The 72,089-nt window shown below is 38.1% G+C and overlaps 1 protein-coding gene across 2 annotated transcripts; it reads left to right on the forward strand.

Annotated features, from left to right (window-relative positions):
- Positions 1-15,467: 15,467 nt before the first annotated feature.
- Positions 15,468-56,682, forward strand: UBXN2B (UBX domain protein 2B). 2 transcript variants are annotated; one of them, XM_043977671.1, is made up of 8 exons: positions 15,468-15,658; positions 25,446-25,552; positions 29,572-29,731; positions 30,752-30,835; positions 39,661-39,770; positions 52,533-52,670; positions 53,913-54,074; positions 54,680-56,682. In XM_043977671.1, exons 1-8 carry the CDS (start codon positions 15,500-15,502, stop codon positions 54,840-54,842), a joined length of 1,083 nt encoding a protein of 360 aa, XP_043833606.1. In that variant the 5' UTR covers positions 15,468-15,499; the 3' UTR covers positions 54,843-56,682. The 2 variants fall into 2 exon arrangements, with proteins under 2 accessions (XP_043833606.1, XP_043833607.1); XM_043977672.1 differs by lacking the exons at positions 53,913-54,074; positions 54,680-56,682 and adding an exon at positions 40,264-40,354 and having other exon boundaries at positions 52,533-52,663.
- The last annotated feature ends 15,407 nt before the right edge of the window (positions 56,683-72,089 follow it).

Below are 72,089 nucleotides of genomic sequence, written 5' to 3' on the forward strand. Positions count from 1 at the left end.
GCAGGAGACGGGCAGTTTAAACTACATATTTTAATATCCAACACCCTCAACCCAGTACAATTCATCTGCTGAGAAGATTGTGAGAGAAACGAGTATATTGTGTCCTCCTCAGTGTTACAAAAAGAACAGGAAGATAAGGATTTTGACCCAGTGAATTCCATATGGTCAAGAATTGTCCCCAAACTAATGAACTAACAAGACCCCCCAAAATGGCTCAAACGGGTCTTTCAGTGCCCCCTTAACTGACCCTAAACCCCTACTGTGCCTGCTTGATGAGCATTCATGAACCTCATACATATTATCCAACACACCCCTGGGTGGAGATTTAACATTATAATGAGACATGCCTCGAATGACAGGGAGAACAAATCAAGAAGGTTGTATGAAGTAGGAGTGTTGTGAAGAGTGTGCACCTGAAATTTCCAGCCATTGGAAAAATGAGGGAGGGTATGAACATTGCATTAGGGCGTGGATAAAAGACTTGCTGCACCAAGTTTAAGGCACACAACTTCTTTGAAAGTGTGTGCCCTTTCTTGCAAGGTCATAATAAATTGGCCTTCTTGCTTCGTACTAGACTGGGATCTTTGTCTTGACTTTTGTCCAAGACTGTTTCTCACACTTGTACTAGGGTATGGCTGCTACACATGCTTCTTGGAGCCACAGGTGAGAGTTGGGTAGACACAAAAGGTAGATGAACAGCCCTTAAAAAGGGCTCAGCAAGCCCTCACACCAGTGGTGCTAATACTCCCTGAACACCCCAGACACACTAGGGGAAGAGTAAACTACAATGAAATGGGACTGGGGAAGAGCAGTAGGGCTGATCTCAGTAGGAAACACAGTTTTAGGGGAAGACAGACACAAGTTGTTTCTAACTGAAGCAATGCCTTGGTATAGTCCCAGATCAAGGAGAAAATTAAATACTTTATCTCGTTACACTCCCCCTTTTTTATTCTAATAGCAGGGCTAAAGCTCATATAATAGAGTCAATCATATTGGAGAATGTGCTTTGGTCCCGTGGGGGTAAGACAGGGTCTCAGACTTCTGGCTGCTTGTTCTGTTTTGTATTTCCTTCTCTGAACAGAAGTGAACAAACAGTGAACCAAATTCATGAGTTCAGAAGTTGGGTAATCTTGGGTCCCTCAGTCACAGCTGTTTAGAAACAGGAGCTTTCAGCAACTCTTTCTCCCCCACCACCCCTCCCACCCCCGCCAAAAAAAAAAAAAGACCAAAGACAGGAGGATAAACCCAAGCCATTCCTTTTCAGGAGATATGGACCTAGAGGGAGTTATGCAGACAGTGTAGACCCAAGGTGAAAGTGAAGATTGCTTAGCATTGAGTCTCATGATTTGTTGTTTTAAGTGTCAGCCTCCCAAGACAATATAATAGGTATTATGGATTACACTTTTATGTTTTGGGTCTTGGTCAATGTGTGTTTATGAGTCTTTTGTGTTCAAAGTGTTTCCTTTGTATGAAGAAAATAAAAGTTGTCCTAGACCATTTAATCTACATTACAGATGAGCTTCTGATCCCTTTTGGGACCAGTATGAGACAAACCTAAGATTAAGGGCTCTGGGATGGAGGAATAAAGATCCAGAGAGGTCTCATTAGTGGTCAGGCTCCCCTAGGAAAGGATTCAGTCCCTGTGTGTGCCCAAAATTGAGTATTCTTAGTGGAGAGATTGTGTCTCCAGCAACCCTAGGTCAGTGCTCTTCTGTTACACTTGGCTACATTAATGAATTATTGTCCAAAGAAAACCCAGAGTATCACAGAAAAGGAACATTCCGTACAAACACAAAAAGGGTACAAACAACAACAATAAAAAAAAGCACCTGAAAAGGCAGCCTTCAGTTGATTACCTTTTGTTTCACCTATTCAATTCTTTTACAGAAGCTAAGAGTAACAGATTCTTTGGGAGATCTATAAAGTAATCAGAGGCTGGAATTTGACAAAGTATTGTCAGCCCTAGATCATTCATAGGTCTAAAGAAACAAAACTAAAAGAAATCAATCAGTTCTCAGTAAATTGTGTTTGTCAAAGGAAGGAGAAAGCCAGTTGAATGGCAATGACTTTGAATGGCATAGGATTTCACATTTGATCTGGGAGGTAAATGGGAGCTGCTGGAATTGTTGTTGGTTGTCCTTTGTTTCCCAAAGAGGGCCATGACCTTGGGGTGATGTCATGACTTGCACTGAATTGGACTTTTAAGTGAGAGAGAGAGAGAGCTGTGTAAGGTCACCAATCTCACTCTCTCCTCCAGAGCCATATCTGGGTCCAGTGATGAGATATACATCAGGGTGATTGGAGATGGCCCAGGATCTTTAAGGCAATTGGGGTTGAGTGACTTGCCCAAGGTCACACCACTAGTAAGTGTCTGAGGTGAGATCTGAACACAGGTCCTCCCAACTTCAGAGTCAGTGCTCTATCCACTGCACTGTGCCACCTAGCTGCTTCCCTAGAATTTACTGACCTGGGATGTGGGGAGGAGAGAGGGAGTTGGGGGGTGGGGGAAGGGGTCAGAGAGTATGTGACATAGATCTGTGCTAAAGATCAACTTGATAGCTGAGTGGAAGATGGACTGGAGTGGAAAGGTCAAATTTAAGGCAGGGCTATTAAACAATAATACAGGTATAAGGTGATAAAGGCCTGGACCAGGGTGGTAGAAGTTTTCTAATCTATAAAGTTAGGATGCAAATTTATGTCTATTTCTCTTTTCTTTTCTTTTTTTTTTTTTTAGTGAGGGAATTGGGGTTAAGTGACTTGCCCAGGGCCGCACAGCTAGTAAGTGTTAAGTGTCTGAGGCCAGATTTGAACTCAAGTACTCCTGACTCCAGGGCCGGTGCTCTATCCACTGAGCCATCTAGCTGCCCCTTATGTCTATTTCAAACTTGAAAATCCTTTTATTTAAGAATTGCTTCTTCTTGCTCTTTCTCTCATAATATGATTTTTCTGACTTTGGGAATAAGGTACAATTCCTTAATTAAGAGTAGTCTAAAACAGATTATTCACTATTTTCAGCCATCCATGTTAATGTTCTTCTCCATTATCATAGATAATTAAGGGTTAATTATATCCCAGTTAAGGTCCCTTTTTCAAAATTATTACTACAAATGTGCACTGCAGATTTTCATTTCATAAAGCATCTCTGTCTTTCTCTCTCTGGGAAAATATAAATGAGATCATTTTAAAGTATTTAAGAAACCAAGAAACACATAGGTTAATTTTTCAAGTAGGAAAAAGAGCTGCCAAGTTGTAATTAACTGCTCTAAAAATGTGTGAAGAAAGCACTGGCCATATTAATGTTATGCAAATTAAAGTGACAATGAAGGGTGCCAAATTTCTATTCCCAGATGTCTGGAACTCCATTAAACCTCTCTGAAAAGAAAATGTCATTCCCAGTATAGGTAAGATTCATTTGTCAGTCTCAAAACTGGATCGGGAAATCACAAGGGATAAAAAAATAGTGAGAATGGTACTTTTCTGTAAGAATGGGCCCTTCACCCTATTCAGCATCTAATATCTTAACAAATTGTTTCTTTTAGAACATCTACCATCTGGCTGCCCTCTATTCTAACTGATTACATCATTCAGCAGTAGAAACAAAAGTACAGTTTAGACAGTAACAACACTGTAAAGAAAACAGCTTTGAAAAACTGAAAAACTCTCACTAATGTAATGACCAAGCAGGACTCCTGAAGATTGATGAAGAAGCCTATTATCCACCTCCTAACAGAGGGGTGATAGAATCAAGGAGCACAATGAGACATACACTTTTGAACATGACAAATAAGTACGGCTTTTTTTGTTTTGTTTTGTTTGCTTGATATATCTATTACAAGAATTGTGGTGAGGGTTTTTTTTTTCTTTATTTGGGAGGTAGTTATAGAGGAGAGGGAATAGCAATAATGACAAAAAAGAAAAGAAGGAAGATCATTGAAGCATTTTTTAAAATTCACAGGAGACAGGCGAGCAAAATAATTGAAAATAATATGTTGAATTTGTTATATACTTTTTTCAAAAGACCAGCTGTACATAATAGAGATTTGCAGCTTCACATATAATTCTCTTTTTCGGTTTTACTTTGTATAAATGTTCTTTTCTTGGTGTCCTTTAAATTCAGAATCTCTTTTTAAAGAACATTTTTAAAAAGAGAAAATAAAAGACTATCTTGTTCCAGGGAACTAACATATTTACTCAAGCAAAAAATGTGGTGTTCTGAAGGATGAATGAAAGTCTGTGTCTACCTTTGGGTCTTTTCAATCATCAAGCATTCATTAAACACCTACTATGTGAATGAATCAATGAATGAATGAAAAAGAAGACTTGAATCTGAGAAGAAATGGCCAGAGAAATAGGAAGGAAACAAGGATGAGTTGGTCATAGAATACAAAGGAGGAAAGAGTATCCAGGAGGAGAATGATTGATAGTGTCAGTAGCTACTCATGAGCTCTTAGAAAAGACCATGGGACTGAGCATTTAAGAGATTGTTGAACTGAAATTAGTTTTAGTTGGGAAGGCAGATTGAAAGAGGGCTGAGAAGTGAGTGGGATTTAAGGAAGAAGCAATGAGTATAAAGGGCTTTTCCCAGGAATCTGGCTGTAAAAAGAAAAGATATAGGATGATAGCTTGAGGGGATATCAAGATCAAATGGAGTCTTTAAGGGATGGGAGATCTTGCCGTATTTCTAGAGACACAAAAGAGACATTATATTGGGAATAAAATATTGAAAATAAAGAAACAGGGGGCAGCCAGGTGGCGCAATGGATAAAACACTGGCCCTGGATTTAGGAGGTCCTGAGTTCAAATCCGGCCTCAGACACTTGACACCTACTAGCCGTGTGACCCTGGGCAAGTCACTTAACCCTCACTGCCCCGCCAAAAAAAAAAAAAAAAGAAAAATAAATAAATAAAATAAAATAAAATAGAGAAACAGCGACACACACACACACACACACACAGAAAGACAGCTAATCATCCAAGGGACAAGCTCCTCCTGCAGGAGATGGAAATATAAAAGACTAAGGGCACCTTTAAAGGGATTATCCTTGGTAAGGAGTCTGCCCAGACTAGAGAAGAAGAATTGGGGGATAATGGAGTTACAAGGTAAGGAGCGTGAAAGACAAGTGAATTTATCACTGATACTTTCATCAAAAATAATAATTGGGCCCTATAGTCAATTGAGCTGGAAAGAGGTTGGCAAGAGGAGGTGAAGAAGGGGGCTTGAAGAGAGAATTGATGGTGTGGTGAATGTGAGTGTGGGAATATCAAGGAAGAATAAAAGGATTGTCCAATGCTACAATTTTGTGATAGTGAAGAACAAGTTGAAGTTGCAGGGTTGTTTTTTGGGGGGAAAAGCCTTTTGTAAAAGCTATATAAATGCAAATTAGTGAAGTCTAAAAATACAATTATTATTATTTTTTTTGGTTTGGTTGCCATGTTGCAATGTTAAGACAATAAGCTTGCAGTTCATAAAGACTTCTCAGGTTTAAATTTGTCTCAAACCTTGGGTACACGATTTTAAGTAAGTGACTTGATTTTTCAGAGCCTCAGTTTCTATCTGTAAATTGAAGTTAGTAGAATTTAATCTACCTACCTCACAAGGTTATTATAAGAAAAGTGTTTGGCGAGTCTTCTTTCAATGTTATATAAACATAAATGATCATTATATTAATACTTTCTGTACTTCAACTACCAAAATACAGAAATTACAACAAATCTTGGCAACAGATATTTGTTAATTTTGCTGATTTCCAAATGAAAAGGCATTGTTTATTTATAATACAAGGTATTAAGCTGTTATTTTCACTTATGGTCTCCAGTTATCCAGTTTGCTTCTAAGTGAAAAAAGAGGGTGATAAAAACCACACAAAAGTCTTTTCCTCTCTGACCAGTTATCAGCTCTACTATAATTCAAAAGAGGAATACCTCACACATGTTTGTTTTTTAATTGGATATGCTTGTCCAATATCTGGTATGTTGTGATTACATGATTAATGCTGCAAAGACCCTAAAAGAGAGTAAACATTTTTATTTTTTAATAATTTAATTACTTAAAAGAGATTGGTTTTTTAAAAATCTCCTTGCAAAACAGTTTATTTTACTTTTTCAGAAAGAAGTTGATATTATTAATTAATCATAACACTATTTCACTTTCATATTTATATCCCCAGGATCTAGTATAGTGGTTGGCACACAGCAGGCTCTTAATAAATACTGATTGATAGATTCCAAATCTGAGATCTGGGAATGGCAGTTAAGAGTAATACCTTGTTGCCTCATCAATCACTGTCCCAGAACCCCTAGAAAGTGAGAAAAAGTGCTGAAACATTATTGTCATACATCAGATATGGGAGTCTTTCCTGTATTAAAAAAGGAAAGTTGAAGAGTCATCTTTGAGGCTGACACCCCCTATAAGCTGACCTAAGACAACAGGTACTTATGCGGTCCCCAAAAGCTGGTCTGGAGATCTGCTACATGATGCAGAATAGAAGAACCACAGTATTTTCCCATCTCTGTCCCCTCACTTAGGGAACTTCTGGCGCTACCTATAAAAAAATCCTTCCATAAACCTCATTAGAATAAGTTTTATTTTTTCAGAATGACTGCTAATCATTCATTTAGAAAGTTTGTAATAACAGCTAGCATTTATATAGCATTTTAAGGTTTGAAAAGCACTTACAAACATTATCTCCTTTAGTCTGGATGCATTTATTTTATAGATAAGGCAACTGAGGCTGAGAAGTTAGTCAATTACCCAGGACCATACAACTTAGTGTCTAAGGCAGAATTTTTTTAATCATAAAATTATTTTATTATTTTCCAGTTACATGTAAAGAGAGTTTTCAAGGTTTATTTTTATAAGATTTCTAGTTCCAAACTTTTCTCCTTCCCTCCCTTCCCTCCACCCTCCCCAAGACAGAAAGCAATCTGATAAAGGTTATATATGTAGTAGTAGTAGTAGTAGTAGTAGTAGTAGTAGTAGTAGTAGTAGTAGACGACTGGTGGAAGTTTTATATGTACAATCACATTAAACATATTTCTGCATTAATCATGTTGTGAAAGAAGAATCAGAACAAAAGGGAAAACCATCAAAAACAAAAAACATCAAAACAGTATGGTTCAATTTACATCCAGATTCCACAGTTCTTTTTTTTCTGGATATGGAGAGCATTTTCCATCATGAGTTCTTTGGAATTGTCTTAAATCATTGTTTTGCTAAGAAGAGTTAAGTCTATCACAATTGATCATCATGCAATGTTGCTATTACTGTATACAATGTTCTCCTGGTTTTGCTCACTTCACTCAGCATCAGGTTTTTCTGAAATCTGCCTGCTCATTGTTTCTTATAGCACAATAGTATTCCATTATATTCATCTACCACAACTTGTTCAGCCATTTCCCAACTGATGAGCATTCCCTTGATTTCCAATTCTTTGCCACCATAAAGAGAGCTGCTATAAATAATTTTGTACATGTGGGTCCTTTTCCCTTTTTCATGATCACTTTGGGATACAGATCTGGTAGTGGTATTACTGGGTCAAAGGGTATGCACAGCCCCATAGCCCTTTGAACATAGTTCCAAATTGCTCTCCAGAATGCTTAGATCAGTTGACAACTCTACCAACAATGCATTAGTGTTCCAATTTTCCCACAGTTTCTCCAACATTTATTATTTTCTTTTTTTGTCATATTAGCTAATCTGATAGGTATGAAGTGGTACCTCAGAGTGGTTTAATTTGCATTTCTCTTGCATTCTGATAAATTTTATTTAGTTCCCTATATACTTTAGAAATGAGGCCTTTATCAGAAACACTGGCTGTAAAAATTATTTATCAGCTTTCTGCTTCCCCAATAATTCTAGCTGCATTGCTTCTGTTTTTACAAACCCTTATTTTTAATTTAATGTAATCAAAATCACCCATTTTGCTTTTCACAATATTCTCCATCTCTTATTTGGTCATAAATCCTTCTCTCCATAGATCTGAGAATAAGGCAGAATTTTGGCTCAAGTAGCACCCTGATTCCAAGTCCAAATTCTATATATTAGGCCATCTAGCTTTTGCTGCTAAATGATGATTGCCTCTCTAAGCCCTCTGCATGCCAAGTAATGTGATTAAAATAATGGAATTTAGCAGACACCCAGGGGCCCCACCTGATTGATTTAGTATTGTTTGAATTGGGTGAGAATGAGAAACTAAGTACCTACTTAAGGATGATTGGATGGAGGCCACACCTGGCCGGCACTGAGTGACCATGTTGGTGTACTACTGATATCAGCAGGGGACCACTCTCAGACAACCAACTTGAAAGACCTTCCCTTTGGGGGAGGGAGAAAGACCTTGCTAGAGCCAGCATTCCCCCTCTTACTTTTTTTTTGTCATATTAGCCAATCTGATAGGTGTGAAGTGGTACCTCAGAGTGGTGTTAATTTGCATTTCTCTGATCAATAGTGATTTAGAGCATGTTTTCATATGGCAATAGATAGCTTTGACTTCATCTGAAAATTGCCTGTTCATATCCTTTGATTTAGTTCCCATATATTTTAGAAATAAGGCCTTTATCAGAAATGCCGGCTGTAAAAATTGTTTCCCAGTTTTCTGCCTCCCTTCTAATTTTGGCTGCATTGCTTCTGTTTGTACAAAAGCCTTTTAATTTAATATAGTCAAAGTCTTCCATCTTGTTTTTCATAATATTCTCTATCTCTTGTTTGGACATAAATTGTTTTCCTCTCCATAGATCTGAGAGGTAAACTATTCCTGCCTCTCCTAATTTATCTATTTTATCACCTTTTATGTCTAAATCTTGAACCCATTTTGACCTTATTTTTGTATAAGGTGTAAGATGCTGGTCTATTCCTAGTTTCTGCCATACTATCTTCCAGTTTTCCCAGCAGTTTTTGTCAAATACTGAGTTCCTATCCCAGAAGCTGGAGTCTTTGGGTTTACCAAACAGTAGATTACTATAGTCAGCTCAAATGTCTTTTTATGTCTTTCCTTTCCTAATAAATGAAGAAAAGGAGAAAGAGAGGGGGGAGGCAGGGAGGGAGGGAGGAAGGAAGGAAAGAAGGAAGGAAGGAAGGAAGGAAGGAAAGAAAAAAGAAGCTGCCCTTTTTATTTTATTATTACAATTTTTTAAAACTAATCCCTGTGCATTACTGCAGTTTATACATGTCAGTGGTTAAATTGATCACTCTTTCAGGTAAATCCCAATTCAAATGGATCACATTAAATACATACAGAAATCATATTGTCAATCCTTATGACTAATCTTTGCTTTTTGATGCAACAAACAGTACCAATCTATAGAAAAAATGTTCTTTATTATCACATTCCTTTTCTGTCTCTTTCAGGGTTTATTCTTCCTCCTCCTCTTGCTTAATTGTGAAAATTCCTCAAAGTTTTCTCTTCAGTATATTATCTCATTTGGGGAATTTCATTTACATCCATGGATTCAGTTGCCATCTCAATACAGACAAATACTACATTTAGCTCTCTAGTCCTAACCCCTCACCTTAACTCTAGTCCTACATTTCCAATTACCTGCTGGCTAGTTGTGCCCTGCATTACTAGTGTCATCTCAAAGTCACTATGTCTAAGACTAAATCCATCATCACATCTCATTCAACAGCCTCCCCCCAACCTCAGAAAGTTCGCTACTTCTGCCAATAGCCCAAATAGTCTCATGGGCAATCATTCTTAAAACAGAGAACCACCTTTGACTTTTCTTTCTACCTCACTCCATACATCCATTAACTCATCAAAACCTGTCAACTCTATCTGGAGAGATGTTATGGTGTAAGTCACAACCTCTGTTAGCCTCAATTTTTTCATATATAAAATGGCAATGATGATAATAATACATGGTATAGAAATTCTTTTCACTGATGAAAATCAGCAACTTTGTAACTTAGAGTCTTAGGGAGTTTCTTAGGCTACACAGAGGTTAAGTATTTTATCCAGAATCACACAGCTATTATGTGTCAGAGAGAGACTTTGAACCAATTCTTTCTGACTCCAAGCCTGATTTTATATACTGTACCATGGTGTCTCTCTTATAAGGGTAACTGATATCTTTAAATTTTCAACGGAAAAGGTAAAAAATAAACTTTTTCAAAGAACTCTATATATAGTATATCTAAATATATTACCTCACTTAACCTTGTGAAGAAAGAACTAAGTGAATTATTATTGCTGTTTTACCTATGAGGGAAATGAGAAAGGTTGTAATTTATCCAGTCATCTCAATATCAGAAGTATGATTTGAACCTGTCTCTCTTGATGCTAAATCCAGCATTCTTTTTATGATTTATTTTGCTTCTCTAATAATGAGAGTACATATCTTACAGGGTTCTTGTGGGGGCACAAATGAACTCGGCCCACTCTCTCAGTAGTGTTATCAGATCCCATAGATTTAAGCATCATCTCTATGCACTTGATTCAGAGATCTATATTCACTCCCAAGCTCTATCATAAGATTAGTCTCAAATGAATTTTTGGACATTTCAAATTATATGTCCATTCCTTTGAACTCCTTGAGAGCAGGAACTGCTTTTATTTTTGGGGGGAGGTGCTTTTCTTTGTACTGCTGGTGCTTTGAAACAGTACCTGTGTGGTAAAATATGAAAGTTTTTAACAGTCGGTTAGGATAACTGAAAGACGCCAGTTTTTCAAGGACCACCCTTTTGGGGAGGAGATGAACAGTCTGCCTGCTGCGCATGTCAGACTGCCTGCCGGGTACAGTCCGCCTGCTGCGCATGTCAGACTGCCTGCCAGGTACAGTGCGCCTGCTGCGCATGTCAGACTGCCTGCGGGGTTTTTTGGGACTTCCGGGGTGGAGAGAAGGAGAGGAGCCCTTTTGGCTGCTTGGCGGGACTCCTGACGCGGCGGAACAGGACTCTCTCTCCAAAGGTGGCCTTGTCGGTTGGTGGCCTTGTCGGTTTGGTGAGTTGTTATAAGGAATATAGACTAAGCTTAGACTTAAGACGATTTGTATTGTGTTTTCTACTTTCCTATCCTTCTAACCAACATCACCTTGTGACTATCATAACTATAAATAAAAAAGGTCTATCTAGAAAACCAAAAGCTGCTTCCATTTACTAGTTTGGGAGATAAATTAAGGGAAAGGTTAAGTAGGGGAGATTTATGATCTAATATCCAATTTTAAATCTCACACCTGGAACATAGTAGGCACTTAATAAATGCTTGTTGACTCAATATATGCAAGATTGAATTTGTTACCTTTCCCCTTAAACCTTTTCCTCTTCCAAACTTTTCTATTTGTCAAAAGCACAGTCAGTTTTCCAGTCTCTCAGGTTCATGTGAGCACCTTTTCACACACTGTATGTTTCAGGCAAAATGAACTACTTTCCATTCCCTCTGTCCTCTATAAATTTTTCTAACTCATCATACTTTCTTCATACCCGGAAGAGACTCTTCCCTATTCAACCCCAACCTTGTCTATGCCAGTTGAAATCCTTCCCTTCCTTTAAGTTTTAGGTTAGGCCTCCCCTCCTTCCTGAAACCTTCCTGGATCTCTCAAGTTACAAACAAACCTAGTCTGCTAACTACTTTGAGGAAAACAGAGTGTGGCTAGCTCTTATGCCCCATTCTACTGTTCCCCCCTTAAGGCATGAATCACAGTTTCTTTTGGAGAAGGATACACAAAATTCCAAATAGATCTATGTATGCCTCCCTGAAAACTATATTTAACTACCCTAATGGACACACATAGTCTTTATGGTTATGTAAGTAATTTCTCTCTTCTCAAATCTCAGACTATTTCTCCAACACCACACTAACATCTTACTTGTGTATTTATTTTGTTCCCTCTCCCCTTCTAAACTATAAGCTCTTTGAGGGCAGGAAGTATGCCTTATTAAATGTTTGTATCTTCATCAACTAGTACAGTGCCTTGCAGACAGAAGACATTTAATCAATGCTTGTTGATTAAAAGAAAAATAATTACTGTAAGCCCTTCAAGAGTTGGGTTTCTTTGATTTTTTTTTTTGTATTGGTATCTCCAGAACCTGGCACAGTGTTTGGCACATAATTACTTGGATGGTTGTGTGTAATTTAAAATTCTAAATGTGGGTTCTAATCCTTTCCCCCAGTTTTGGGGGAACTGACTAAAATCACTGATAAAACGAGTTTAGGGGCGGCTAGGTGGTACAGTGGATAAAGCACCGGCCCTGGATTCAGGAGTTCCTGAGTTCAAATCCGGCCTCAGACACTTGACACTTACTAGCTGTGTGACCTTGGGCAAGCCACTTAACCCCCACTGCCCCGCAGAAAACAAAAACACACACAAAGAGTTTAGATTTTTAAGGGTTTATTGAAATATAGAAAGAGAAAGATTGAGAACAGAATTCTTACAACCTCGAAATCCTATCTTTCCTCAGCTCCTCTCTGTCTTTCCCTGCCATCACCACCAAGTCAGGAACCAAAAAGACATTGCCCTTCATGCAGGGTCCCCTTTCCTCCTTCCTGTCCCCTCCCAGAATGGGGAGGTTCTGCAAGCTGGTTGGTTGATTGGACCGGAAGTTCAAAGTTTTTTTAGACTCTGAGAACCATGCTTTCTTAAGTACTCTCAAGTACCAGCCAGATGTGCTAAGAATCTAGTCAACTACTAATCTAGTCAAATCAGCCAGTATTCCACTCTGGTGGGCTCCTGAGTATCTGCCAAATCTCATCTATCACATTCCATTATCTTGACAGTTGATTGATTGATTTTGTTGAAGACTAGGTTAGAGGTATCAAATGCCTTCCCAATCAAGAAGATTTATCCAGGGACTTAATCCATTGTCATGCGATTTGCATTTTGTCCAAGACACTACCTGGCCATATAATGTATCTAAAACTATCCTGTAAGAAATAATGGCAGTTCATTGAATAGAAAATTTGACTTTCAAATACAAGATCCTGGAGAGGCACAAAAAGACTTTATGAGGGATATTAAAAGATCAAACTATTTATACTCCTACATGGGAAGATAATACTTAGAACTTATAAGAATTATCTCAGTAAGGAATTCACAGAGGACACAGGTCTGAACTGAATATGAAGGGATAATATCTGTAAAGCATTTATGTTTTGTTCTTTATGGGGCAGACAGGGTGGGGTGTCTGATGTCTCGGGCCGGATTTGGGCTTGGGGCCTCCTGGGTCCAGGGCTGGTGCATTGTCCACTGTGCCACCTAACTAACCCATGATGACATGTTTAAAATAGGGTTGAGGTGTAGGAGAAATAGACTGGGGGAGGGGGAAGGGGAGAGATGGTCTGGAGAGAGGTAGTTCACATGAAGGAAACAAGGAAAAAGCTTATGGAGGGGAGGGGAAGAGGGGGAAGGAGTTGGGGAGTGAGTGAACCTTAATATCATCAGAATTGGCTCAAAGAAGTACTAACATACATACTTAAGTAGGTATAGTAATATATTTTTGCCCTGAGGGAGGGGAGGGAGACAAGGGGGGGAAAGAGGGAAGGAGGAAAGGGCAGATTGGGTGAAAGAACAGTAAAAGCAAAACACTTTGAGGAAGGTGAAGATGTTCTGCATTACTGCACAAGTATGACATAACGAATTGCTTGATTTCATAGGGAGGGCTGAGGAGGGAGGGAGGAAGAAAAATTTAGAACACAGAATTAGCTCAAAGACTTTAATATTATCAGAGTGGGCTCATGGAGGGAATAACATTCACACCCAACTGGGAGGAGTAATCTATTTAACCCTACAGGAAAGTAGGAGGGGAAGAGGATAAGGAAGGAAGGGTGAAAAAAAGGGAGTGCAGAGCAGGGGAGGGAACAGTCAGAAGTAAAACACTTTTGGGGAGGAATAGGTTAAAAGAAGATAGAAAACAGAGTAAATATCATGGGAAGGGAATAGGTTGGAGGGAAATAGTTATGATGATTGATTATAATGGCAAAACGTGTGGGCCATTAAATACTGTGCTGGGCCATTATGAAGAAAATTCTCTGTCAAGTTTAAGGTACTATATACAGGTTATGATGAACAGGATACTATCAGAAAAACCTGGAAAGACCTACATGAACTGAAGCAGAGTGAAATGTACTGTATACAAAATAACAGCAATAGTGGGGGAATGATCTGCTGGGAAGCATGTGGTTATTTTCAGCAAGGCAATAATCCAATATAACCCTGAAGGACTTATGAAAATTGCAACCCATCTACAGAGAAAGAACTGATAGTATCTGAAAACAGATGGAAACATATTTTTGTTTGTTTGTTTGTTTTTGCAGGGCAACGAGGGCCAAGTGACCTGCCCAGGGTCACACAGCTAGTACTTGTCAAGTGTTTGAGGTCAGATGTGAACTCAGGCCCTCCTGAATCCAGGGCCTGTGCTCCATCCACTGTTCCACCTAGCTGCCCCCGAAACATATTTTTTTAAATTTTTTTTCCTCTTTGACAATTCCTCAATCTGAAGTTTTGGGGTTTTTTGACTGTTTTCTCTCACAACCTAGCTAATGTGGGAATGTTTTCCATGACTACTCATGTATAACTTATTTTGAATTGCTTGAGTTCTTGGGGGGGGGGTGGAATGGAGGGAGGAAGAGAAGTTAGAACACTGTTTTAAAAAATGGATGTTAAAATTTGTTTTTACATATATTTTGGAAAATAAAATTATATTCAATACAAGAAATAATGGCAGTTCATGCTAGATTAAAATGATAGCTTTATTACCAGAAGCACACACCATAAACTAGAAACTATCTCCAGATTGGTGCCTGCTTCCAGTATGTAGTATAAGCAGGTGCCTTGAAACCTGCTGAGGTGTTCTTTTTGTTAAAAAATATTTTAGCAACTGCATTTCAATGTAATTTGTTACCTTTGTAATAAAAATACTACTCTGAGAAGGGCTCCATAGGCTTTACCAGATTGATAAAGAGTAATATCCAAAAAGATTAAGAACCCCGGCTCCAGAAGGTGGTTGGTTGGACACAAGCTCAGTTGTGATGCTTAAGAAGGAAAATGATCCAAACACGAAATTCTTGGTCCAGATAAATTCACCATGAGCACAACTCTATGTCCATAAAGAGCCCTACAAGGGACGCCAGTGGCCAGAAGTAGGGCAGGAGTCCGGAGGGGGCGGGGCCAGGAGGCAGGTGGGGTGACGTAAGAGTTTGCTGGGTATCTCCCCACACACCCCCGCCCCCCCCAGCCGTTCTAGGAAGGAGAAGCCTGAGCTGTGTACCACGTTTCCCTTTCCCCCACCCCGCCCCGGAAAAAAGTGGGGAAACCGACCCTAGGAGAGGGAGCTGTCGTTGAAGATTCCGATCTGTCCCAGCTCCTTCGGTGGGAGGAAAGGGGGTGAACAGGGTAGGAGCGGCCCTCCCTCTGGGAGCAGGTGCTTCCTCGCTCGCGCCCGGGCAGCGGCGGTTGCCTGGGTGACACGCTCCCCGGAAGTCCCCTGAGCCTCTAGGAAGGAGAGCCTGATTCGCGGCTGCTGCGGTGGCGGCGGCACCTACTGCGGCGGCTTAGGTCCTAGCGGAAGATGGCGGAGGGCGGGACAGCTCCCCCGGGCGAAGACAAGGAGGAGGAGGCTGCGGCGGCCCCGGCTTCGGCCCCGCCGACCCCGGGTGGGCATCGCCAGGAGAAGAGGCCCTCGGCGTCGCGGGCTGGGCCCAGGCCTCCCACGGCCCGCGATTTGCAGGTAGGAGAAGAGAGAGCCCGGGGCAGCCTCGGTCGAACCAGGCCCAGCCTGGGGGTAGGGATGGGGGGCGGGGGTGAGGTGGAGGGGCGTGGCCGGAGCTCCAGCCCCTCGTCCTCCCCTCCCCCCACCAAGCTGGTGCCGGTCCTTCTAGTGCATGGAGCCGGGGCTCGTGCTCCAGCCTTGTTCTCTCCCACTTTTCCTACCCCGCTAGCCCCTCCCCGTCTCCTGCTCCTTGCTTCAGTTACCCTTCTCGGTCCATCTGTCCTGCCACTACCAAAGCAGTGGGCTTGGGATCGGGGCAGGACGTGTGAGGGAGGACAGGCCGAGGTGCCTCCTTAGCACCCCGAGCCCTTTGCATTGTCACCCGGAAAGGCACCGTCGCCGTGGTGTAATCCGTGTGTCAGGACGAACGAGGGTCAGTGTCACCCTGTGGAAGTCAAAATTTCGTGGAAAATAAATTCCGGACCTAATTTTCTCATCTCTTCACCCACATTGCTCTTGCTATTCCCTCTTCTTTGCTCCCAGCATATTTTATGTTCGTTTGCCATTGTCGAAACAGGATTGACAGCAGTTCTTTTGCAATATTTTGTGGCCTCAATTTCATGGGCTCACTAGTGTTATATAAATTTCACCGGGACGAAAACCTTCATGTAGAAGATGTATACATAGAAACATGGGTACTTTAAAAAAAAATCTTGGTTTCTCTGCAGCCCTGGACTGTTTTAAAGAGCTGAAATTTTAATAAGTATTTTAGAGGATCTTCTAGAGCCTTTTGTTTCTTCCATTTTTGTAGGTGATGGTTAAAACTTGACCGGTTGAGTGATAGCCTGGTCAATCAGTAAACTTTTATTGAGTATCTGCTGTGTGCTAAACGCTGGGGGTACAAAAAGACAAAAAATTAGTCCTACCCTCAAGGAACTCACAATCTAATGGGAGAGACAATAAATAAATGCTCCCAAACAAGCTATATACAGGGAAAATAGGAAATAATTCAAAGAAAGAAGGCATTAGAATTAAGAGGGCTTGGAAAAGGCTTCCTCTAGAAAATGAGATTTTTGTTGGGACTTAAAGGAAGCCAGTAGGCAGAAAAGTAGTGGATAGAGTAGTAGATTTCTGGTCTGGAAGATCAGAGGCCACTCTTGAAATTAATAAACTCAATGACAGACTTTGAGCCTCTATAGATCACTTCACCATGCAGATAAATTTAGAGAAATGAAGTGAAAGCACAAGTGTGAGCTTTGAAAACAGTTAAGAGAAAAATAGTTGGATGGAAAACATGCTTGAGAGAGAGAGAGAGAGAGAGATTTTGATACTATAGAATCATTAAATAGAAATGCCAGCATGCCTAGGAAAGCTCACAGTATAGTAAAATTCAGTGCTTTACCTGCTCTACTGTAGGCAAATTTCAGTAAACACATGGTTATGTTTTTCGTCCTTGAAAATCTGTATCTCAGGAAAGAACATTCAAGTCTAGATCAGTAATGCATTCTAGAAATAGCTACAGTTCTTAAGTGGAAAAAAATTCTTTATATATAGTATGTCTAATTCAACCATCCCTTTACATCCCATGCAATTCTTTTTCTTTTTCTTTTCTTTTTCTTGTGGGGCAGTGAGGGTTAAGTGACTTGCCCAGGGTCACACAACTACTAATTGTCAAGTGTTTGAGGCCAAATTTGAACTCAGGTCCTCCTGAATCCAGGGCCAGTGCTTTTTCCACTGCCACTTAGCTGCCCCCCCCCCTGAATTTCTTAGTCACATCCTCCATAAACCTACCTTAGAGTTTCTATCTAACTAAAGACCCACAGTTATTGCTCACTTTCACTATGTAGTTGGTCTACTTACTTTCCAAATAATACATTCATACATTCCTTGCATGAGATCTTTTACATGATTCCTTGTGTAATTCTACATTCCTTTTCTTAATTAAACACGTTTTATTGATGTATTTCATTTTTTTAGACCACAATCACTCCTAGTTACACTTAACCCTCCCTCTGAAATATTCTTCCTTATATTAAAAAGTTAAGCAAAACTGATTTAGCAATTAGGCCTTACGACACAAAGAGAATGTAACATCCTGTACCTGTTGTTCACTAACTCCAAGGAGGATATTCCAACATCAGTTCTCAGTAAATGATGTTAGTAACTGTATTGGTCTGAATTATATTGTGTTTATTTACATTATGATAATTCCTTTTACATTGTATTCTTCTTACATTATAATAACTTCTTTGCCCTTTATTGGTTCTTACAAGTTTTCCACGGGTTTCTCAGCATCGTTCCTTACAACTTAGTAATATTTTCTAATGTTCACATAATATATCCAACTGTTCTCCTTCCTATTTCCCTTTGGGCCACTCACAATTTTGATTCTCTGAAAATAATCATGTTCCATGATTTAGAGCTATATAGCATAGTATCAAATTAGAGAATATTCCTTTAAAAATTTTTGCATCAAAAAAGTTTTTCATTAAAAATACTGTATAATTTTCCTGTGGCATTCTAGTCTTTTTTTTTCTTCCATAGTAGGGAAGATTGATTAGACTAGGGGGACACCTGAGTCAGAGAGCTAAATTAGGAGGACATTGAAGTAGCATAGGCAAGAGTAATTGAGGTCCTGAACTAAGGTGGTGGCTGTGTGAGACAAGAAAGAGATGGAAGTTATTTTGAGGAGGTTATGAATTTGGGAGACAAGAAAGATGGTCTTACCTCCTCTAAAAATAGAGACATTTGTTAGAAATATGGGTTGGGGGTAAGGAAAAAGATAATGAGTTCTGGTCTTTTTTTGGAGTTTGAGATATCTTTGGGACATCCAGTTTGAAATGTCCAACAGGCAGTTGCTTATATTGGACATACTGATCTATTAGTCGTCTGCCTAGACATATTAATTAAACTCTTGGGAGGTGATGAGGTCACTAAGGAAGAGTTTAGAGAAAGAAGAGTGGACTCAAGATAATATATGGAAAGTGAAGGGGTATGACAGATGATAGGGCAGCAAAGGAGGCTGAGAAGGGGATAGTCAGATTGGTAGGAAAACCAAGAGAACCACTTTCATGAAAACCTAGAAAACAGAGTATCCAGGAGAAGGTGGTCATCAATATGAAACCTTTCAGAGTAATCAAGGATGAAGACTTCAAAAAGACCATTAAATGAAAATGGACCATAAAAAACATGGTTAACTTTAGAGAAAGTGGTTTCAATTGAGTGATCAGGTCATAAGCCTACTTGCAAAAGGTTGAAAGATGAGTTAGAGGAAAGGAAATAGACTAATTTAAATAACAAATTATTATATTCTTGTTGCATGATTGTTAAGGTATCTTTTTTTTTTCCTGAAGATGTGGAAAGGGAATCTACTACTTCCCAAAGCAAAACATTCCACTTTTAGCTATCTCTCATTATTAAAAAGTGTGCCCTGGGGCAGCTGGGTGGTGCAGTGGATAAAGCACCAACCCTGGATTCAGGAGGACCTGAGTTCAAATTTGGCCTTAGACTCTTGACACTTACTTAGCTGTGTGACCCTGGACAAGTCACCTAACTTTCATTGCTCTGTTTACATCAGTGTGTGTGTGTGTGTGTGTGTGTGTGTGTGTGTGTGTGTGTGTGCCCTTATACTGAATCTAAATCTTCCTGCTTGTAATTTCTACCTGTTATTCCAATTTTTGCCCCCTGGGCCAAAACAGACTGACTAATACCTCTTCCTGGGGACAGTCATTCTTTTTTTTTTTTTTTTTTGCAGGCAATGGGGGTTAAGTGACTTGCCCAGGTCACACAGCTAGTAAGTGTCAAGTGTCTAAGGCCGGATTTGAACTCAGGTACTCCTGAATCCAGGGCCGGTGCTTCAACTACTGAGCCATCTAGCTGCCCCTTTTTTTTTTGCTCGGCAATGAGGGTTAAATGACTTGCCCAGGGTCACACAGCTAGTAAGTGTCAAGTTGTTTGAGGCCAGATTTGAACTCAGGTACTCCTGAATCCAGGGCCGGTGCTTTATCCACTGCACCACCTAGCTGCCCGACAATCATTCTTTTTGAAGAAGGTCAGCACATCTCCCCTCTTTTCTTCTTGAGGCTAAATTTCCTCAGTTCCATCAACCAGTCATCTTATGGCATAATTTTCAGACTATATGCCAGCCTTTTTGTCTCCTAGGCATTCTTTAAATGATCAATTTTGTAACTAAAATTTGATGCCCAGGACTGAATATAACACTCCAAATGTGTTCTGACAAGGACAGCATTCAGTTGGTAGAGGACATCCTTCACATAGCTACTCAGATAATTTTCTTAATGCACCAGAATCTAAAACCTTAAAATAAAATTTAATTCCTTTGTGCTATAAATATAATCATGTTGCTCAATTTATTTTTCTTTTTGTAAATTGACATTTTGTAATTATATCTCAAAAGTATTTATGGATATTTGCTATTTAAACAATCTTTGTGGTGAATTGTCTAGCAAAGAAATTTTATTCAATACACTGTTCACTCCCTAATTTATTTTCTAAGTTCCAATTTTTGGTGTATATTGTGTTTTGTTAAAACAGGATACAGCAATAGAATGACATTTTATAATCTGCCTAGTCTCCATCATACTTAATTGCTATAGCCTAGGAAAAAATTATTTTTAAGACTGTTTTGCATAAATTACAACTTAATCACTTTTAAATTACCATTACTTTCTTATGACATAAGACAAGATTGATTTATCCCGGGAATCTGATTCACTGTGGGAAACTACAATAAAGGAACTCTGATTTTCTGAATTCAAGTGCTTCCTTAAGTGTTTAGTACAGTTTGGGTAATAATGGACTAGCCTACTAGATTGCCTCCCAACCTCCATTACTGCAGAGGTAAAGGGTGGGGGGTGGTAAGGGAGGAATCAGGATGTTTCTACCTGATTTAATGTTTTGTTGAATCAATTTTTGGATTAAATAGTTGGGATTCCAAGATGAGAGGCTTCCATTGGCTTAGAACCAAAAATGTGAGCTTTGAATTGCAGTATTTCACATATGTAGTTAGATGTAGTTGTCAGGTATCTTCTAAGGTAAATAGCAATCCAGTGTTTAAACCAAGAACATAAATTACTAAGGGAAAGGTTTCCTATGCTAAAGAAACTGTAGGGAAAATTAGAAAACAACTTGCCCAAATAAGCCACCTTACATCATGTTCCAAAATAAGCTTTAAATGCATATATGATATGAATATAAAGGTTATATCATTTAAAAAAATAGAGACTAGTAACACCTTTTCTCTTTAAGGTGAGAGTTATCAACCAAACAAGATAAAAGTGCTCTTGAGAGACAAAAATTAATAAGCTTTGCACAATCAATGCAGATAGAATGAAAAGAGAAACCATCAAGGGTGTGTGTGTGCATGTGAGATATTTATAGCAAATATTGGCATAAAATATCACTGCTAAAAGTCTGATAATTGAGTAGGTGTGAGTCACTTGGTCTGATCTGTGCTTAAGGAAAATTGAACAGGATGAACTGGAGAATTGAGGCAGATAAGAGAATAAGAGGTTGCAATAATCTAAAGGAATAATGACAAGGGCCCTGTATTAACTTTGTTAGTAGATGGAAAGGCTGAGGCGGTTGTGAACGATGTTGTAAAGGTAGAAATGATCATTTGACAACTGATTGGATTTGTGAGGTGGGGGAGAGTGAACAATTAAGGTAGTACTGGAAAGACTTGAAAGATTTGCCTTTGACAAATAAGGAAGTTTATAAGAGAGGAGGGTTTTGGGGGGAAAGAGGATGAGTTCAGTTTTAAATGAGTTTGAGAATCTCTAGTATATCCAATTTTAAGCATCCAGTAAGATATGGTAATAGTAATATTGGCAGCTGGCTGGCATGTTGGCTAGAGTTTCAACCCTGTAGTCAAGAGGACCTGAGTTCAAATTCAGCTTCAGACCGTTGCTAGCTGTGTGACCCTGGCAAGTCAATTAACTCTGCCTCAGTTTCCTCATCTATTAAATGAGCTGGAGAAGGAAATGGCAAACCACTCCAGTATCTTTACCAAGAAAACCTCAAATGAGGTCACAAAGAGTCAAATATGACTAAAACGACTCAATAACAACAAAAATGGGATTGAAGTTCAGGGGGAGAGACTAGGGCTGGATATGGATTGGAATCATCTGCATAAAGAAGATAGTTAAACTCATGGGGAGCTGATGAGATTATTGAGAATGGAGGGAGAAGGCCCAAGAGAGAACATGGAGGAACATCCACAATGAGACAGTGTGGTATGGCTAATGAGCCATGAAAGGAGCTAAGGAGCAGTGAGAGGGTTGAGACAAACTGGGAGAGAAAAGAGCCGTGAAACTCAGGGGGGGGAAAGACCAGCAGCGAGTGGTTCACAGTGTCACATTTGGCACCTGGGTTGGGATAGACTAGGACTAAGTAAAGACCATCAGATTTGGCAGGTGAGAGATCTTTGCTCATTGGAAGAGAATCATTTCAGTTGAAAGCTATATTACAGAAGAGGGAGTGACAGGAGAGGAAGTTGAGGCAGCAAGCTTATGCAGCTTTTTCAAGTAGGGTAGCTGAAAAAGGCAGAAGAAACCTAGGGCGCTAGTTTTAGGAGATAGAGGGGTCTAATGAAGGTTTTTTTTTTTTTAAGAATCGAGAAGACTTGAGAATGTTTAAAGGCAATAGGGAAGAAACTAGTTGATAAAGAGAGGTCGAATATTTGGGGGAGGGGCGGTGTTTGAGGATGCAGACTTCTGGAGAAGTTGGGAAGGGATGGGTTTAAGTATACTCCCTACAGGGGTTGTCCTTAGGTCTTGGCTTTGTCTGTGTCTAGAGAAAAGGAGGAGAGAGAGGAGATGATACCTAGGGGTTTTGAGATGAAGAGAATAGAAGAAGAGGTCAAATGGTTTCAGCTGGGAGGAGTGGGGTTGGGAGAGTTTAAGGAGGGAAGGAAAGGTTTGGTATACTTTCTGTGAGGAGTGAGAGAGGAAGTCACTTAGGGAGGAACCACAGGACTGCCTTGCTGCAGTGAGGCTCCAGTTAATATTGGATCTAGCATGAATTTAGAATGAATGCAGTCAGCACAGCTGTGGGATTTCAGCACTTTGTGAATGAGAGTTGAAAAAGTGGCTGGTGGGAGTAATCAATGGCTGGGGTTTTGCAAGACAATAAAGGTGAAAGACAAGGGGACAATGGATTAAAAAGTATTGGACCGTGTAGAGCTGAAATGACTGTCCATTTAGTTGAAATTGGAGAGGGAGTAAAGTCAGAGTAGGGGCAGTGGCCTGAGGAAGTACTGAGAAGTGGAGAGAATGGAGGTCTTGATGAGGGCAAAGAGATAAAGGAAGAGAGAAGCAAAGGGAAAGGTGAAATGATAGGAAATGATGGTCAGATAGGAGGATGTCAGGGTTTGTAATTGGGGAAGTAGAATCCTTGTGAATAAAGCCAGGCTCTAATGTCTAGATGTATGGCTGAGGTGGAGAGAATGCAAGTGAATAGATGCTAAAAGGAACTATTGAGCAATAGAAAAACCAATAATACCAGAGAACAGACGAATTTCTCCCTTCCTTGAGAGGCTTTTTATCTTTGGAAAGGGCACTTGGATGCCTGGATTCTAGTCTTCCCTCTACCACTAATTAACCGTGCTTATAGGGTGAAGGAAGGAAATTAGATTCATCTTAAGTTAAGATTTCCCAGGCTACTATGATGGAGTATATCTGGGATACCTTTACCTTTGCTATATTTCCAACCAGGCAAAGCAATAAGGGGTTCACTGAATATAGACAAGAACTTAAATTTGGAGCCTTTCTTGCTAACTAGCTGTGTGGATTTGGGCAAATCACCTCTCTGCACCTCAGTTTCTTCCCATGTTAAGTAAGGAAGTTAGAGTAGATTATCTCTAAGTCTTTTCCCAACGCCAGAGTTCTGTTTTTAGTTTCTATTATATATGTGTGTGTATGTATACATACATATAAAATACATGTGTGTATGTATGCATAGATACACTTACATATGCATGTGTGTATACACACATGTGTATAAATATACACATATATCTAAAAAACCTTTTTTGAATTTCAATCTCAATAACAAATATATATTTACTTCCATTTGTAAATATTTGAATCCATTCACTGTACAAATATTTGTTAAGCAATGACTGCATGAGCACTCTGCCAGATGCTAGGGTTGCAGTGATGGAAAAATGACATCGTCCCTCCTCCCCTAAAGAGTTTATTTTCTGCTTGTCTGGAAGTACATAGATAAGTATTGCACACAGTGTTGGGAATGCTAGGGGCAAAGGAGAGATAAAGACAAAAGTGCTGTAGGAAAATTTGAAGATGCATCTGGGAGAATAAGGAAAGGCTTATTGAGGTGGTGGCACCAGAGATGAAGTAAGTGAGAAGTATTTTGAAAGGTGTGATGAGGAGGGGTGCATTCATGAATGTATGAAGTAGGAAATATGTCATGTTTGGGGAACAGTTACTAGTCTAGTCCAAAGAGAGCATAGTATACTCCACCTTTTCCCTCAACCGTTGTAATGGTCTTCTCTGTGTTCTCACTGTCTCAAATCTCAATCCTCACTTCGGTTCATCTTTCAAGTAGCAAAGGACTGACCATGGCACTCCTTTATTTAATAAACTTAAGTGTCTCCCTTAGGATGAAATGTAAAGTCCTAAATGTGGTTTTAAAGCCTTTAATAACCCAGCCCCAACCCATAAATGTAGCTTTTTTATTCATATTACTTCCTTTCCATCTGGTACTGTCCAGCCACTCTGGCTCATTGTCTCACAGGATACTCCATTTCCCATCTCCATGCCTTTGCCCCAGCTATCCTCCATTCTTAGAATTCACTTTCTCTTCTATTCTGACTTTTAGAGCCCTTAGTTTCCTTCCAGTCTCAGCTCAAGCATCCCCAAATTATCCCATATTTATTTTGTATATGCTTAATAGTTACATGTTGGTTCCTCTTTATCCTCACAGGGTTTATCCTCAGTGCCTGACTCATGATAAATGCTTAATAAATGCTAGTTGATGAATTGAAGTAGAATAAGGTAGAAAAAACACTAGTAAGTTAAGTGATAGCCAGAATTAAAATTAAAAGAGTTTATTTATTTATTTTTGGTGAGGCAATTGGTATTAAGTGACTTGCCCAGGGTCACACAGCTAGTAAGTGTCAAGTGTCTGAAGCCGTATTTGAACTCAGGTCCTCCTGAATCCAGGGCTGGTGCTTTATCCACTGTGCCACCTAGCTGCCCCCCTCTTACTTTTCTTAAACTTAAATTTGCATGGTACAGCATAATTACTAAATAAAATATAGGGCATTTGAACAATTTAGGGTTATCTGTACTTCAGTAATTTAACAGCTTAATTAAATGATTTTATGAAACTTAAGAAAAAATAAAAGTAGTAAAAATTTACAAAGGCATTTAAGAGTAAAAAATTCTTTAAAGATAATATTCTCACTTTTAATGTTTGGAAACAATAAACATAAAATTGAATATATAATTTTTATAATTTTTTTCTCATGATATATCCCTAAACTAGTCCATTTAGTAGTAATTCTATTAAATTCTATTAAATTAAAATGCCCCCCTTCTCCCTTATAAGTAGGGTCAAGTATTCATGTTCTGATTGATAGGGAACCTTCACCACTTAATTCGTAATATGTATGTGTGTGTATATACAGAGAGAGAGAGAGAGAGAGAGAGAGAGAGAGAGAGAGAGTGTGTGTGTGTGTGTGTGTCTGTGACTTTTTACTTGACCAGAAAAGGTTATTTCCAGTGTTACATATTTTTTACAACAAGCCTTTTCTATCTTGTAGTTGGCCTTAGCTGAATTATATGAAGATGAAGTTAAGTGCAGATCATCATTTCAATCTGATAAACCTAAAGCTAAAGTATTTAAAAGCCCAAGAACACCACCTCAAAGGTAAGTGTATTTTAAGTTCTGTAATCTGTCATTATTCATTTTCAGTTTGTAAAAAGTTTAGAGATTTAGACTAAAATAAAACTTTGTCATTTTCACTAATGTATAATATATAATCGTTCTAGTACCTTAAATTTTTACATATGTTCTAACATATTTCCTATCATTTCTATCATTTCTATTGTTTCATTGTTTTTTAATCCATTCAGTAACCTCTTTTCCTTTTGATATAAATCAGTCAACATTTATTAAGTGTTTACCATGTGCTAGGCACTGTAAGAGAAGGGACCTACTATCCCCAACAACAACTGGTGACTATTTCACTGAAAAAGCAGGCAGACTAGGCTAACTGAAGCAGCAAAGCACCTTGAGTCAGAGACAGGCAGTACTAAAGGCCAGGTGGATCAAACCACCTTGACCACTGTATACTCTCAGAACATGATGAAGAAGATAACCGAGGATCCTAAGTTCAAGAGTTTCATAAATAGCAGTGCTCCATCTTGAGACCACCAGCCCATCTTCCCGCTTGACCTTTGCAGACATGATTCAGAGGAGCCATCCTTTTGGCTTAACATCTCCACTAGCACCAACACCAGTTTCCAATCAACTGCCACCAACACGTAAGTAAGCCCAAGAGTCCTGAGATCATCAGTGCCATCCAGACCACTACCCACCCACCCTACTTGAGCGTAACCCTTGCATGCCATGAGTTCTGTTGACTTGCAATCTACCCTTTATTGTCAGTATTTTGGGGAAATTTACTTAAATGATTCCCCCAAATACCCTCTTTTCATTTCAGCATGGTGTTACAGAATGAATATTAGATTTGGAGTGAGGATGAACCTGGTCTCAAGCCACTTAACTTCTCTGAGCCTCTATTTCTTAGGTACTACAGATATTATCCTCACTGTAGAGATTATCTCCTTCAAAGGGTTGTTATAATGAGAGATCATATGAAAATACATAAGTCCTAGAAAAGAGATTCTCTGGACCTCTCGTAAGGCACTGAGGACAGGCTGTTCCAACCAGACTTGTTTGGTCCTGGTTCTGGGCCTGGTCTAATGAGTTGTAAACAAGTCATCCAGTCCTGTAGGGATGCAGGCATTAGAACAAGATGGGTATAAGCCAGCAAATACCCCATTGCTATGCCTGACACCCACCCTCTCCACCCAAACGTCAGCATATAAGATCTATGGATCTTCCTTTGACCATCTGTGACATGGGAGATATGGGATCTTTCTCGCCAGTACCAATTTAAGGGATGGAGTGCTGATGACCACACCTTCTTATTAATTTGAGGCATGTGGACATTTCTATGAGGGCTAAATGAATACTTCTCAGGCTGCGGGCATGGTCCGGTTTTCCTTCTGTACTGCATGAAAAATACTTCAACCAGACTTCCCTGACTTCAGCTAGATGACCAAGTATAAATAATCATCAACTTAAAGAAACAAAGATTGCACCAAATAGAAAAAAGCAATAGTAGCAAAAAGCAAAGAACTCATTAGTGATACCATGGAAAAAAAACAACACAAAGAGATTGATAAGAAAGGAAAACAGCAAACAGAAATGAAATTCTGAAAAGCAAAAATTAATTTCATCCCCAAATAATTTAGCATACCAATCTAAGCTTAATCATCAAAGAAAAGTAAGTGGATATTCAAGAAAAGAGGAATTTGAGTCTTTTCTTTTGAACAGTAAACTGATGAGCAGAGCATTTGTCATACATACTCATCAAACAATCAGAAAGAAAAACTTAAAGTAAATGAATATAGTTTTCAAAATATCTGATGAAGTAATGAATATTTGAAGGCTATTTAAAAATTTTTCATAGTTTAAGGGAAATTGTAAAAACAAAAGTAACATGTTTAGACAACCTCCAAAGAGGGTCAAAAGAAAAGGTAGAAGAAGAATTTAATTCACATTTCTATAACTAGAAGCTAAATGTCTTCATTAGTGAATCAATATTTGTCAGACCCAAAGCACAAAAGGGGATTTTGTAGTTTCTGTCTCCTGCCACAGTTCAGTTGATGTAATCACAGATGATGAGACATTAATGTTGTAACAGGGTGTTAGTACCCAGAGTAATAATAATTCTCTCTGAGTCAAAGAGTGGGTCATTCTAAGTAGTTTTGGCAAGAGCCATCTGCCAAGACAGAACCTTACTCCTGACATCAAATGGATCTTGGAAATGGGAGGAAGGGATTTTTTTTCTCACCTCTATCCCTCATTGGCCATGGTCTCTAGCCCAAAAGAAAGGTGCCATCCAACAGTTGGAGAGTCAGCTTAAAAAGTTTGAGGCAGAGACACACTCTTCAGACATGGATATAGAAGGGCAGTAGTAACCTGTGTTAGAAAGTGACTTTTAGTAGCAGAACCTCTCAAGGGAAAATTAGAGGTGGCTAAGGACTTGAGAGAAGAGAATTAATCCTGGTAATTGAGGGCTGACTAACATGAGAACCAAACAAGGAGAGAAGGGACATTAAAACCCTGTAGTATTGGAATTGTGAGTTGCCTTGGCTTCACGTGTTCCCTATGTGCATGTCTTAACTCTGTGCCTACTATTCCCACCCATTCCACACATGTTTTGGGGAGAATGTACCCCGTTCTCCCAGGGTTTTGGGGTAGAAATATTTTGTTGCTACTCCTCTTACTGTTGTATCTTAATAAATACTTTGCTTAGAGCAAATTGTGTCCATAGGATGATTGTTAATGGGAAGCTTTCATAGAGGCTCATAAACTATAGTTTTAGGATTTTACCTTGAACTTGAGGTTAGTAAGACTTTTTGGGGGACCAGTCTAGCAATATTCATTTGAGTTGGGGTAGTATACCAGAGAGGTTTGCTATATCCAAAAAGGCAGGTGGGGATAACCTGAGATTTAGCAAAACAAGGTATGAGCAATAGCAGTAAGTGAAGTGGGAGACTGCAGTATTGGAGCGTATCATAAACAGATTAATAGGTCCGCTACAGCATCAAGACAGAAAAAGATAAGTGAGAATAAAGCAGCAGTGTTAGACTGGGGAAAAAGGGAGGAATGGAAAGACTTGAAATCATTGTGAGGACAAAGAATGAGTTTAGGAGGAATAAGCCAAAGGGAGAGATAGAAGAGCAGGTAATTATTATCAGAGAGGGGTATTTCAGAGTTCTGGATCTTGGAGATAACATAGTAATGAGTGACATTTATGTGTGACAGTTATACTGAAGATGACACACCAACTTTGGGTGACTGAAATAGAATGAAGACCTGTCATGAATGTTCAGAAATGATGCACCAGGGTACTTAAGATCAAAGGGCTTGAGACATCAACATTGAAAAATTGAAATCTCCAACTATAAAGGCAGAGTTTAGAATGGATAGAATGGCAGAGCAAGGATCTGAACTCTTTGATAAGACTGTGAGAGCATGAGTCTGAAAGGATAAGAAATTGTAAATATCTATTTAATAGAATATTACCCTTTTTTCTTTTTTATTTAATGTCTTTTTCTAGTTCTTCAAATAGAATATAATTTTGAATTAAATTTAATCTTTAAATCCTCATTTAATCTTACCTTGGTTATTAAACTCGGTTTATTTTTGATATTCTGAATTCTTGCTTTGGCTCTCATAACTTTCATACATATTTTTATATGTCTTGCATTTATACTGAATCACCTAACTAAGCTTTAGCTCCAAACATCTGCATAAAAGCAAAAAACAGCTATGCCACTAAAGAATTTTATAATTTTACCTTTTCTCTGATAGTATTTTCTGTCCTCTCTCAATTTGTGTGCCCTCTGCCAGCTCTCTACCCATTTAGTAAACTTGGAAAAGAATTCGTTGTTTTTGTTATTTTCCTCACAGGCTTTAATAGCCATTATTGTTATTACAAGGTTCCAAGAAAATCAGTGAAATGATTCTTATTTTACAGAGTGATTGGTTATAAATTAACATTTGAAGATATAATGGAAAATTTGGTATTTTCATTAAAAAGTAATTTATTTCTACTGTGAATAGTTTCTATTCATGAACTATATTTAAAGGTTATACTCAGGTGAACACGAGTACAGTGGGTTACATATATCAGGATCTTCAAAGACAACTGGAAAAATTGTGAATGAACTTTTCAAAGAGGCAAAGGAACATGGAGCAGTTCCTCTGAACGAAACCGCAAGAGCTTCAGGTGATGGGAACAAATCTAAAGTAAGTGACAAATATCATGTTTTTAATTAGACCTTAGCTGAAATCTAGACGGTTAGAAGGTTTGCATTTTGATTACTTGCTCCACTTTTAAAATCTTTGTACCTTATAATACAGGGTCTTTATACATGTTAATTTCATTTTTATACACATATATTTCATTTTTTATTCTTATAGATATTTAAAGTAGTTGATTTTGTTCAAATTGTCTGCAATGGTTTTGTAATTATTAAGATTGGGACATCATGGGCATTTTGAAGAAGGATACTTATCTTTATGCTTGTATAATTATGTGTTCCAAATGAAGCTTAAGTTTTAATTATCAGTTCACCACTAAAGACCACATTGAAATATTCTTTTAAGAATTTTAAATAGCTTCTTGTCAGTGTTGAAGAATAGCTAAATGGAATTATGTGGTCTGGAGAAGAGAATATTTAGTATTAATCAGTAACTATCTTCAAGAATATGAATTATGAATATAAAGTTGATAAATTCATTACACATGCCATGTTTTTAACTCATAAATTACCTTAAATTAGAAAAGCTGCAGATACAGCTGAGCCATCACATTAAAATAAAACTATTTTTAAAGCTTAGTTCAATAACTTCTTCAATATAACATGTAAAACCACATGTAGAATTAGAGCTTTTCTGTGGTATCTCTTTAAAATTTGGGCGTTTATTCATTATAAAGCCATTGCTTTTAAAGTTTTCATGATGAATTTAATTTGGTATACAATATACTTAATAAAATAATGTCAGTGTTTACGCCATTCCATTCCCTTTTCTATGTTTAAGATTATTTAAACTGAATCATCAGCTTTTAAGTCTCTTGATTTTTCCTTCACAGAAAAATTAATGTCTCGCCTTACCACATTAGTTCTTTATATTACAAGGCTTCTGGTCTAATATTATTTTAGACAAATAACTCTAATCACAAATAATCTAATTTTTAAATGGTTTTATTAATTAACATTGAAACTAAATAAAATTTTAGCTTACACATAAATTTAATTTTTTTAGTCTTTTTTGGGTGGTGGATATCGATTGGGTGACTCCTCTCGAAAGAGATCAGAATATGTCTATGGAGAAAATCAGCTACAAGATGTAAGTGAAATATTTGAAATTTATAAATTTTTAAACATTGATTTCTAGTTAACAGTATTTTATGGCTTAAGGAATATCATCATTTTCCTTTAGATAGTATGTTTTATATATTTAAGAATGTTTAGAGTATTTTTAGATTTTTCAAATGGTCCTAGAATCATAAATATAGAGCTGGAAGAAGTATTAATGGTCTTCTAGTCACTAGATCATTGCATTCCCCCCTCATTTTACAGATGAGGAAACTTAGACCAAGGAGGATAAAAGTTGCGTTTGGAACCTAGACGTATTACTGCAAATATAATACACTTTACACAGAGTACCCTCTGCCTATAAAACTTTATTTTGAATCTTTACCACCAACTCAGTCTTCTTGTTCTTTTTTAAATTGTTCAAAGTAAAATTTATAATTAAATTTTAAAAAATAACATAAGCTATATACTGTCCAAGTCTGTGTTATTTATTTATTCATTATTGATTGAATCCACTTGTAAAGATGAAGGCTTCAATAAGTACTTCATATCCTGAGGATACCTTTTGATATTGAGGTCCTTTTTTTTTTTTTTTTTTTAGTGAGGCAATTGGGGTTAAGTGACTTGCCCAGGGTCACACAGCTAGTAAGTATTAAGTGTCTGAGGCCGGATTTGAACTCAGGTACTCCTGACTCCAGGGCCGGTGCTCTATCCACTGCGCCACCTAGCTGCCCCCTTTTTTTTTTTTTTTAAAGCTATCATTTCACACAGCCTTGATGCCAGCTCTTATTGGAACTTTAATCTTATCATGATCTGCTCTACTCCTGTAGAAAAAGCTATCAAAAAAATGAAACTTAGAACATTCACCACAAAGATACTTTGTTTTTTGTTTTTTTTGTTTTTTTTGCAGGGCAAAGGGGGTTAAGTGACTTGCCCAGGGTCACACAGCTAGTAAGTGTCAAGTGTCTGAGGCCAGATTTGAACTCAGGTACTCCTGAATCCAGGGCCAGTGCTTTATCCACTGCGCCACCTAGCTGCCCCCACAAAGATATTTTGAAAACTAATATTTTTAAGTTGTATAAATCAACAAAAATGTTTAGGGAAGACCACCTACAAATGTTTTATAATATTGCAAAAGTAAGGCAAAACGCCAGGTATTCAAATCTGTTACTACATTTAAATGATAACCAAGATTCATATAGCACTTTTAAAGTTTGTAAAGAGTGTGTGTGTGTGTGTGTGTGTGTGTGTGTGTGTGTGTGTGTAATTTGATCCTCACAACAACTATGTGAAATAAATGTGGGAGTGATGATACCCATTTAATAGCTGGGGAAATTAACCAAGAAGGTTTAAATGAATTGCATGTAGCTCTGTCAGCCTCAAAACTTAAACCCAGAACTTTTTGATATCCAAACCATGCTCTATGAGTTGTATTCTAAGGCCTTTAAAGTCACTCAAACTCTAAATCTATTATGCTGAAATATATTTTTAAAATTCTTCAGTTTCTTGTTTGTAGCAACAATCTGGTTGATTTAATTTATTAATTATAAGGACTATTATAGCTAGGTTGCCTTACAGTCTTTTAAACAGTTTTCATTTTCCTGCAGTGAAGCTAGTACGAAATATAATATATTATGCATTAAAAAGCTATTCATTCCAGGATCTTAGGTATGAGAAGAGATCTTATTGTCACTACTTTCTTTTATGTGAATTCCACCATTTATCAAAGTAGTTTTGATATTTGATGCCAGGAATTGCAGATCTAACAAAATTCAAATGCCATAGGAAGGATATCCTTTAAAATGGCACACTAAAGGAACCTTGATTAGTGCTTAGACTAAATGACAAGCTCAAGTGATAAGCTGGACTTGAGATACTTGGACATAACAGATGATGCTGCTTTTTTTTTTTTTAAGTGAGGCAATTGGGGTTAAGTGACTTGCCCAGGGTCACACAGCTAGTAAGTGTCAAGTGTCTGAGGCCGGATTTGAACTCAGGTCCTCCTGAATCCAGGGCCAGTGCTCTATCCACTGCACCACCTAGCTGCGCCTTGTGATGCTGCTTTTTAAAGATACAGTGGTGTCAGGGGTAGCTAGGTGGTGCAGTGGATAAAGCACTGGCCCTGGAGTCAGGAGGACCTGAGTTCAAATCCGGCCTCAGACACTTGACACTTACTAGCTGTGTGACCCTGGGCAAGTCGCTTAACCCTCATTGCCCTGGAAAAAAAAAAAAAAGATACAGTGGTGTCAGGGGGCAGCTAGGTGGCACAATGGATAGAGCACCTGCCCTGGAGTCAGGAGAACCTGAGTTCAAATCCAGCCTCAGACACTTGACACTAGCTGTGTGACCCTGGGCAAGTCACTGAACCCCAATTGCCTCACCCCCCAAAATAAAAAAAATTTAAAAAGATACACTGGTGTCCTATTAACAGTAAATTATCACTGACCAAATGAATTGCGATTCTTTAAGGAATTTTAAGGACTTTTATAATTACTAAAGAAAACAATCACATCTTAATGTTCCAGTTAGGGAAGAATGTTAAGTGCAATTTAGGAATGATATAAAGTTTTTATTTACTTTTGTTTTGGGGTTTTTTGTGGGTCAATGGGGTTAAGAATCCTGTCTTAGCCATATACTAGCTGTGTGATCCTGGGCAAGTCATCTAACCTTTTGTGCCTTTGTTTCTTCATCTGTAAATGAAATAATAGTACCTCTTAGGATTCTTTTGAGGCCCAAATGAGATAGTATATGTAAAGCACTTTGCAAAACTTTTTTAGGCTATATAAATGCTAACTATTATTATTCTTTTGGGGAGGTGGCAGTGAGAGTTAAGTGACTTTCAAGTATCTGAGGCAGGATTTGAACTCAAGTCCTCTTGATTCCAGAGCCTGTGCTTTATCCACTGCGCCACCTAGGTGCCCCTGTTAGCTATTATTATTAAAAGGACTTTCTAAAACGAAGGATTAAACATTTTATGTAGCTGCAGAGGATAAGACTAAGGCTAATGGGTAAAAATCACAGAGGCAGAAATAAGAAAGCACTTACTAACAATTGAGGCTATCCAGAGATGGAGTTGGCTTTCTTGTAAAATTATGAACCTTCCCATCATTGGATCATAGGAAAAGACCTCAGAGGCCATCAAGTCTAGTACCTTTATTTTACAAATGACAAGAGCGAGGCCCAGGGAGATTAGTGATTTGCCTAAGGTAACAATGAACTTCACAAATTTTATACATGCTTACAGTTTTAACACCCTCCCCTCCGTTATTCCCCTGAAGTTGGAACCCAAGAGGACATTTACTACCTTCAGGTCCCAGGGAGAACTTTATGGGGTTTTACCTTTCACCCTGTATCCCTTGAATCTTCACCAGTGTACTTTCCATTAGTAAATAATCATTAAGCTTAATTAGCTTTGAGAAAAGGTATTTACTAAAATGGCATAAAAAGCACACTTGGTATAGAACATTTCCGCTCAAATCTGAGTCTTGCTGTTCCAGATATACACAGGAAGAGTGGATTCAAACTTAAGAGTACAATGGCAATGAGGCCTACAAGTAGGGAATATATGTAGCAGAGGGGTAAGTCACAACTCCTAATACTGCTAGTATTCCTTTCTTCCTTCATAGACTCCTCACACAACTCTTCCTGAGTGTCATCTTTGATGGGCAGACCACTCATTTGGGCTCCAAGGATCAATTCCTTTCTTGCATCCATAACTGGTACTTTTCTCTGTTATGAGAGGTTATGTTCCCTGCAATAGTTGTATTCCTTGGGTAACTTCTTTCTGCATCCATATGACTTCATTGTATCTCTCTACCCCCCAATTCAGACATTTCCCCTGTCATTAGCTACTGCCAGTGGTGGGATACAACTGCCACAACAAAATCCTACCAGGATATTCAGACCCTTCAGGACTTTCAAGGTTGTCTGGACCTTCTAATTTGAGATGCTTGTTCACCAAAACTCAAAAAAGAACTAATACAAAGAGAGGCAACAACATGCTTGTTACCTTGGTCAGATGAAGAGATGAGGCCAACCATACCTCCCCTCATATAGTTCTTGGGATGTAGCTCAGTCAGAGCCATGAAGGAAAGAGAGGCAAGTTGTTCCTGTTTGCTGGATATCTCTGGAGTTCTGGCTCAGCAGTCAATGAGGGAGCTCTGACATATCTCCCATTACAAACTCCTGAGTCATCTGCTCTTCTAGCTCAGCTGCCGGTTATGCCAATTATGGGACTCTTCATCATCTTACTGTATAAGTCTTTCAGTCACAAATGACCAAAAGCATGCCTCCAAATCAGAGAATTTCTATGTTATATACTCTGTGGGCCAGACTGTCCACATTATAGGTTCTATCTTTTGTGTATATTTGCTACTTACTGATTGTTTCATCCTTCAGAAAGCTGAAGAACAAAGATCGACCTCTCTTGGATCTCTTTCACCAACAGAAAAAAACTGGTTTCTCAGATAGAAATGATAAGACCTGGGGGCAGCTAGGGGGCACTAGTGGCCCTGGATTCAGGAGTACCTGAGTTCAAATCCGGCCTCAGACACTTGACACTTACTAGCTGTGTGACTCTGGGCAAGTCACTTAACCCTCATTGCCCCACTTTAAAAAAAAGGCGGGCGGCGGGGGGTGGGGTGGGGGGGAGAAATGATAAGACCCTTGAGGAGAGATTGGCTACTTTATCTTAGAGTTTGTGACAAAAAAGGAAAGGCAAACTATGCAGCATATATATTGGAAAGCAGATTTCAAATGTTTCACAGAAAAGATAGGTACAGTCCTATACCTAACATGCTACAAGGCAATTCAGCCTAGGACAGATGGGGAATTCTGAACAATAAAATCCTCTAGACTTAGAGAGAAACAGTTCTAATGAGGAAGGAATGGAGGAATTGTTTAAAGAGACCAGTGTGGTTGCATAGGGAATGCCCTGTTCTAACTAGATTTTAAATAATTACTATCTGATCACACTCACTTGGAAGTCCTCTCCAGTGAAGCAGATTGCTGACCACATATGCCTCTTCATCTTGTGCAAGTCTCGTGCATGCCATTGGGAGTCCACCCAATGTTCAAACGACATTCCTTCAGTCTCCTGACAGTATGAGGATAGCAATAAAGCAATCCTTGCTCTTGCCATACAACCAGACCATCTTCTCTTTCTGTCAAACAATTCCTTGATGATGTCTTTTACTCCTGCTCTCCTCAGGTTTTTCATTGGTTATGTGTGGTATTCTCATCATATGTACCATGAGCTTCTCCATTGCCCTTGGTGTGACATTCACTTTTAATTCATTGGAAAACACCATGGTATTCCATGTTTTGCTCCCATATAGCACTGAGTAGAATGTAGATGTTAAAAGACGGGCCTTTCCTTACACGAGAACTTTGGGATCAGTAAAGGGACTTTGCAAATTTTCTGAATGCCATCCAAGTTGCTCTCCTGTTTAACTCTGAACCAAACTCCTAGTGCATCTGTATTGTCTGTTCCAGATAGAGATGTTGATTAACAAGTTTTATAGGTTGTTTGTTCAAATACATTTTCTAACCTGGCCAATAGACATTCTTCATCAGCTTGGTTTTTACCTGTGTGCATAGTCAAGACAAATTCTCTTGAGTGATTATAGATCTCTTCCAGGAGGCTCTGCAGTGTTTTGGGGCTTCATGCAATCAGCACAATGTCAATCTGCAGACAGGAGCACATGGAGGATCTCACCATCCCTCAGGAATCCCTCTTTGACCTGGACTCTGCACTAACTCTCTTCCTTCACAGTAGTGAATACTTTTGGTGAGCATATATCTCCCTGTTTTATGCCTCGCCTGATGTTTATTGAAGAGGGTTATTTCTTTTGTTATATCTTCCAAAGAGTCACGAATGATTTTGATGAATGGAAGGGAAACAATTTTTTTTTATAAAAGAGCCTGTAAGGAAGCATTTTGTTCTGCTGATTCAAATGCTTTTTCATAATCAACATTCATTCAGCACAGGGATCTAAGTGTGGTCTGTTGCTGAATATCACTTGCCTAAGCCTGCTTGTTCCCTACTAATTGCCTCATCAAGGATACCCTCAGTTGTGTATAGATGACTCTTAAGGATTTTGTAGGTAGAAAAGTAGGGATATAGTTTAATAGAATTGATAATCTCTCACTTGCCTTTTTTAGTATGAATAAAGTCTAAGATCTTTTGCATCATTGTTATTTTTTCTGCTCTTTCAGATGTCTAGTATATAGGACTTTCATTGCCCTCACAATTACATCTCCTTTAGCATAGATCTCCCCTCCACATATTTGATATATTCCATGCTTTGCCAATCTTTGTTCTCTATAATCCTATTTCTATTTCCTTTAAAAGTATGTCTGGGACTACAGTTAGGGTCCAAATGTGGTAGTTTCATTGTCCTTGATGATGAAAAAGATTAAGTGATTTCTGAAGATCTTTTCCACTTTTCTTCTATTTATAGTCTTCCTTCTGTTTTCATTCCTTTAGTGCACCTGAGATAATTTTGATTAATTGGATATCTTGCTGAGCTTTCATTAAACTAGTTTTTACCTAAACTATATTGCATCTCTTCACTCTTATGAGATAATACTGAACATGTCCATCATCCTCCATGAGATTTTACAAGTTAGTTTTTATTCTTACATAATGTTGCCTTAGAGATGGTTGACAGCCATCTCTGTTTTGGCAAGTAAGAAAGTTGTTGCAAAGTAATGTGCTTTCTGGCCTCTTTTTGATTTCTTTTTTGTGGCAATTTCTTTGCATAATTAATCTAGAACTTCATCCTTAATGACCAATTTGTTAGGTAGGCTGCAGTTATTTTCATGATGGTCTTTTCTCATGTGATAGTGTTTCTTGTTACCTTGGGGCATATGGTAAAAATCACACCATCAGCTCCTTTCTTTGCCTCTTCAAAAAGAATAGCAATGAGCCATCTCTCCATTTTGCCATACTTTTCTTCTGTTTTCATTTATTATGACAATATCTAGATTGATTGAATGAGATTTTTTTCAGTAAAATGCCCTCTTTTGTCATTGGACAAGCATCGCATATTTAGACTACCAAAAGGCAAACTAAAGTTTATTGACATACCAAATACTGATTTTTAGCACCCTGACACCTTTCATCGCTCTGCCACTGTCACTGAAGATGTAGAAGGAGGTTACAGAAAACTAAAAGCCACTTTTTTTCTTTGCTTCATTGGTTGCCAGGCCAAACAGATTCATTACCAGGTGGCCGCCTACTGGTATTGTGTCTTTCCTTAGTTAGCTAGACTGATACTTGGAAAACAAATTCATTCTGTTGCCAGACATATATGGTAAGTCTTTCCAGCATGATAGTTTGCCAGAGCTTATGCTCTGCTTACCTAGCCTTAAAGAACCCATCATCACCTCTGTATCAGAATAGAACTTTGTGTAGGCAGATTTTTAAATGTTCATGTACAAACGCTAGAACAAAAAAACAGGAAACAGGCTCAGTTTACAAACAGTGAATCTCTATTGTGCCAGGCCTTATTCTAGGCACTAAGGATACAAATATCAAAAATGAAATAATCCCTGTACTCAAGGAGTATACATTTGAATGGGGGAGAGAACAAGTACATATGTCATTAAATGCAGAATAAAGATAAGGAGAATAAATACAAATAAATATGTGGTGGTTAAGGAATGAGGGCACTAGTAGTTGGGGGAATCAGGAAAGGCTTTGTGTAGAAGGTGGTACACGAGCGTAAATGCATGGCATAATACCATAATAATAGTGTCAGGAATGCTAAAGCTCAGAATGAGCTGGGACTGGTGGAGAAAATGAAAAACAAAAAGGGTTGTTGGTGACATTTTTTTCTTTGGGGGACCAGAGTGTATTTTGGTTTGTGTATTTTGTTTTGGGGGTGGTTTTTGTTTTGTTTTGTTTGTTTGGCGGAGCAGTGGGGGTTAAGTGACTTGCCCAGGGTCACACAGCTAGAAAGTATCAAGTGTCTGAGGCTGGATTTGAACTCAGGTCCTCCTGAATCCAGGGCCGGTGCTCTATCCACTGTGCCACCTAGCTTCCCCAGGGGTGCTTTTTAAAAGAAATTTTTGAAGAAAAATAATCAAAGAAAGGGCTAGGACCTTTCAAGTTGAATAGAATGATAACTAGGGATTTTGAAACAGAGTCAGAATGACTAAGTCCTGTTATATTGTATAAAGTATTCTTTTTCAGGTTTGTATTTTACTATATGGACACTGAGGTCCCTTCCAATTCTGATGTATTAGAAAATCATGAATTTTAAAGTATGTGTCTGTTTCAGCACAGATTAGAATAAAGCACAGTACCAAAAAATATTACTCATTTGACACTATACACATTTTATAAAATCTACCCTTATTAGATATCTCATCCAAGTTATTGATTGTAAGACTAAAGTTGATGTTAATTTCCCAAGTAAGTTGTTTAGTTTATTATATAGTTTTACTTTTTTTTGTGGGGCAATGAGGGCTAAGTGACTTGCCCAGGGTCACACAGCTAGTAAGTGTCAAGTGTCTGAAGCCGTATTTGAACTCAGGTCCTCCTGAATCCAGGGCCGGTGTTCTATCCACTGCGCCACCTAGCTGCCCCTATAGTTTTACTTCTAAAGACATTATCAGGACTCTATGATCCACAAGTAATTTTGGCAAGTTATAGCCATTCTGTAGTCTAAATATATATAATCTTTCAAGCCACAGCATGGTTTCTGATATGTTTTATCTTTTGGCTATGATATAAATAATAGTGTTGTCCTAACTTAGATTAAATGTATTGTTTGTCAAGTTAATATTTGAAATATAGTTATTTAGGCAAAATTTATTATTTTTATATGTTTATTTATTTTTGCTCACTAGGTTCAAATTTTGCTTAAACTTTGGAGCAATGGCTTCAGTTTAGATGATGGAGAATTAAGATCTTATACTGATCCAACAAATGCCCAGTTTCTGGAGTCTGTTAAAAGAGGGTAAGATATATGTTAATGATATTCTGTCTTTTATGCAGTATTGAAACAAATGAGGACTTTTTTTCAATTAGACTATTATGATTCAGTAGTGTACTTAGAGTTTTCAAGAAGTGGCTACTAAAATGTCAAGCATTTGGTAAACTAGGAAAAATCATTATGTATTTCTCCCTAATCAAGCGGTTACTTCCTTAATACATAGTTTATTTTACTTTTTCATTTATCCACTATAAAGCTATCGATGTTTCAAATGCTTATGGGCTGTAGTGACTCTGTCAGAGTTACTGGAAATACCTTTGGGAAATAGGAGGGAGAATCATTGCCATTTCCTGAAAATTCACAACAAATTGTTTCATAAGAAATGGTTTGTTTCTAAGGGAGACACTTTTGTTTCTTTTATGCCAAATCTGTTTGATGATTTAATACTACTATTCACTGAATGGATTAGTATGTAGCTTCCCATCCACTAAGCCACTGTCCTGCTTACTGTTGACAGGGTGACTCTCAGTGCATGTATGCCTGAAATTCAGCAACTTATGTTAGAAATCTATTAAGTGGCATTTACTACTGGCAGAAGATTTCAAAAGGTTAGTGCGAGAAGAGGATAAACTCTAGGTATTTTCAGTTTTTTAAAAAATGTAAACAATCAAATTATACTCAGAGACTTTGCAGTTAGGGACTTTGTAAGGGGGTTATTTTGAATCCTTTATCAAGTATTAATTGATATAATTTGTGTTGCATCCTATTTCTTTTCATTAAATTTTATTTATTTTTGGTTTCAAATTCTCTCCCTCTTCCCCATAACCTCCTCCATCCATTGACAAGGCAAGAAATGCAAAACCCATTACAAATACAAATTTATGCAAAACAAATGTTCACATTAGCCATTTTCCAGAGAGAAAGAGAGAAATAGAGACAGAGAATGGGGGGCGGGGGAGGGGGGGAAGTTATGTTTCATTCAGTACTACATCGCTTCTCTCTATGGAATTGGCTAGCATTTTTGAGTGTGAGTCCTTTGAAATTGTAGTGGGTCATTGTGTTGATAAGAATTACTAAGTCTTTCACAATTTATTATATTTACAAAATTGCTGTTATTCTGTAGATTTGGTTCTGCTTCCTTCACTCTGTATCAGTTCATTTAAGTCTTCCTATTTTTTTTTTGAAACCATGACCTCTGTCATTTTTTTACAGCACAATTCTATCACATTACATACCATAACTTGGTCAACCATTTCCCAATTGATTGGCATCCTTCAGTTACCAATTTTTTGCTGCCACAAAAAGAACTGCTATAAATATTAGGGGTTGTCTTAGATCACTTCACATTTTTCTTTCTAGCTTTGGTTATTGCAGTTTTACTTTTCTGTCTTCAAAGTTTGTGTTTTGATCTTTCCTATAACCATAGTAACTATCTATGGTCAGGTTCTATTTTGTTTGTTCATTTTTCCAGCCTATTTCTTGACTTTTGACTTTATTTTAAAATTGGACTCAGCTCCCAAGGTGGAGGGTTCATGATCTCAAGCTTTGGGGATTATGTGCTACTGTTTTCAGAGATGGTTTTGAGGGTCTGTAAGTTTTCAGTTCTTCTAAGGTGGTGTGATCTAAGGAGAAGTGTGGTCATTGCTCTCATGGCCTGTGCTTTGGTCTGTGAATGACCACACGCACTCTTTTCTGCCCTGGAAATGTGACCAGGAACCCCATTCTTCTGCATCTGTAAGCTCTAGTGTTCTAGTGCTTCTTCTCATCCTGGGATTGTGAGCTGGAACTGAGTATAGACAATGCAACGGAGTCCTGCACCCAGGGTCAGCAGAAGATCCCCTGTAATCTACTTTTTTTTTTTTTTTTGGTGAGGCAATTGGGGCTAAGTGACTTGCCCAGGGTCACACAGCCAGTAAGTGTTAAATGTCTGAGGTCGGATTTGAACTCGGGTCCTCCTGACTCCAGGGCCGGTGCTCTATCCACTGCGCCACCTAGCTGCCCCTGTAATCTACTTCTGACCAGTTGTCCAACCCCTTTACTGTCTGCGGGCCGAGAGCTTGGAGTCCTCCACTGCTGATTTAGTCACCCCAAGGCCTGCTGTTGGCTTGCAGGGGCACAACCTACACTCCACTTTTACCTGTCTTGCTGACCTCTTAAGTTGTCTTGGGCTAGAAAATTATAGGTACTACCAGAAGAGGTGGTATCTGAAATGCCAGTGAGCTTGGGACAGGAAAGTCCGGTTAGATGTCATAGGGGTTAGCTTGAAGCCTGGGCTTTGCCATAAGAACCCAACTAGTTATTATCAAGACTTGAGAAGATGGAGAGAGCAGCTCCTAATTTTTTTTAATTTAATTTAATTTAATTTTTTTTTGGTGAGGCAATTAGGGTTAAGTGACTTGCCCAGAGTCACACAACTAGTAAGTGTTAAGTGTCTGAGGCCGGATTTGAACTCAGGTCCTCCTGAATCCAGAGCCAGTGCTCTATCTACTGTGCCACCTAGCTGCCCTGCGGCTCCTAATTTTTATTGCAGTTTATATCCCTTTTCCATGTCTCTTAAATTTCCTGTGTTACTAATATACTTTTTCCCTTTGGTAAATATCCTCATTTTTAGCTTCATCTGTGTTACTGAAGAGAAGTCAAAATGTCCTAAACAGAATGTTGATTACTACATGAAGAGATGCCAAATCCAGTGGCCTTTTCTGCATTCTCATCCTTTGACACTGTCTTTCACCCTCTTTTTGATAGTCTCTTCTCTTTAGGTTTTCATGACATTGCTCTCTGATTGTCTTCCTGCCAGTGTAACCACTCTTTGTCAATCTCATTTGCCAAATCTTCATTGTCTGTGCATAATTCTCAGATCTCTTTATCCATCTTTAACCTCTCTTCTGATGTCTAGTCTTGCATCTCCAACTGCCTGTTAGACATATCAAACTGTATGTTCCATTGACATCTTAAATTCAACATATACAAAACTGAACTCATTATCTTTACCCTCAAACCTTCCCCTCTTCCTAACTCCCCTCTTACTGTTGAAGGCACTACAACCTAAGTGAAATTCTCCATTCCTATGGGGCAAGTGGCACAGGGGATAAAGCACCAGCACTGGATTCAGGAGGACCTGAGTTCAAATCCAGCCTCAGACACTTGACACTTATTAGCTGTGTGACCCTGGGGAAGTTGGTTAATCCTCATTGTCCCGCCCCGCCCCCCCCCAAATAAATAAATTCTCCATAGAATGGGACATAGAATAGTATACCTATTTATAATAGAGATGGCTAGGAAGTAGCAGGTTGGGTTTGTCAGGCAATTTACGATTATGCTTAAAATGCTTACACATCAGAAGCCCAGGGTCTCAGGAATAAGAACTCACCTGGGTTAATAGTTCCCCAATTTCCCTTGGTTGGCTTTTATTCCTGAAGATCCTTTCTTTTAATCTTGGCCTCACCTCAGGAGAGAGAGACCTTGCTAGAATCCTACCACAACAGTTTTACAATATAAATATCTTAAACAAATATTAATAAACTATTTCCATTAACAGTAAAGAGTTTCTTTTTGGTAGTTTCTCAAATTTAATTTTGTTAAAGGATCCTTAATTAAATTTTTGTTCTAACATAGGAATAATTGGACAACGTGAAAAATATAAGAAGATAACTCCTAGATCAGCAATAAATTTATATTCAGTAAATTGAATGAGGCATAAATACAGGTTTGATTAAAAACATTAACTTTGCTAATAATAATAAATACATATTCTTGTACATCTACAAAATACAAATATGGAAAATACATTTTTATATTTGACTTTATTTAGATTTGCAGAAAACAGTTTGTTAAACCTTATAGAATGATTGATTATAAACATTCCTGGAAATTTTTTCCTTGTTCTCCAGAGAATAGATCATTTTTAGTATTTGTGTTAGTACATCTTATGCAAGAGTGTCTAGGTCAAAACCTTTGTGACCTGGGGCCAATCATTTAGCTTTTGTGAACCTCAGGTAACTCCTCTTAAAATAAGCAGACTAGACTTTGTGGCCTCTCAGGTTTCAACACCCTGTCTCAACTGCCTTCTTACTTTGGAATTTTCCCCATGTTTTTTGTTCTTTTATTCCTAGAATGTCCTTGTGGCTTCTTTTTCCCATTGGTGAGTTGATCCTGTTTCCCTCCTCTCTCCTTATGCCCCTTGCATTTTAGGGAGGGGCCCAGTTCCACTATCCTTCATTTCCCTTTGTTAAGCCCCTGACACTCTGGACTTCTCCACCACAGACCCTGCTTTACCACTTCCTTTTTTGTGTCATACTCCCCCATTAGAATCTTAAGTTCTTTGAAGTCAGGAACCATCATTCTTTTTACTTTTATTTGTGTCCCCAGCACATAGTAAATGCTTAGTCATGCTTTTAGCTTGTCTGCCTAACCTGATTCTTTGCCTCTAGTGTGGTTGCACAGCTGCTGCGTATTACTCCTTGTGCCTAATCAATCTCAGAACCACCATGCTTCAGAAGGTGAATTACAGAGATCCCTTCCTCATCTCAGGGGTTAGGGGCATAGCACTCCCACAGTTCGGAAAAGCCACATAAAAGTTTTTGGCTCTCCCTTCATACTAGAGAAGAAGTCTGAATTTTTTTCTTTTTCTTTTCTTTCTTTCTTTCTTTTTTTTTTTAAAGTGAGGCAATTGGGGTTAAGTGACTTGCCCAGGGTCACACAGCTAGTAAGTGTCAAGTGTCTGAAGCCGTATTTGAACTCAGGTCCTCCTGAATCCAGGGCCGGTGCTCTATCCACTGTGCCACCTAGCTGCCCCTTTTCTTTTTCTTTTGTGGAGTGTTTACAGTACTCTATGTATTTTATGCATTTCTGAGTTTCTAAACTTTTACTCTGTCATCTTCTGGCTTTCACTTGTCTGCAGCTTCCACAAAATTCCTATTTAATTTCTTATACTGACCCATAATATATTGAAACCTCGATAGGGAAAATTGTGATATGGAAGGGATAACTATATATCAACAGTGAAGATGGCCACTTTCTAATATCAGTCATCTTTAGTTTAACTAAATGCAGTATTTGAGAAGTTGTCTATCCAGGCAAGCATAAGGTTTAAGCTGTCTGCTTCTTGGCAGAAGGTTAATTAATTACAAAGGGCTAAGAGTTGAGTTGGCAATGAAGGAGTGGGATATAAATTACTATTTTGAGAACTTTGGTTAGTAAGAAAGGAGAAAGAAGGGCTCAAAGAGGCAACTGGGTCAAAGGAAGGGTTTTCTTGTCATTTTGTGCATGTTTATAGGCAAAGGCTAAGGAAGCAATATTTAGGATGATGGACATGGAGCAGGTCAGGACCTTATTGACCATTTAGTACAACACCCTTTAAAGATCTTACTAAAATGTAGCTCTGAACTTGTCACTCCACCCTTCTACCCGTTACAAAGCAGACTTTGGTGGTTCCCTGTTACCTCCAGGGTCAAATCCCTTCCCAGCCTGACTCTGTTTCTGACTTTCTAGCCTTCTTACCTTTTACTTTTCAGATTTTCTTGTGATCAAGCAGCACTGGCCTTCATGCTCTTCATCACAGATTCTATCTCCCAGTTCCCTGTCTTTTCACTGGCCGTCCCCTGTGCTGTAATGTTCTCCCTCCTTCTGCCTCCTGACTTACCAGGCTTCCTTTAAGATTCAGCTCCAATTCCACCTTCTGAAGGAGGCCTTTCCCAATCCCTTCCCTTCACTACCCCCAACTAGTGCCTTCCTTCTGAGATTACTATCCATGTACTCTTTAATCTGATGTGTACACTTTTTGCACGTTGCCTCCCCCATTAGAATTTCATTTCCCCTGTTAGAATGTGAGCTCTCTCATTAGAAAGAAATGCATCATATGCTTGTGCTTTTCTTTGTATCCCTAGTGCTTAGCTCAGTGCCTGACACATATAGTGAGCACTTAATAAATGCTTGGTGACTGACTCATTGACTATATCATTGACTGAACCCCCTAGAGAGTCACCAACTTTGCCCAGGGTCATATACAATATTTGAACTTCAGTTCTTGGAATCCAGAACCAGCATTCTAATCATTGTACCATACTGCCTCCAGTAAAAAGAGAATGATTGAAAATATATGAAATAGAGGCCTAATTAATAAAGCAATTGTGTAAAGAAAATATGGGATCAAGAGTGAAAGTGGAGAGGTGGAGCCAAGATGTCAGTATGACAGGAAGAAGTATAGTTGAGCTCCCTGAATGTTCTTCCCCTCAAAAACCAAAAACAAACAAAAAACTTTGAAACAGCTAGAAAAGTACCAGATTGAATCCTTAGGGGAAAATCCAAGAAAAAGTCATTGGGAATCATTTTTCTAGCCCAGATCAACATAAGGAGACAGACAGAGAGGTCTTCAGACATTGTAGATAGGATACAGCCAAGGAGTATACCCCATGCAGAGGGAGAAGATGTGTCCAAGGGCAAGCTTTGGTCCCAAACCTACATTGGGGCACTGCTACTGTGTGCAGACTGCAAGAATGGGTGCCATCAGGCAGTTTCATCACATATTACACAGCTGTAGGTCACAGATTCATGGTGGACTCAGGAGGGGGAATCCGTGCCCAAGGGTGGCACTCTAGGTAAGGATTGGTCACAGGTCCTAGGCTACATACCGAGAGGAGGGAGTTTAGAAGCAATCACAATAGCAGCTTGGCCCAAAACCCAGGAGTAGAACGGGGTTGCATTTCCAGTCTCCAGTTCAGCTTGAAGCCTGTAGCAAAATAACACCAATAGAAATCTCAGACCAATGGGAAGCTTTCAGTTCTGTTATTCTGAATCAACAGATTATTTCAGCTGACTGATAATGGGCTGAGTCCAGCAGCAATCTATAGTTGCTTAGACCTAGGTCAAGAGCTTACAGAGTTTAAACCAGGAGGGCAGCAATCAGACTTTGCCCTGGATTAGACCACTTGGGACATTGAAAACAGGGCTAATTAAACTTTTTCCACTCATAATCCCTTTTCACCCAAGAAATGTTTACACAACCCCAGTACATAGGCATATAAAAGGCATATAACCTTTTACTGTTGCCAGATTTTTTGTAACCCACACATTAAGTTATATGATGGTCACAACTCACAGTTTAAGAAGCTAGGTCCTGGAATAACCCCAAATTTAGTACCTACAAAAAAGCAGCAGGACCAGCCTAGACCTTCCCTCCAGAAATACACAGACCCTGGTCCTAACGTCATATCTAAAGTCAGGAAGTAAACTAGATGAAATGAGAGAATAATGAAAGAATCCCACCACGAAAGAGTATTTTGGGGGGCAGGTAGGTGGTGCAGTGGATAAAGCACTGGCCCTGGATTCAGGAGGACCTGAGTTCAAATCCAGCCTTAGACACATGACACTTATGAGCTGTGTGACCCTGGGCAAGTCACTTAACCCCCATTGCCCCACCAAAAAAAAATTATGGTGACCATGATGCTCAAGACACAAATCTAGAAGAGGATGATTCCAAAATGTCTACAAGAAAAGCCTCAAACACAGCTTAGGCACAAGTTCAGCTAGAATTCATGGAAGAGGTGAAGCGAAAGGCTTTTTTTTAAAGATTTAATTTTTTATCAATTAAAGGAAAGTGTTGGAAGAAATAAATGGAAAAAGTAAGAGCTGTGGAACAAAGAACTGGAAAGAGAATTCACAGTCTGACATAATAGGTGCAAAAACCTTACACCAGCAAACTCGCTGAAAACTAAAATGAACTAAATAGAACCAGTGACTTCACAAGACAAAAATTTATGACAAAGTCTTAATAATGGGGAGGGAGGTGAATAGACAAAAATGTAATGTATCTCAGCAGAAACAGTTATTCTGGAAAACAGAATAAGGAGAAAAACATTTAAGGATTATTGAAAGCCATGACCAAAAAAAAAATGTTTTAAGAAATCTTAAAAGAAAATTGCCAAGATCTCTTAGGCAAAGTAGAAATAGAAACCCCCTGGTGACATCCTAGAAGAAACCCCAAAATGAAATTTCCTAGGAACATCATAACTAAAGCCCAGAGCTTCTAGGTCAATTAAAAATTATTACAAGCAGCCTGAAAGAAAGATCATGTATGATTTAGCAGCTACCACTATAAAGGAATAAAGAACTTAGAATATGATATTCCAGAAAGAAAAGGACATGGTCTTACAGCCAAAAATAACTTATCCATCAAAACCAAGCATAATCTCATAGTGGGGGAAATGGATCTTTAATGAAATAGAAAACTTCCAAACATTCCTGATGAAAAGACCAGAGATGCATAAAAAACTCTGAAGTTCAAACACAAAATTCAAGAGAAACATAAAGTAAACATGAATGAACAATCATGAGGGACTAAATAATGATAAACTACTTAAATTTAAATCATCAGGGGTCATAGAGGCAGTCTAATTAAATAAGGACTGGGAATTCTGTTATGTCTTTAGGATCCTTTTTTTTTTGTCTTTAGGATCTTAAGAGAAGAATGGAAAGAGCAAGGAAGGTGAATATACTGGGTGAGGCAGGAAAGGCTAGAGAAAAAATGAGTGTGCACAAGTAGACATCTACAAAGAGAAGGTGTTGGGGGGAGCATCTAACATGACATCTGAATTGGTCAAAAGAGGGAAGAATAAACACACACGGTACAAAAATACATTTTGCTCATCAGGGAAATAGGAGGGAAAAGGAAAGTGGGAATCCTAGAGAGAGGTTAGATTAAGGGAAGCAGTCCTAAGCAAAACAAATTCTAAGGATATACAAAAATATAACTCTTTCTGAGGGGCAAAGAATAGAAATCTGAAGAGGTACCCATCCATTCGGGAATGGCCAGACAGATTATAGTATATAAATGTGATGGAACATTATTGTATTATAAGAAATGGTAAGGGGCAGCTAGATAGTGCAGTGGTTAAAGCACTGGCCCTGGATTCAGGAGTACCTGAGTTCAAATCCGGTCTCAGACACTTGACACTTACCAGCTGTGTGACCCTGGGCAAGTCACTTAACCCCCATTGCCTGCAAACAAAAAAAAAACCCAAACAAACAAAAAAAAGAAATGATAAAGGAAGATGGTTTTAGAGAAATCTGGGAAGACTTACAAGAACTGGTGCAGAGTGAAATGAACAAGAACAGGAAAACAATTAAAATACAGTGACAATATGGTAAATAAAAACAACCTTTAAAGAATTAGGAACTCACCATAATGACCAACCATAGCTTCAGAAGACTAATGATGAAACATGTTATTTACCTCCTAATAGAGGTCTTAAGGATTCAGAGTGCAGAATGAAACTTTTTTTTTCTTTTACCATGGCTAATGTAGAAGTTTATTTGCAACAGATGTTGGGTTTTTGTTTTTTTTCTCTTTCATTCTGAATTGGGAAGGGGAAGATTGGAGGGGTTTGTTTTGTTTGTTCATTCATTTCAGTCATATCTCCATTTGGGGTTTTCTTGGCAGTTTTACTGAAGTGGTTTGCCATTTGCTTCTTCAGCTCAATTATACAGATGAGGAAACTGAGGCAAATGGGGTTAAGTGACTTATTCAGGGTCACACAAATAGTAAGCATCTAAGACCACATTTGAATTCATAACGTCTCTTCTTGACTCCAGGCCCAGCACTCTATCCACTATGCCACTTGGCTGCCCAAATTGGGAGGAGAGGGTGGGTGTGGGTGTTTGTACATGTACACATATACACATAAATATACACATACATATACATGCATGTCTCTGTGTGTATAATTTATTTTTTTAAGGAGTGTGTATTGTGGAAGGGTTAGCCTGGGGAAAGATGGAAAGGATAGTTCTTCTCTGAGATGAGGGAAGGAGATGGATATCTGTGAAGAAGATATGATGAAATTTTGAAATAGAGATAGTATATACTTTGCTAAAAAATTAACTTTCATTAATGTTTTAATGTTTTTTTTTTTAAAACATCTGTCACTTCCTAGTGATACCCCCCCATCTTCCCTTTAATCAAAGTACAGTTAGGCAGAATGAATCAAGACATAACCTATATCTGCTGTGCATCTCATTCCACACCTAGAGACTATTATCTCTTGTTTTTTTGGTTTTTTGTTTTTTTTTAGTGAGGCAATTGGGGTTAAGTGATTTGCCCAGGGTCACATAGCTAGTAAGTGTTAAGTGTCTGAGGCCGGATTTGAACTCAGGTACTCCTGACTCCAAGGCCAGTGCTCTATCCAGTGTGCCACCTAGCTGCCCCGACTATTGTCTCTTTACATCAAGATTGGAAGCTGCATTGATTGGAATCATGATTATTTTCAATATTGTTTTTTCTTTTCCCCCATCATTGACCTACATGGCCTATGTGCCAGTGATTTTTATAGGTCGGATGGTATGTACAGTTAGTGGCTTCTAGTATACTTCCAGTGGTTGAACAAATCCTTAGTTGCATCAACAGTGAATTAGGACACCTGACTTACACAGTCCCTCCAACATGTACCATTTTCATTTTTGTCATCTTTGATAATCTGATGGGTGAAAATAAAGCCTCAGGGTTGTGTTATTTTGCATTTCACGTATTCTTACTGATTTGGAGCATTCTTCCATATGGTTATTGGTACGGTGCCTCTTTATATCCTTTGGCCACTTTATGTTTTGGGGAATAGTTCTTATTCTTACATATTTATTTCAGTTACCTATATGTCTTGAGATGTCCAGTCTTTATTAAAGATATTTGGTTTGAAGACTTTTTCCCAGCCAGCAGTTTTTCTTTTTCTACCTGAATTGCTTTTGTTCATGTAAAGCCTTTTAATTTGTGTAACCAGAATTGTCTATTTTACTTTTTATAATCACTTTTGTGTATGCCTTATTTGGTTAAGAATTCTTTTCCTAACTGTAGTCACACAAAATATCTCCTTCCATTCTCTTAAAAAAATTTTTTTGGCAATTTGAATATTACCAAAATATTTTTGGTAATATTTACACTTTGGGTCCATTTGGAGCTTATCATGCTTTGTGGTGTAAAAGATGATGATCTAGCCCTAAACTCTGCTAAATGGCTTTCCAGTTTTCCTGACAGTTGTTGTTGAATAGGGAGGCCTTATCCTAATAGTTTGGTTTTGGTTCTGTCAAACATTAGGATATTATGTGAGGAAGGAATATGCTCAAAAGATCCCAAGAATGCATAGGGGTAGGGACAGGAAGGCATAAGGGGAGTGCAAAAGCTTTAGAGTAGCTGATGCTGGGAATATGAAACAGTTCATCAAAGATAAATGAAAGCTGCCATGCTTCATTGAGGCTTCTCAACTGAGGATAAATAACATGAATTTGTAGTAGACTACATGACTGACTTGGAGCCTGAGTGATGCAAACTGAGGTTCTACAGGGTTGGGAATTAACAAGTGTGGTGTGGCAGAAAATCCGAGGGTAGGTGATATTGAGAGTTTTAAAAATAGGTAAACTTAAATTTTACCTTGGATAGGAAAGTAAGTAAAGCCAAAATAAGTGTGGAGTAGAGGAATTAAGTAGTATACAGAAAAACTGGAGAGAAGCCAAAGGACTATATCTTTCAGTGAGGATAAAGAATAGATTCAGATAGGTGTGAGAGAGTAATAAATAAAAAGGTTCAATTCAATTCTACAGTGTTTTAAGTCTCTAAGACACTTACTATGTCAGGCCATAAAAATTCAAAGTAACAAATTCTGCCTTCATGGACTTTTTGTGCTGAATTCTGGGGATATAAATAAAGGCAAAAATATGGTCCCTCCTCTCAAAGAGTTCACATTCTAATGGGTTTACCATCTGGCAGTAGTACATTTGGGTAATGATACAATCTAAGATAGAGTTGTGTTTGTATGTGTCTAAAACAAAATGGATTTTTGTTTGGTGTTTTATAAATATGGATATACTAATAATCTCTTTGTTAATGCTGTCAGTGAAGCATAAGGTAAGTTTGACTTAAGAGCTTTAGAAGGAAATTCAGATTTAAGGATCCAGAGCTTTTGAACTGAGGTGAATGGAGTGGGAGTGCATGTCCTCCATGTTTAAGTTCACCTTAAATTTTTAAAAATCTTTGCCTAAGTAAAAATTTTTGTCAGTAAGCTTCAGGAGGTCCTTACTTTTCTAAGCCCTAACCCATCCTGCTGTTATCAAGTAGTGATCATTAACAGACCACTCATATGCTACCAGGGGTCAAGACTGAGGATTATTCTTTAGCCTTTTAGTTGCAGAGACTCACCAGGATCAGTAGAGATGTGGGGCAGTCAGGAACTGGAGGCCGGCCAATGCCAGTATTTTGCTAGTCAGCAGTTAATTGCATGGCAAAAGCAGTGCCTTTCTCATTGAAGTAGAAATTGGTACTAGGGAGAGGAATGGTGAGAGAAATGGAAAACATAGGTCAGTATAGTGTTGTGTAAATATAAGTGAGTGATTTTCATACCACAATAATTTTTGTTTTGTTTTTTTGGTGAGGCAATTGGGGTTAAGTGACTTGCCCAGGGTCACACAGCTAGTAAGTGTCAAGTGTCTGAGGTAGGATTTGAACTCAGGTGGTCCTCCTGAATACAGGGCCGGTGCTCTATCCACTGCACCACCTAGCTGCCCCCACAATAATTTTTAAGCCAGTCAGAATGTTACCATAATTTTCTCTCAACAAAAATTCAAATGTGACTCGTTCAAGGTTTTGTTATATAAAAAATGAAAGGTAGCCCCTATAATGATGGTATGAATCAACTCCAGGAAATAAATTTTATCAACATGTAATTTCTTTATGGAAATTTTCTTCTTAATGTCCTCTTCAGCCCCAATTTGATTTTAACAATCAATTAAATTTTTCCCCCCTCAAAGTGAAATTCCTCTGGAGCTTCAGCGACTGGTCCATGGTGGACAGGTGAATTTGGATATGGAAGATCACCAGGAACAAGAATATATAAAACCTAGATTGCGATTCAAGGCTTTTAGTGGAGAAGGGCAAAAACTTGGAAGGTAAAACATGAAAGAAGAAAATATGTTTGATGTATTTAGCATACAGTTGGGAAGGATGGGAATAAAAATCATCAATGGTGAGAAATTGTGCTTGAATTATGAAAGCCATTCCATTAAAACCCTAAAGACTGAGAGACATAGAGAACATCAGTGAACCATGGACTCTACATATAGGAAGATCAGGCTTCCGTCAAGATTAAGGCTATTTGGATTGAGTTTTTCTAGGACTGATTCCCTTTGAATTTTCTAGGCCTTTACTCATTTTTAACCATGTCTGCCCCATAGTTCTGCTTATACAAGCCTACTAAAATTAGTTAATTATAAAACTTATGACATCAGTTGAACAAAGCAACAGGTTTTTATACAGGCTTAAAAATGTTGAATCCCTAAAGAATAATCAATAGAGATGTGCTTCAGTTCCTGCTGTAACGTGTCAACCAGTTTCAGTGGACAAATGTCACATTAAGAAATCAATTAATTTAATAATTGCAGAGGATCTTAAAAACTTGCTCATTCTTAGCACCTTCTGTCCCCTTTTCTGCTATTCTTCCATCATCACCGTGAAAGTAGGACCATCTAAACTACACACTTGTGTTCTATGGGTTGCCATGGCCGAAAGAAATCACCATTTTGTGTCCAGGCCTCTCATGATGGACCTTTCCATGCCTCTCTTGACAGCTCCTCTGAGCAATCTGCTATGAGACCCATACTGAGATCTTTCCAATTGGCAAAATATACTAGGAATGATGCTTATTAGCTTGAGAATCTACATAATATAATGAAGCATTAGAATGGGTTAATAGATATTGATTTTATATGTTATTAGAATGTTTACACAAATAACAGAATAAGGAAAAGGTACTTATCACTCCCAAACTATTATAAAGTTGATCATTTCTCTCTCTAGTCAGACAATATTCTAATTAACAGGTTAGGAAGAGAAATGTTTTGACAATAGTTCAAGTAGATGAGTGCTTCGAATTTCATAAATATCATAAAATTTATGTTTGAAAGGCCAGGAAGAGAGTGAAAAACATAGCAAATTCAAAAGTTGCAGTGTTTCTAACTGTTTCCACTGGGGAAAAAAAAAAAACATTGAGAATAACCAGTTACTATATTAGTTGGAGAAAAAGTTGAATCATCACTTTCCTGTTAGTGTTTTACTTAATTACCTTTTTGCTAAAACACTGTTTTCTTGCAAATTCTGGTTTGTAATTCTTTGTATTTTCTGCCTTCTTTTAGTCTTACACCTGAAATAGTCAGTACGCCTTCTTCTCCTGAAGAGGAGGAAAAGTCAATAGTAAATGCAGTTGTTCTTGTTGATGATTCAGTCCCCACAACAAAAATTCAAATCAGGTTAGCAGATGGAAGCCGCTTGATCCAGAGATTTAACCACACACATAGGTAAGCTCATACAGCACCGTCAAACTGTGAGTTACCATGTTACCATAAGCCTGTGTTGTGCTATGTGCTTAAAATTGTGCAAAACAGTAAATGACTTTATAAGTATAGAAACGTAAATGGTTTGGATACTACCTTTGAAATAAATATTCAGTGAAAAAATGAAAATTAAAATTGCCTTTCTGTGTGTAAGAAGCCAATGGTTTCACATAACAAATATTCTTCTGCATCTTAACATTTATACAAAAATAAATGAAGGCAGAAAGCATAGTTTCCCAGTGATTCTGAACCATGAGAGCTGGAATATATAGAAGCATTATTGATGAGTGAATGTATAGGAATTATAAATATCTGAATTTTCTGAAAATCATCATTTAATGATGTAACCCTTATTAATTTTGAACTTCACTAATTAGGAATTTGTGACCATCTTGAAAGAGACTGATTTGAACATTGCTTTTTTCAAAAAGCAAAATCTGCATAATGAGAAGTAGTCATATAATCAAGATTATTGGGGAATGGTTGTAATTCTATTTTCAAGTATCCTCAACCTCTTTAAAATAAACAAACTTTTTCAGTCATAACTTATTATGGTGTCCTTTCTTCAGGATTGTGGATGTCCGAGAATTTATTGTACAGTCCCGCCCTGAATTTGCAAGTCTTGGCTTTGTTCTTGTAACATCATTTCCAAACAAAGAGCTAACTGATGAAAGCCTGACACTTCAAGAAGCAGATATACTTAACACTGTGATTCTTCAACAACTAAAGTAACCTTGCTCCTATCTCTGCAGTAGCATGTGGGATAAATAATGTGCCATATTTATAAAAAGAAACAGTACTCCAGCAGAAAAAAATAGGAATCACCACAACTATTTTTTTCCCAGATCAATCTTGGTTTTATTGTTGTCTTCCAGCTCCACTGTACCTAAATGCATTTTATGAACGGACTTTTTCTATTCTGTGTTGGTCCAAATATAGGACACATGTTCCCTCCAAATTTGGCTTATATAAAACCTGAGTGTAGCCAGTAAATTTCCCCCCCAATATTCAGGTCTAGATCTTTTCGAAAGGAAAAAAAGGAGGGATACAGCTTGTATCCAGGAGTAGCCAATATTTGGTCCAATACAGTAATTGTTTATTTGGATTTTTAGAATTTTTTATAACCGAGTCTCCTTATGTTTACAAATTCCATATTCCTAAACTTAAAATGAGTTACTTCCACAGTGACATGACAGTTTTTAAAAACATGCATAACCCTTGCAAAATAAAACCATGCTTTTGAATATATACCTTATATTTGGTAAGATTTACACTAAAGTATTTTGATGCTATGTTGACAAACGGCGATTTAAAAGTTTCTTGATCAGCTTAACTAAAATTTTTCCTTTACTATAATTTATATTGAAAATATATATTCTGGTTTAGAAGCAGATTTATTATGCAAAAAGTCATTTTTCAACACATTCATTTTTTACATATGCATCTCCATCAATTGCATTGGGTTATATTGGTGATAGCAAATAATCTAGTTTGACCTTAAAACATATATAATTTTTCTCCATTCTAATTCTACTACTATCTCAAACACCAAACAAAAATACATATATGTTAGCAGTACTAGAGGTAGTGATATAGGCAAATGGTGTCAATTAATAGAACTCCCTCCCTGCTGTTTCCTAGTCATCTATAGTCATGTTCAAACCTAGGACACACTACCTCCTGCCCCTTCCCTCGCCCTCCTCCCCACAGCAGAACTGCCATAGAAAGACCTACCTCCTGTAGCCTCTTTGAAATTTACTCTAGTGGTCCTTTTCAGGCATTTCTAGCCTGAAAAACTGTCCACATAAATATTTGAAATAGTTACTAGAAACATGATACAGGAGGAATAAGTGACAATATGAATGGTGACATTTGAAGTTTGGGGAGAATTCTTTTTTGTTTCTTTCCAAGTCACCATTTTTTGCTTACATTAACTTTTCCCCAGCACTTTCTATGACAAGGGCATTTAGGAATGTCTGTCTGTGCTTTGTCACTGCCATTTTACTAAATTTATAGTACTGGAGCAAGTGAGCTTTACAAAACTGTTATGAAAACAGTTCACTTTTTTCTCCCCTTGGGCAAAGACTGAGCCTGGCTCTGCTAACAATTTTAATAACGAGGCTGCTAACCTTTCCCTTTGAGAGAATCCCCCCCACCCCATCCCCAAGTTATACTTGGACTAGAGGAGATGCTTGCTGCTTGCCAGTAATTAGAAACAACTATTTGGTGATAAGAAAATGAAAAGTGTGAAAAAATGTAGTTCAAACCCTATTTGATTCTTTAAAATTTCATTTTGTGGGTTTCCTTCTGCATTTGATGAGAGTGGCCATGGCTGCATGTATAAAATTGGCTATTATGTTTGTGCATAACTGTCTTCCAAAATACTTGGACCCATGTAAGAAGAGAAAATTAAACCTTCAAAAGAGATAATATTTCTTTAACATATACTTTATATAATATTTTGCTTTACTGAATGCTGTTTTCCTGACATTTTACTTATTGGGTTAATATAATTTATTTTAAATTTTGACCTTAAAAAGTAGGTCATATTTATTTTGCATGATTGTATAAACAATGATTTTCAATTTATGCTAATAAATAAAGAAGTTTGTACTTGATAAATTCACTGGTTTTTATTTTTCAAAATTTCTTTGATCTGTATTTTTATTTGAGTGGAGTCCAGAGCAAGTCATTATATATGTGTATGCAGCATATATTACTAATCAGCCTTTAAAAATATATAATCTCCAACAAAAACCCAGTTTTGATGCATCATTAGGATAGATCCAGGGCCTGCAAAAAAGCAGGCTTTGTTAGATTCTGTTAAGCTGGAAAGTATTTGCTTATGGTCCCAGCCCCAGACTCAGCCTGTTGTCCAAACAGGAACGTTCTTGCAAAAATCTCATAGGCTAATTACCTGCGACTATTTATGCTGAACTATTTAGCCACAGCAGCTCACAAAATCAATGAAAAAACATTAAAAAAATGTCCTTTTGGCCTTCGTAGATCTGTTCTATTTCTGTGGTACTGGTAGCAGAGTGATGGAAGAGATGTCAAGTGTAAAGTATCCTAAGAATAAAACAATCTTTATATTTAGCAACAGTATAGAAACTTTTATTTAGATGTTGATATTCCAAATTTGAAATCTTTATTTAGTTGACACTCTAAAGAGTACCTTTGTGAAGTTATACACTATTGGAGGGGTGAGTGTTTTCTGATTGGTGGCACTTTACTATATCAAGCAGGCCCAGATCCAACCATACTTTTTTACTCCAGGTATTTTCTCTACATATCTTTCTTCTCTGCTTTCCCTTGTCTGGGAACTATAATCAAATGAACACTACGATTGGTTCTGAAAAGTAATTATCAACTGACTACCTTATTGTGTCATAGACCAATTTAGTGACCTTCTAGGCCAGTACTCTTCCCTGGCCACCACTCCATTATATGTGTTTTCCCTGTGAGAATGGATGTTCCTTGAGGGCAGGAACTGTCTTGTTTTTGTATTTATTTTCCCAGTAATCAGCACAATGCCTGGCAAATATTTTGTAAATATTTAGTGTTTGCTTAAAATATTTAATAAATTCTTTTTTAATTTATTCATTGAAATTTTTAAAAATTGCAAGTGAATGGAAGAGGGACTTACAAAGTTCACTTGGGAGAGAAAAGCAAGAGTTGGACAAGTTCATTTCATTGAACATTTAAATGAACATTTTGTGGGACCTTTGGTCATCTTGCCTTTGCAGTCAGTGCTCATGATGAGCATACAAAAAAAAAAAGACCACCGTGTTGTAGAAGATGAACTAAAGAAACCAAATTTTTGAAAGGCATTGTGGTATATAGAAATTTACAGGTCCAGAATTTTAATGTTGGCTCTACCACTTAGCAACTGTGAAGTCACTTCACTCCTTTTAGACTTCAGTTTCCTTGTCTGTAAAACGAGGAAGTTGGACTTGATAGATCTTATGGTCCCTTGAAGCTCTAAATGCATGATCCTCCAAAGTCAAATATTTATCATGCTAACTTGCTGACTTCAATTTGAAACTTGGAAAGAGAATGGATGGATATATACATCTACACACTTATGTACATATACATGTATGTGTGTGTTTGAAAATATGATTGTAGAATGAAAAATTTCAGATCGCTGAGAAGCCTGATAACTGTTTATTATGAATATCGGCTCTCGTCATCTGTCACCCAAACTATTGGAATTAGTTTTTTAATAGGCTGCCAAAGTAATATTCTTAAACTGTATGTCTGTGTCAACCTCTTACTCCATAGATTCCAGTTGTTCTCTGCTAACTCCAGAATCAAATATAAAATCCTGTCCTTTTAAAAATTCTATTGTATTTTCATTTCTAAATTCCCACTCTTTCCCATATACCACCCATTGAAAAGGCAAGAAGAACAAAACCCATTACAAACATAAAAATATGACATAGAAAACACATTTCAACATTAGCAATGTACAAAAACAAACCCCCCAAATGCAAGAAAACTACCAATTTGCTGATAAGGGTAGCCGGGCTGGTTCTCAACCCACCAAAGTACTAGTCTGCATACTCACCAGGTTCTTACAATGCCCAGTTTGATCCCATATTGATCATCCTGCCACTGTGGTAGACCATTAGAGATCCCACATCTGACATCAAAATTGTTGGTCAAAAACAAACCCCAAACCTCGAAAGTTTTTTAGAAAGAATTTTATTAAATTGGTTCAGCAGAGGAAAGAGTGAAAAGGGTGTGGCTCCCTCTGGAGTCTCTGTAAGTTTCACATTATATAGAGTTCAAACAAAGGCGTTAAGGACAAGCAGCTTGGTTGGCTCACATGTAGAGAGTTAGCCATTTTACAGAAAAGGTTAGTTTCCAAATAAGGTTGCATGAAATGTATGTCAGAATGCAAATAAACATTTGGTAAAATTTGGGCAAATCAAAAACACAAGCTTTTTGGGTGGACCTAAGACCTGGTTGGATTGGCTGAAAACACAAGTGTTTTGGGTCAGTCCAAAACAAGCACCCTACTTCACTGGAATATCTCTGAGGTCAGCATGTCCAGGGTAGATAATTTTTAGGCACATAAAGCTAGGTTCATGGGCAACTAGGTGGCGCAGTGGGTAGAATGCCAGCCCTGGAATCAGGAGTACCTCACTTCAAATGTGGCCTCAGACACTAGTTGTGTGACCCTGGGCAGGTCACCTAACCCAGTTTGCCACAGTTCCTCATCTGTTAAATGAGCTGGAGAAGGAAACAGCAAACTACTCTAGTTTCTTTGCCAAGAAAACACTAAATGGTGTCATGAAGAGTCAGTCAGAACTGAAACAACAACAAAACTAGGTTAAAACTATTAATTAAAAAAGGTATTTTCCAAACACATGGCACTGAATAAGTTAATTTAGGCAGTATTTTCATTTTTATTACCTTGGCTCAGCCTATTAATGAGCAACTAGTATTTCTCTAATTATTTAGATGTGGCTTTATTTGTGTGGAGTGTTTTGTAATTGTCTTCATCTAATTCCTGTGTATCCTGACAGGCAGATGCCCAAATATTTTATACTGTCTATAGTTAGTTTAAATGGAATTTCTACTTGTACCCCCTGGGTCTTGTTGGTAATATAGAGAAATATTGATTATTTGTGAGTTTATTTTATATTCTGCCACTTGGCTGAAGTTATTGTTTCAATCAGTTTTTTAATTGACCTCTAGGATTCTCCAAGAACCATCATATTATCTGTAAAAAGTGAGTTTTCCCCCCTATTGTCTGTGATTATTCTTATAATTTCTTTTTCATGTCTCATACCTATAGCTACCATTTCTAGTACAATATTGAATAATTATGGTAATAATTGAAATCCTTGTTTCAACTATGATCTTAAAGAAAAGGCTTCTAGTTTATCCATATTATAGATAATGCTTTCATTGGGTTTTAGATAGATACAACTTAGCATTTAAGGAAAGCTCTATTAATTTTTATGCTTTCCAAAAGACTTGCCTAAAACACTATTTTACAGAGAACTCACACAAGGAAGGCATTCACATGCTGGTCAGAAGAAGTGATAAAAGGACACTCAAAAGGTCTCTCTCAAGAACTTTGGAATCAATTGTGTAACATGGAGGTCGCTGGCAAAGGACCACCCACCAGGGCATACCTACATCAAAGATGGTGCTAAGTACAATTGCATCAGCTCAAAAGAAACATGAGATGCACAAATTTAGAGAATCTACCCCAAATGTTCACATAAACTATTTGTACACGACCTATGATAGAGTATTCCGAGCTAATATTGGTCTGATCAGCCACAGTTGGACATACTGTAACTTGACTCTAACATAGTAATGTCATTTTGGTCCTCTTTCAGAGAGAAGGACAATAACCAACCAACAAACCAACAGGAATAGGTGCTATAGTTTGTCAAAAACTTTTTCTACATCTATAAAAATAATCATATGATTGAGGTGGAGGTTATTATTGATATTGTCAGTTATGCTTATAGTTTCCCAGAATTGAACCAGCTATGTATTCCTGGTATAAATCAAACCTGATCATAATGTTTGATATTTTTTATATATTCCTGTAATCTCCTTGCTAGTATTTCATTTAAAAGTTTTGCATTGGGGCAGCTAGATGGCGCAGTGGATAGAGCACCGGCCCTGGAGTCAGGAGTACCTGAGTTCAAATCCAGCCTCAGACACTTAACACTTACTAGCTGTGTGACCCTGGGCAAGTCACTTAACCCCAATTGCCTCACGAAAAAAAAAAAAAGTTTTGCATCAATATTCATCAGGGAAATTGGTCTATAGTTTTCTTTTTCTTTTTTGACTCTTTGGTTTATGGGAATAGGACCATATTTGTGTCAAGGAAAGGATTTGGTAAGACTCCTTTATCAATGTTTTTCATATGTTTATGTGTTATTGTATTTAACTGTTATTTAAATGTTTGGAAGAATTTGCTGGTACTGTTGGGGTTTTTTCCCCCTTAGGGAGTTCATTTATGCATTGTTTGACTTTTTTCTGAGGTAGAGTTATTTAAATATTTTATTTCTCCTTTTGTTAATCTTGGAAATTTATATTTTTGTAAACATTTATCCATTTCATTACAATTGTCCATTTTATTAGCATGGTTAAACAAAATTGTTCCTAATAATTCCTTCTGTTTCTTCTGCAGTGGTGTGAATTCACCTTTTTCATTTTTGGATACTGGTAATTGGGTTTTCTTTTTCCTTTTCTTTAAAATCAAATTAGTCAATGGCTTATCTTTTTTCCCCCAAAATAGCCAGCTCCCAATTTTATTAGTTATGTAGTTTTTTACTTTCAATTTTTAATTGTTTTAAAATTTATTTTGTGGTTTAATTTATTTATAATGTAATTTAATTAATTTTAATTCTTAAACTCTCCTTTGATTTTCAGGATTGACATTTTGGTGTTTAATTAGGGTTTTTAAATTTGTTTTTTCTAGTTTTTTAGTTCTATGCCCAATTCTTTGATCTGCTCTTTTATTGTTGTAGGCATTTAGAGACATAAATCTTTCCCTATGTTCTATTTTGACTGCATCCCACAAATTGTGGTATGTTGTCTCATTGCTTTTGTTATCTTTAATGAAATTACTGTTTCTATTATTTGTTCTTTGACCCACCCATTCTAAGTTATTTATTTGCCAAATATTTTTTAATCTATGCTTCAAAATACCTTTTTTTGAATGTAATTTTTATTGCATTATGATCCAAAAAAGTTGCATTCATTTAACTTTACTGCATTTATGAGATTTTTATGCCCTAATGCATGGTCAGTTTTTGTGAAGGTTCCACACACTGCTGAGAAATAGGTATACTCCCTTCTATTCCTGTTCAGTATTCTCCAGCTATCATATCTGTTCAGATCATATTTCATTCCCTATACTTCTTTCTCATTTATTTTATAGTAGTTACCTAGGTCTAAGAGGGATTCATTGAGGTCTTCCCTTCCCATTATAGTATTACTATTTCTCTGTAACTTATTTAACTTTTCCTCTAATAATTTAGATACTATGCGATTTGGTGCTTATGTGTTTAGTATTGATAGTAATTCACTGTCTACCACACCATTTTCCAAAATGTAGTTTCCCTATTTATCTCTTTTAACTAGGTTTATTTTTGCTTTCACTTTGTTTCAGATCATAACTACTATCTCTGACTTTTTAATTTCAGAAACATAAAAGATTATACACTAGTCTCTTTAATTTTTTTGTTTTATTTATCTGTGTATTTTTTGGTTTCAAGTGTGTTTCTTATAAATAATACATTTTTGGATTCTGGTTTCTAATCTGTTCTACTAACCACTTCTGTTTTCAACCCAATCACATTCACAGGTATGGTTGCTAACTATGTGTTTCCTTCCATCCTATTCTATTATACTTTTTTTTTTTTTACTGTCCCCATTTTAAGACTGTTTCTTCTCATCATTGTCTCCTTTAATTTACCTTCCCTCTTATTCCCCCTTTTTCATAATCCCTTTCCCTTCTAATTCCATCTTGGGTAATGTAAATTTCTGTATTCAACTGTGCATGTATGTGTATTCTTTCCCTCTTTGAACTACTTCAGATGAGAGTGAGGTTCAAGTGTTACTTGCTTCCCACCACTACTGCCTCCTCCATTGTATAAACTCTTCCTTGTATGTCCCATTTATGTGAGATAATTTTCCCCATTCTTCCTCTCCCTTCTCTCCTCTCACAGTGTATTCTTCTTCCCCACCATTCATCTCTTGAGATCATCCAAATACAATAGAATCACAGCCAGGCCTTCTTTTTAATTAAACTCCCTCTAGAATTCTTGGTGATAATGAAGTTCTGAGGGATTATATGTATCTCCCTATAAAGGAACATAAACAGTTTAACTTTCTTTGATCCCTTATGATTTCTCACTCATGTTTATTTCTTATGCTTCTTGAGTCAAAGTTTCTTTTCATCTTTGGTCTTTTCATCAGAAACTTGAAAGCCCTCTATTTTACTAAATATCTGTTTGTTCCCCTGTACAATTATACTCAGTTTTGCTGAGTAGGTTATTATTGTTTGTAATCTTCAATCCTTTGCCTTCTGGAACATCATGTTCCAAGCCCCTTATTTCTTTAGAATGGTGGCTACTGAATCTTGTATAATGCCAACTGGTTCTATGATACTAATTCAGTGATTTATTTATTTTTTTTTTTTTGGTGAGGCAATTGGGGTTAACTGACTTGCCCAGGGTCACACAGCTAGTAAGTGTTAAGTGTCTGAGGCCAGATTTGAACTAAGGTACTCCTGACTCCAGGGCCGGTACTCTATCCACTGCACCATCTAGCTGCCCCAATTCAGTGATTCTTTTTTTTTTTTTTTTTTTTTTAGTGAGGCAATTGGGGTTAAGTGACTTGCCCAGGGTCACACAGCTAGTAAGTGTTGTGTCTGAGGTCAGATTTGAACTCAGGTACTCCTGAATCCTGAGCCGGTGCTTTATCCACTGCGCCACCTAGCTGCCCCCCAATTCAGTGATTCTTAAATTGGGATATTTTACATTTTATTTTTTTAGTCTTTTGACTTTGTTTCATTATTTCTTCATGTCTCATAGAGTCATTCACTTCAATTTGATCCAATTCTAATATTTAAGAAGTTGTTTTAGTAATATTTTGTACCTCTTTTACCAAGCTGTTCTCTTTTCAAAACTTTCTTACATAGCCCTCATTTCTTTCCCATTTTTAATTCAACCACTCATTTTATTTTCAAAACTATTTAGGTCTTTAATTTTTTTTTTCTTTAACAACTTTTTGGAATTCTTGTTAAGCGTGTGTCCAATCTATTTTTCTTTACTTGTAGATGTTTTTGAGACATTGTCTTGTTTCTGTCTTGAGCTTCTCCATTACCTTTTAGCTTTTTATGTTCTAGTTCTTTTTTGTTTGGTCATTCTTCCAGCCTACTTTTTTTTTTTTTAGTGAGGCAATTGGGGTTAAGTGACTTGCCCAGGGTCACACAGCTAGTAAGTGTTAAGTGTCTGAGGCCGGATTTGAACCCAGGTACTCCTGACTCCAGGGCCGGTGCTCTATCCACTGCGTCACCTAGCTGCCTCCCAGCCTACTTTTTGACTTTGAATCTTATGTTAGTGTTGAGACTGTTCATTCTCCTCTTGGTGCTCAATTTCTTGACTCAGGTTTGGGTGTGTTGGCTTGTTGAGTTTCAGCATACTGCTGCTGGACTGCTGGGAGGTTCTGAAGGTTCAGAGCAACTGAATTGATGGCTCTCCATTGGTCTTGGTCTCCTGCCCTGCTTATTGCACTGCCGACTTATGTCCTGGGCTAAATGTTGGAACTGAGTTGCCACATGTACAAAAATATTTATAGCAGCAATTTTTGTATTGGCAAAGAATTGGAAATTGAGGGGATTCCCATCAATTGGGAATGGCTGACCAAGTTGTGCTATATGAATGTGATGGAATACTATTGTGCTATAAGAAATGATGAGCAGTAAGATTTCAGAAAAATCTGAAAAAACTTATATGAACCGATGCTGAGTGAAGTGAGCAGAACCAGTACATTGCACACAGTAACACATTGTGTGATGATCAGCTGTGAAAGACTTAGCTCTTCTCAGCAATACCGTGATCCAAGGAAATTTCAGAAGACTTATGGAAAATGCTCTCCACATCCAGAGAAAGAACTATGGAGTCTAAATGCAGATCAGAGTATACTATTTTCACTTTATCTGTCATTACTTTTTCTTTCTTATGTTTTTCCCTTTTGTTCTGATTCTTCTTTTACAACATAACTAATATGGAAATATTTATAACATGATTGCATATATGTGTGTGTATATATATGTGTATATACCCATATATACATATATACAGACACATATATACATACATACATATACATATATACACGTTCTCTCTCTCTCTTTCTCTCTATCTCTCTCTCTATATATATAAACACCTATATCTGATTGTCTTGGGGAGTGGAGAGGGAAGGGAGGGAGAAAAATTCGGAACTCAAAATCTTACAAAAATGAATGAAAACAATCTTTACATGTTATTGGAAAATAAAGTACTACCAAGAAAAAAAAATCAAAGACTCCAATCAAAGCCAAAAGGAAAAGAAAATTTCACAAACCAGTGCCCAGTGGAATCCCACCTGGCAGTTATCAATAACCATGAGACCAGTGAAGCACTATCAAGAAAAGACTACAGGCGGCAGCAAGGTGACACAGTGGATAAAACACCAGCCCTGAATTCAGGAGGACCTGAGTTCAAATCTTGCCTCAGAGGCTTGACACTTAGTAGCTGTGTAACCCTGGGCAAGTCACTTAACCCTCATTGCCCTGCCCCCCCCCCCAAAAAAAAATCCCTGCTTATTATAGAAACCCAGCAGGAATTGAGAGAGGCACAGTATCATCCCCAGAATGCATCAGCAGTCCTGTGGTGTTAGAAATGTTGTTCGTTCCTCCACACATGTACAAACCTTGGCTACTCATATTCATTTCATCAGTGCCCTCCCCCATGTATGTCCAATGGCCTCAGGTGCTCCTTACAAGTTTGCCCTCCACAATTGTTCCTTAGGTGTATGCATTCTTCTTACTAATAGTGTGTGTATGGGGGGCTGGGAGCGGGGGGGGGGGGAGGTAGGGAAGTGGGGAGAGTGTGCTATACACGTTTATAGGGAAATATTCTATTGTTACTTTAAAGAAAAAACTTGTTTTGTTAAATGCATTTAATGTGAACTGTGTCCTCTAGCTAACCGGTAAGAGTAAGCACAGTTGTGGGAGCAAATCAATTTTGTGTGAATGTGAACCCAGAGAATCCCTTAAACTTGAAATAACTTCTGGGAATCTCATGTGACAGAGAGGGGTTGTCACAGCTGCAAACTGATAATACTTTTAATTTCCTTTCTCAAATATTATACTACATGAAAACACTGGGGTTTTATTAGTACTCTAATATTTCCAAAGTATTTTCTGAAATCTCAAATCAGAATAATGTTAATAAAGTTTTATGCTAATAAACTTCACCTAAAGTACAGACAATAACTTTTAAAATAAACAGTGTTGTAGAAAACCAAATGACACTGCAGCTGCAATCACGTGTGACTCGTAACCTAGAAGACAAGCCAGCTTGAAGTGAATGTTGGCTTTGTCCCTTTGGCTGACCCTATGAAGAGCTTGCCACTGTCATTATTTGTTTGCCATTCTCCTTTTAAATTGACTTAATTGCTTAATCTTCCACGCAAGCAGTGAAGAGAGAGATAACCTAGAGTTAGAAATTTCCAAAGAGCATTAATTGACTTGATTAATGCATGTTAATTTCCATGTTTTTACCTAAAAATGAATTATGATATAATTATTATTGTTTATAATATAAGTAAAATTAATATTTTGGTTGTTTTTCAAAATACTGTGTCTTAAAATGTGACATTTTGCCATTTTAAAAAAACCTCAAAATTAACAGGTAAGTACTCAAAGATTTGTGCTAGTCAAGAATTGGTTCAAATAGCATTCAGAGCACATAGTCTCTCTCAGCAATGCCCCAAAGGATTGAACAGAGGTATAATGGACAGAACCTGGTCACAAATTCCATTTACAAAAGGGACAGAATTTGCAGTTAACAATTCTTGGGGGCATTTAATCAATGGGATAAAATCAGATGGAAATTATTGGCTTAATTAGAGCTAGAATTGTCTTCTGTTAGTTTTGAAACTAATATAAGTCTTACAATGGCCTGATCAGGAAAGTAGTGGAAGTTTTCAAGCCTGGAAAATTTGTGACTAGTGTCTTTGTAAATCAGAGTTCTAAATGTCACACGTTTGCATTAGCCCCAAAGACTGAAGGGTTTAAAGGTCTTGATAACCAGATTACTCTGTTTAAATGATTACAATTTCATTTTTACCAGTTTTGCTAAGAATCAGTAGCAACAGCAGAGTTGATTAAGAAGAACACAAAAAGCAAACACAAATAGAAGGTGGTAGCAGTTTTCTAGTTAATGATACAAGGGGCCATGCTTTTCATACCCACCACCTTGTTGTTGTGGGGAGCCCCAGGTATAATTCTAGTCTACTTATTTTGAATTATATGCAAATAAATACAAAGCAATCTATATATGGGATGAACAGGAAATAATTTAAGGGAAGCATTGAAATCGGGTTGGGGAAGGCTTTCTGTAGAAGATGGGATTTTAGTTAGAATTTAAAAGAAGCCAGGAAAGTTTATCTAAGTTACCAAGACAGACAGTGATGCAAAGACGAAAAATAAGTCTCTGCCCTCATGAAATTTACATTCAACTGGGGAAGACAATATGAATACAGATAAGTAAATACAAGGTAATTTGAGGAAGAAGAAAGAATTAGTGGCTGTGGTAATAAGGGATAATACGGGAAAGACATAGAGGATGTAGCACCTGAAGTAAGCCTTAAAGGAAGAAACAGCAAGAAGGGAGCTTGTTCCACGCTTGCACTAGCTCACACAGATGCCCAGAAGTGTGAGAGATGGAATGTCAACTTCAGGAAATAGCTGGGAGTTCAGATTGACTGGAACGTAGAATATGTTGTCGTGTGAAATGAGCCTAGAAAGGTGGTTGTAGCCAGATTGTTTAAGGCCTTGAACAGACTAAGGAGTTTGTATCTTGAAGTCAAGAGGGAACCACTGAAGGTTGTTGAGCAAAGGAGTAAAAGACCATGCCTGCCTGGACCTTTGGAAAATATTTTGCAGAGAGGTAAAAAAGATTGAGGGGTGAGAAAAGAACATTTTATGAATTGTGAAATGTGAAGAGCGCTGGATTTGGAGTGAAAGAACCAGAGTTCAGATCTCAGCTCAGTGAAATACAACCTAGGTTTGGACCTCAAATATTTTCTTCTGTAAAATGGCAGTGTTGAAGCAGATGACCTTTTCCAACTATAAATCCGTGATCTTTTACAGACCTAAATTAGGTGGTGGCTAAGTAAGTGGAGAGAATGAGGCAGATACAAGAAATGTTATGGAGGGAGAATTGAAAAAGCTTCATGGGGCAACTAGGTGGCACAGTGGATAGAGCACTGGGCCTGGATTCAGGAGGACCTGAGTTCAAATCTGGCCTCAGACACTTGACACTTACTAGCTGTGTGACCCTGGGCAAGTCACTTAACCCCAATTGCCTCACCAAAAAAAAAAAAAAAAAAAACCAAAACAAAACGAAAAAGAAAAGAAAAAGCTTCAGAATTAATTAGATTTGGGTAAAGGAAAGGGAAATGTCAAGGATGGCTCCAGCCATTAACCTGAGTAATAAGAATAGCAGTGACCTTAATGAAAGTAGGGAAGTTTAAAGGAGAGCCAGATTTAGGGGGAAATGAGGTCATTTGGGTCATGTTGAATTTTAGAATGCTGATTGGACATTCAAGTGGAGCTGTCTAGCAAGCCATTGGCAGTGTGGGACTGGACTTCAGGAGAGAGATTAGGGCAGGAGATGATAATTAAATCCACAGGAAATGATTAGGGCACTAAGAGAAAACATTAAAACAGAAGAGAAGAGGGACCAGGACAGAGCTTTGAGAGGCGTCTATACTGCACTCCTGCTCAGACATAGAGTAGGGGAGACAGGAGAGAGCAGTGCCATGGAAACCAAGGAAGAAGAAAAAGAAGAGAAGGAGATGATCAATGGTCCACAAAGGGCAGAGATGTCAAGGACAGCCTCAGGATATGAATATTCTCAATACTTAACACATGGTGAATATATAATAAATGTTTTTCATTGGTTCAATGTGATCATAAAGTAGAACTTCAGATACTGAGATCATGGAGACAGCCCAAGTATGGATGACAGTGAGGTCAAGGGTACAGAAATACTCCCAGGTGCCTGAAGTGGAGTGAAAATAGAGGTTATAGGTGTTAAGTGACCTGGAAAAATAGGAGAAATGGGTTTTCCAGATCAGAGTGTTTGAGACTTCAGTCGATGTTGCCAAGTATAAGCTTAGTGCTTGGAATGAAGGAAACTGACCTAGGAACTGGATTCCTTGAAGAAGGAGAGGGACCCTAAGAGATATAATTGATTTAATGGGAAGCCCAAGTGTTCAGGGGCACATCAACATAAGTATTTAAAGCCTCAAGTATTAGGAAAGGATGGGTAGGAGTCAGGTACTCAACTCCTGGAAGAAGAAGGTAGAATGGCATATAGACCTGTAGATTGCAAGCAGGTTTGGGATAAGGCAATATAGATGAATATAGTGAACCTCAAAGGAGGAGAGGTTTCGGGGCAGCTAGATGGAGCAGTAGATAAAGCACTGGCCTTGGAGTCAGGAGTACCTGAGTTCAAATCCGGCCTCAGACACTTAACACTTACTAGCTGTGTGATCCTGGGCAAGTCACTTAACCCCAATTGCCTCACTAAAAAAAAAAAAAAAAAAAGGAGGAGAGGTTTTAGTGTAAATAGTGAGTTCTCTGTTGCCCCCAGGACTGAATGTAAAGTCCTTTGTTTAGCATTCAAAGCCCATCATGACCCAGCCAACCTTCACCTCCACAGACCTTTCCAGTCTCCTTACACCTTTATTCCCCACTGCATAGTCTTCAATCCAGTGAAACTAGCCTCCTGAGGGGCAACTAGGTGGTGCAGTGGATAGAGCACTGGCCCTGAAGTTGGGAGGACCTGAGTTCAAATGTCACCTCAAACAGTAGCTGTGTGACCCTGGGCAAGTCACTTAACTCCGGGCCATCTCCAGTTGTCCTGATGTATATCTTGCCACTGAGCCCAGATGGCTCTGGAGGAGAGAGTGAGGTTGGTGACTTTGCACAGCTCTCCCTCACTTAAATCCAATTCACCGCAAGTCATGACATCACCTCCTGATACAATGGTCCTCTTCAAGATCAAAGGACAAACAACTAGCCTCCTGGCTGTTCTTCAAACAAGACTCTCCATTTCCTCTGGCTCTGCTTTGCCTGTAATGCTCTCCTGCCACATCTCTGCCTACTGACTACTCTGACTTTCTTCAAGTCCCAACTAAAGTCCCATTTTCTGTCAAGATTCCCATGCCAAGACCATCCCTCTCTTTTCACTATTAGGAGACACCCTGCTTTCCAGAGCTAAGCCCAGCAAGCAAGCTGTGCCTTGAGTCTGGCATAACAACGATCCTTTGAGTTCACCCTCTGCCACAGCAAAATCCTAGAATCGTTTCCCGCCAGCCCCAGGTGGTCTCTGAGCTCAGACAAGTACCTGTAGGACCCATGTTCCGATCATGAAGCCCTACGATGAATTAAACATCTCACTGTTGCTGCTACCCCTCATTGTCAGGACTACAGCTCACTGCATAGCCACTTGATGTGTAATAAGATTTGGCTTCATTAAAGCAGATCTCCTACTACAGGGGGCCCCGGCACATGCATCTAGTTTCCCTTCTCCAATGGAATAGAGAGTTTTTTGCTTATGACCACTGTGAACTCTTTGGTTTTCCTCTGTTTTGATTTTATTTCCGGTTCAGAGTGACAGATCTGCAAGTTTTATTTAAGGTCTGTGAGCCCTACACTGGTTCTTCCTCTTTAGGTTTCAGTCTGGTCTAGAAGCTGAAACTGAGACTTTGCTTTGCCCATGGATCTGAGCCGCACCACTACTGTTTGCTTCTAAACTTGCTCCTTTTCAGTAAACTGCTCAGGCCCTTCCACAGTTTCCTGTTTTGGGGGGAAAGACCTTAGACATCAGTCAAAATCTAAACTTTAAATAAATAATCCCCAGGGTCTTTGGGTGATACTATAATGAGCTAAAAAGCATAAGAAAAGGGAACTAACCCTTCTTATCAAGGGCCAGGCATATCCCAGGATTGAACCAATCATACAGTATGCTTGGGTCCAGAGCAGATGTGTCCCTTAGTAGAAAGGGATGGGGCACAAAATGCCTCAGCCCTTTTGACCTAGCACTGGTTTGTTAGTGTTAATATTTTTCAGATCCCATCTGAATTACCTTCTATTGCCTCCTAGTTAGATGTTTATATCTCTTCTTCAATATAATGCTCTGGTTTCAGGTTAAGTTGGAGGGACATCTTCAGTAAAGATATACTCTCAAATTTTCCTGGGTTGGGTTGGCCTTGTTTTCCTTATCTGGTACTGGGGGTAGAGGGTGGAGGGTGGGAACAATAAACTTGTGTGAAATTTTCAATTCAATAAAAATATATTAAGTTCAAAGCTCTGTCTATTGTTATAAATATATAAAATATAAATAGAGGGCTAAAAATCTTCTGGACTTGGCAGCTATATGGCACAGTGGATAGAGCACCGGCCCTGGAGTCAGGAGGATCTGAGTTCAAATCCGGCCTCAGACGCTTAACACTTACTGGCTGTGTGACCCTGGGCAAGTCACTTAACCCCAATTGCCTCACCAAAAAAAAAAAAAAAATCTTCTGGACTTTATTTCCTGGCAATTTAGTGACATTCATTTTGATAGATAGGTTTCATCCAGTTATTAAGTGCACCTTCACACACCACCACTCAATTTGTATTTATCTTAACAGAATTAAATCAGACTTCGTTTTTATTCAGTCCGGGGCCCATGTCCAAGTATGAATGGATTTCCCTTCCTCCTTTGTCATGGGCCCTATGATGGAGCAGTCACATGCCTTTGCCATTCCTGGCACTTCTATGGTAGCAACCCAATGGTCCTTGTTTGTCTGAATCAGTTCCAGAGAAGCAGTTCCCTTATTGCTTCATATCCTTTTTTTTTTTTTTTTTTTTGGTGAGGTACTTGGGGTTAAGTGACTTGCCCAATGTCACACAGCTAGTAAGTATTAAATGTCTGTGGCTGGATCTGAACTCAGGTCCTCCTGAATCCAGGGCCGGTGCTCTATCCACTGTGCCATCTAGCTGCCCCTGCTTCATATCCTTTTAAAAGATGAAGTTAATGTTAAGGCAAGCCACACACTTATCAAGTATGCAAAACACACGTGCACATGCACACACCCCTCCAGCAATTGCCGACATAGTCCAAATTCCTCGTGGCTTTTAGTGCTGGGTACATGATGGGTTTCCCAAACTCATAA

The sequence above is a fragment of the Dromiciops gliroides genome, chromosome 1 (genome assembly GCF_019393635.1).
Source record: "Dromiciops gliroides isolate mDroGli1 chromosome 1, mDroGli1.pri, whole genome shotgun sequence".
Lineage (NCBI taxonomy): Eukaryota > Metazoa > Chordata > Mammalia > Microbiotheria > Microbiotheriidae > Dromiciops > Dromiciops gliroides.

Bases quoted from the DNA above. Each gene is read 5' to 3' on its own strand.
- UBXN2B (XM_043977671.1), top strand. From the start codon at position 15,500: ATGGCGGAGGGCGGGACAGCTCCCCCGGGCGAAGACAAGGAGGAGGAG. The intron at 25,553-29,571 runs GTAAGTGTATTT...CTATATTTAAAG, and splicing joins CCAAGAACACCACCTCAAAG to GTTATACTCAGGTGAACACG. The intron at 30,836-39,660 runs GTAAGTGAAATA...TTTGCTCACTAG, and splicing joins GAGAAAATCAGCTACAAGAT to GTTCAAATTTTGCTTAAACT.